The sequence below is a fragment of the Sus scrofa genome, chromosome 3 (genome assembly GCF_054392235.1).
Source record: "Sus scrofa isolate SSC_HxYL_T2T_F1_AM1 chromosome 3, Sscrofa_HxYL_maternal_Yorkshire_Landrace_v2.0, whole genome shotgun sequence".
NCBI lineage: Eukaryota > Metazoa > Chordata > Mammalia > Artiodactyla > Suidae > Sus > Sus scrofa.
Window position 1 is genome coordinate 86,047,969 of NC_139385.1, and position 60,856 is coordinate 86,108,824.

The following is a 60,856-nucleotide window of genomic DNA, read 5'->3' on the forward strand; positions in this document are numbered from 1 at the left end:
TGTTGTGATTCTCATTTTAAGGATAAAGAAGCTGATACTCAGATGTGTTGTAAACCCAGTAAGTCATAGTAAGTCATCTGGCTTTCAAACCCAGATCCCAGGCTCCAGGATAATTGCACTTCTCACTGTATCACACAACCTCCTCAGAAATATCCATGTGCATCTTTCCCCGAAATGCAATGCAGCTCAACCAAATCCATCAGCAAATGTGGCGTCTTAAACTCTTTCTTCTCATCCTCATTTCTCTCCTCCAGTGACATCTAAATTGTCCTTGCCTTGAAGCTGAGCCAGAATCACTGAGGGCCATCATTTCAAGTGGAGTTTATTTTCGTAACCAAGCTTCTTCCACCTTTCTGTTTCCTCCACCTGTTCCTCATCCTCTAATCCACCCTGTGTAGTTTTGTTTTGTTCATAGAAGTTTCAGAAGTAGAGCACTATAATTCAACATCTGTAGACATTAGAGTCATCACCACAGTCTAGTTGCCATTCATGACCAGAGCGTTGACCCCCTTCACCCATTTCTCCCATCCCCCATCCCTTCCCCCTCTAGTAACCACTAATCTGCTAATCCGATCCCCGTATATAAGTGTGTTTGTGTTTCATTCTGTTTGTTCGTTTGTGTGTGTGTGTTTTAGATTCCACATATGAATGAAATCATACAGTATTTGTCTATGCATAATTTCAATCAACATAATACCATTAATGTCTATCCATATTGTCATAAATGTCAAAATCTCACTCTTTTTATGATTGAGTAGTATTTCATTGTATATATGTATACTATAACACAGCTTCTTTATCCATTCATCCTTTGACAGGCACTTAGGTTGCTCCCATACCTAAGTGTAAATAGGGCTGCAGTGAACATGGGGTTGACACCTGATGCAGTTCTGAAACCCCTGGTTCAGAACAGAACACAAAATGTACCCCGAAATCTTAAATAATTCCTTTACAGTTTTTTTTCACCCTAAGTGTAACATGGGGTGACAGCCGGGGGTGGGGGAGGGTTTGTTCATAGTAGGCTTCGCCTGAAATCCACAGGAAATGATGTGGATGCTCTATTTAGCTTTCTCTAATGTCTATCAACACATACTGGGAAACTCTTCTTTTAAAAGAAGCAAGTTCCTTATTCCGCTTTTGAAAATCATCCCTGTTGGTAGAAGCATAACCACTGTCTGTACATGTGTCCATGTGTGTCCACAAAAGACACTTAACAGCTTTCCTCAAAGTAGCAGTGTTCTTTCTCCTCCTGTGTGTAAGATTCTCAGCTCACAAGGACCCCTTCTGCTTTTTTTCCCCAAAAGAGGGTTAGATTTTTTCAGATTTCATGCTTTTTCTCACTTGCTGTCAATCGTATGATGCAAGAAGCCTTTCCCTCCTTTACATATACATTCCTAATTCTCCCATAAATAATTCTTTCACTGTTTATTTTTTTTTCCTCACTCTTAATTGGATCCTGGTAAATGCCAAGTAGCTTCCCCCCCGCCCCCAGCTTCTAATGTTCTTTAAATGGAATTGACCATTTGTACGTTCTTTCATCCACCTCACGGAGGGCCATGTCTGTCACTCAGGGGCCCAGACCCAGGTAGGTTTGCTTATTACTATGCTGAAACCACCGGAGAATGATTTCTAAGCCAAAGAGTTTCAGACATACTATCTATACCTATACTCTTAAGACCTGTTTTGGCAAGTGACACCTTTGTTCCACCAGGAAGAATCAATTGCCCCTGTTAGGAAGCCACAATGATGCTTTGAATTCTATTCAGACCACAATGTACAAATGTGCAGACTGCGTAATGCAAATCCCAGGGAGTGCTGGTCACCTAGACTATGGTGTGAATAATGCCTCCTGGAGCTGAGCAGTGCACACCCTCCTCAACCATACTTAGCAGCCTTTCAGCGGGAGACTTATTTCCCCCTAATGTAAATCACTTTTCGCATTCTTAAGAGATAATGGCCACTTATGGACTTTTTGCTTGGCTAAACATCATAATCAGGGTCTCATAAATTTAAAAGATACCGTTAAAAGTTTAGGGACTAGGAAGATATGTTGTCCCTATATCTTCCTGTTCCATAAACCTGATCTTTATTTTCCCCAGATTTAATGTTCCAGATTCTTGCTCCCTGGAACACACTGACTTTGGTTTTAAAAAAAAAACAAAACAAAACCATAAAGTCATTGGAATGACTTGAGAGAAGACAGATGGTGTTATCCTCAGAGAGTGAAAGTGGGAGTAGAGAAGGAGAGTCATGAAGAGCAGGGAAACATCAGAGTCACCACACCAAAAAGACATCAACAAGGTAAATATTTATTTCAAAACTTAACAGTGATGCCACATGAATAAATACGTTTAACACTGAATGTGGGAAAACTACGGTGCATGTTCTAAGATGATTTACTAAAGAATCAGAGAAAAGGTGGTCTTTTACCCCTTGAACCTCCTGGCCACTGAGAAAAGAATCTGGGGGTAGGAAGAGCCCGAAGGAGGTTGTGTGGAATTTGGGGGGAAAGGGAAGAGAGGAGCCGATACAATCAGGAAGAATTTTCTACTCCCCTTTCCTCACTACGGCCTTAAAATTAAACTTCTGAAGTTGGAAAATATACCTTCACCCACATACCTGGTTTCTTTCTCCATTTTGGTTTCAAATCACTAGTACGTGGGCAGGGATAAACATTGGAAGGTGGTACCTCCTTTGATTTGGTCAGATCCCCCTGGTTGATGATGGGTTTGTGAGGCCCTTCAGAGGTGAAGCAGGAGCTGCAACAGCACATGCTTAAAACTCAGGCTCAACCCCAATATCAGTGACTAAGGTACAGCACAGTGTGTTGGCCACCACCACACATTGTGTAGGTGCAAGTCAAATCCATCTTTGTACAAACCCATCATCCCATCAGCCGGCCTGGGGTCCAGCTCCTCCACCCGCTGGAGCTGGGGGAGGAGGGCATCAGCCAAGGAGTTGCCCAGCCCCCTCACCCACGGAGAGACCCCGTAGAGAAAACCCATCCAGCCACTTTTTTCTATAAACCCTCAAATGAAACAGAATCTTGCAGATTTGGAGTTCCTAGTCATAATTAGGGGGAAAAAAAGAGAAATGATCTGGAAGGGGTCAAACGTAGCCCCTTGCCAGACCAGCCTCCAGTGGGAGCAGGACACACCTGCTCTGGGCAGCTTCTGTGGGTGGAGAGGGCTTGGGCAACTCCTGACTTCCTCAGATGTTTTTCTCAGAACTTTTCAGACTGTAGCCACAAGGCTTCAAGCTAAAAGCCACCACTGGGGAGCTGGCTCTCAGGGAGTTTCTGGGTAGCGCAAGAAAGGAAGACGAGACTTGTCCTTGACACTGATGTGTGATCTCGTGGCCAATATCGAGGGAAGGAAACAGAGGGGAACCACAGAGGTTTGCTCCTTAGCACTCTTAAGACAGAGGGGCAATGGTTTCAAAGGGAAGAGTTGCTTCCAGTTCTGAAGGGCAAGGTCAAAACCTGAGCACCGAGGGACACCGGCTGCACTGCCATGGGTATGAGAATCGAGAGGCTTTGGGGTTTGAAGCAAGGGAGGACCTCAGGGCTCTCCTAGTTCAACGCTTTCATTTTCCAGAGGAGGAACCGGAGACTTGGAGCAGGTAAACAGTGTCCCAGGCCACACAGCTTGTCATGTCTGCCTGGGGGACACAGAGGATGGCAGAGAGGCTTGAGCGAGCCATGTGGTCAGTGCAGGCGAATATCACACACCACAGGGTTAGTTACCTCCAGGACCCCCTGCAGATGACAATGTCCCACCCCTGGGCCCTTTCTCGTGGGATCTGTCACAGAAGTAGCCTGGTCCTGGATTGAGCTTATCCATGTGGTTCCCTGGGAGGCAGGTGCCGAGCTGCAGGCATGTCCTCACTTCCCCGTCCGGGAGGCCACCTGGATGGCTTTGATCCACTCAGTGCGCTCCTTGGGGTTGGCCGCTTGCAAGAAGTAGTGCACTTCATCGGCCGTGATGATCTCAAAGAGGTTCTCTTCCTCACTCCTCCTGCCTGGTGAGAGAGGAAGTGAATGACAGCCCACAAGGGCCCCCGAAAGGACACCCAGCTCACCCTCCTTCTGCAAGCTGTGAAATCCCCATTTCTCAAGTGTTCTAAGAATTAAGTGCAGCATGATTTTCAAGCTTACCATCACTATATGATCATAAACATTCACTGTATGATTATATATATATAGTGCTTATATAAGCAGGTATGTAGCGGGAATGTAAAACCCGAAAGGAGAAAGATTTTTCTTTTATAGTTTATATGGAAACCAAATTTCTCGCTTTTGTACAAATAATGTTGAACAAAAATTCTGTAATAGTGTCTAGTGGGTAACTTTCCCCTGCTCATAAAATAAACCAAGAGCTGACCTTAATATATTAAAAAAAAAAAAAGATGCAGGGTTCCCTTGTGGAGCAGTGGGTTAAGGATCTGACATTGTCACCGCTGGCCCGGGAACTTTCACATGCCATGAGCACCACCAAAAATTAAAACAAAACAAAACAAAACAAAACAAAAAACCACGAAGGCACCACCAGTATCTCCAGGACAGCCTGAACTGGTTTTTAGCAAATTAACAAGGGCTAAGTGAGAGTCTCTTTTGAAAGACTGGAAGGTAGCAAACTAGCCAATACTGTGACAAGACTTAAAACATCCATCTCACATCAAAAGGCAGCACACTCCCCATCCCAACACTAAAGAATGACTGTCCAGGGAGAGGGGAATGAGCCGATGCAGGAATAGTAAAAATCCAGGCTTTTACTCCTGCAGTGTTTTCCTGTCAGCCTCTATAACATCACAAACCCCAAATGACAGGAGAAACCAGGGCCTGGATGTCCAAACTGCATCTTCCCGCTGACACAGCTCATCCCTACACCCGAGAAGTCAGTCTACACTGACAGGATTATTCCGTCACCGAGTCTTGGGCTTACAATCAGGACCCAGGGGTCAGTTCCTGTGACTCCGCCATTCTCGAAGAGGAACTAAAACCCAGATTTGTTAGGCAACTCACCCACAGTTGTGCCACTAACTAACAAGCCAGGACCCATCTACAACCCAGGAGCACTTCTGGCACCTCACACTGCCCAGGGCACAAATGTTCCTTTTGTTGTGGGAGATTTCCAGATCTGCCAAGAGTCCTCTTTCAGGAATGCATGGCCATTCTCCCCATCTCAGCCATCTGAGGTGATAGATTTTTCTCAGCCTTGTGCTAGGATTTATTCGAGACTGCCACAAAACCACTCCAACCACCCAGAGCCCAGAAAGCCAGAGAAGCAGGTGGGAGAAAATAGCTCTGGGTCTCTCCAGAGTTTTCAGACAGTAAATTCATCTATGTCTGAGTGAGTGCGTGAGTGGGTGAGGGAGTGCTGTCAGGATGTCCAGATGCGGGAAGGGAGCCTGGGTCGACACAGCTCTTTCCCACAAAAATCCATTCTTACCATCTGTGTTGCTCTCCACTGAGGTCACCACACAGCCTCTCAAGTGAATCGCTCCCAGGGGATCTTCCCCCTAAAAGAGAGAGGAGTCCTTCTTTAAGTTTCCGAAGTACAATGTACAGATAGATCTTATCTCCTTGGTGCAAAAGCCACACAGACTCACTCTGGTGTAGATCAGGGCCCCCCAAGTAGATAAGAGCAGGAGATTAAAGGAACCCCTTCTCCTTTTCACCTGCGGGGCAAGGGGGCTAGATGGGGAGACATGAGTCAATCCGAGCTTCTGCACCTCTGGAAGAAAGTGGCAGGAGAGGTGGTGAGGCTGAGCCATCACCCTTTTCTCTTCCATTTCCAGAGCCTTTGGGCTCCAGGCAACTGACACAGGAGAAAAACCTCGCAAGAGGGAATCACAGAGCCCAGCACTACTAGCAGAGGCAAAGGACCCAACTCAGGCAGACCTGGCTCTGAATAATCAAGAATCCAAGGGAGTTCCCGTCGTGGCACAGTGGTTAACGAATCCGACTAGGAACCATGAGGTTGAGGGTTCGGTCCCTGCCCTTGCTCAGTGGGTTAAGGATCCAGTGTTGCCATGAGCTGTGGTGTAGGTTGCAGACGCGGCTCGGATCCCGTGTTGCTGTGGCTCTGGTGTAGGCCTGTGGCTACAGCTCTGATTCGACCACTAGCCTGGGAACCTCCATATGCCACAGGAACGGCCCAAGAAATAGCAAAAAGACAAAAAAAAAAGAAAAAAGAAAAAAAAAAAAAAGAACCCAAGAGTTCCCGTTGTGGTGCAGAAGAAACGAATCTGACTATGAGGTTGCGGGTTCGATCCCTGGCCTCGCTCAGTGGGTTAAGGATCTGGCATTGCCATGGCATAGGTAGCTCCACCTGTGTGGCATAGGTAGCTAGAGTTCCAGTTCTCTAGCCTGGGAACCACCATATGCTGCAGGTGCAGCCCTAAAAAGACAAAAAGACAAAAAAGAAAAAGAAAAAAAAGAAAAAAAAAGAAAACCCTCAAGAGCCCAAGTGTCTGGACTTAAACCATTCTCTCATCCAACTTGGCCAAGAAGAGGAATTACCACTTTTTTGTATCTTAAACCAAGAGCAAAGCCTTGGACTGGTTGAGTTCCTCTGAAAACATCAGACTGGAGCAAATTGAAAAAAAAAATTACAGTGAGTTGACCAAATAAATGATCATAGAGTGGTATTTTCTTCCATCCCCAAGATTCTGCTGGCCTCGAAGCCTAAGCGCTTCGATCTTTGCAATAAGAAGGGGTAGGAAAAGATGGAGGAAGGAGGGAGGAAAAGAAGTGGGAGGGTGACGAGGAAAGGGGCTTCCACAGAGCCGACGGGAAGCCCAGTGCCCACGTGCGGTGAAGGCTTCTAGGGAATGGATCTATCAAGCACAACATCTCACCCCGGCAGGGTCATAGTAGTGCAGATACGCAGGGTCTTCTCTCAGAATGAACTTCCGCACTTTCCAGTTCTTCCTCCTGTGCCCCTGCATCCAGGATCAACAGAGAAAAAAGAAGGATGAGTCCTTAGCATCACTCTGTACACATGGTACCTTCAAGACAAGCCATGTTGAATTGAACAAAAGGAAGAAAGACAGATGAAATACTAACTTTAGGAGAAACCAGGTCATGGCCCAAGTCTTTGTCATAAGGACAGCACTGGAGTCCGTGAACACTTTGGATGCTATTAAATTATGGATTAAATTATTTCTAAAAGGGTGGGGGGAAATGTATACATGTAAGGATAACTTGATCCCCTTGCTGTACAGTGGGAAAAAAATAAATTAAAAAAAATAAAAATAAATAAATTATTTCTAAGATTGTCACACAGCTTTAGCATTATTTGAGACAGTTCTATGTACACAACCTATGTTAGCCAATGTGGGGACTATAAAGAGATTTAAGACACGGCCCTGCTCTTCAAAGAGTTTACAACTTTTATAAAAATACAAAATAGCAAATGTCCAAATCAAATAATTTGTATAGTTATGGATTTCAAATGAGTTTTTTAAAATTTATTGTTTATTATTGGTGGGTTTTTTTTTTTTTTTTTGGCTGCACCCGAGGCATGTAGAAGTTCCCAGGCCAGGGATCAAACCCACGCCACAAGAGCAACCTAAGCCACTGCAGTGACAATTCTGGATCCTTAACCTGCTGTGCCTCAGGAGAACTTTTTTGTTGTCGGTTTCGAGGTTTTTAAATTTTTTATTGAAATATAGTTGATGTCCAGTGTTAGTTTCAGGTGTACAGCAAAGTGATTCAGTTATAAACATATATATATGCTTTTTAGATTCTTTTCTTTTTTCACTTTTTAAAGTTATATTGAAGTATAGTTGACTTACAATGTTGTGATAATTTCTGCTGTACAGCAAAGTGATTCACTTATAAGTGTACATGTTTTCTGTTACAGGTTATTACATGATATTGATTATAGTTTCTTGTGTGCTATATAGTAGGTCCTACTTTCAAAGAATTTTTATTTATTGCTTTGTAGGGCCACACTTGAGGCATATGGAGGCTCCCGGGCTAGGGGTCTAATCGAAGCTACAGCTGCCAACCTACACCAGAGCCACAGCAATGCCAGGTCCAAACCGCATCTGCAACCTACACCACAGCTCACGGCAATGCCAGATCCTTAACCCACTGAGCGAGGCCAGGGATCAAACCTGCATCCTCATAGTTCCTAGTAGGATTCGTTTCCTCTGCGCCACGATGGGAAGTCCTCAAAGGATTTAAATGAAGGAGACATAACCAGGTTTGGGATGTCACAGAGAGCCCCATAAGACCTACACTTTTCCACGTGGGACACAGAGTGAGCAAGAGGTGGGTGGGAAGACCAATGACAACCAAAGAGCAGTAGTGGGAGTGTCCAAGGCATTTTCAGACACTGCCTGAGTAAGACCAGTCTGGCTAGAAGTCAGGGTTCATGAGGAAGAGCAGAAGTAAGCTTGGAAAAGTGGAAGGAGACAGTAAAAACACAACATGGAGGTTGTGTGAGTTCCATTGCAGCTCAGCAGAAATGAATTAGACTAGTATCCATTAGGATGCGGGGTCGATCCCTGGCCTTGCTTAGTGGGTTAAGGATCCGGCGTCACCATGAGCTGTGGTGTAGGTCACAGACGTGGCTCGGATCCTGCATTGCTGTGGCTGTGGTGTAGGCTGGCAGCTGTAGCTCAGATTGGACCCTTAGCCTGGGAATTTCCCTATGCTGTGAGTGTGGCCCTAAAAAGAAAAAAACAAACAAACAAAAAAAACACATGGAGGTTGTTGTCACTGATGGCTTTTGAATCAGAGGCGAAAAGATTACAATGACATTTTAGGAAGGTTACTATGGTGAAAACATACAGGGTGGACCAGCTGGTTAGGTTAAAGATAAACCAGGGGAAAGACAATAAACTAAAAAGAAGGTCATTAAGAAATGATTGCAATAATCCCAGCATACAATGATTAGGGACCAGCAAGAAAGAGCAACTTTGGAGATAGAAAGCAACAGTTGCTGTGATTGACATGGTGAGAAAGAATGGGTCTTTCCCGATAGGATGAAACATTGACGTTGTCTAGACTGTCGGTCTTGAGGCAAGATTTGAGTCTTTTTCGTTTTTGTTCCTCTGCTGCCCAACACACTTTATATCTGTTTGGAATTGCCTTGAATTACTCAGTTATTTCAATTAGCTTACAATAGTTGTTTAAATAGTTATGTTAAACCTGATCCTCTGATTTCCCACAGTAAATTCAACTCTGGAACCCCCAAAGAAATTATTTTAGAAGATATATAATTTCTAGCTTGCCAACATGAAGAATATTATTTATTATTTCTGAAGCTCCACATATTGAGAGGCACATAAACAAATTTTCCAAAAGTTTTCACCATGCTTCTATAGAAAGAATGAAACGTTGTGATTTTAGCAAACAGCGCCTCCATTATAATGCCAGATCAGAGGAGTTTAGTGACAACTTTCAAGAATGTGTCTAAGATATTTGGAAGGGCACTTGGTCAAAGCTCTCATCTCCAAGGACCTTTTCCTTGTCAGAAGGATGGAGCCAGGAACACTGTAGAGTCATACGGAAGAACAGAGGGTATTTCTATTTATAATACCCTATACAGAATAGCTTTTGTAAAGTATCAACTTCTAAAATCCTCATTATGAGTTCCTGCTCTTTGCCTTAGCTGATGTTGCCCAGAGGCTGAGGATGCTAAAGTTTTTGTCCCACACTATTTCCTCCTGATCTACAGATACACAAGTCACGTTCTCTTAACAATCACTGTATGACTATCAAGGACTCTTGAGCCAATGGGAGAGGAAGGTACAGGAGGATGTGAAATCAGCCAACTCTGGCCAACCACATTATCCTTAAGCCCTCATTGGCATCACAGTGTAACACAAAGAAGAGTTATCTTCCACTGCATGAGCATTTTCCTGAGGCATTTTAAGGAATGCACGCATGCTTGGGGTTTCCAAGAACTCTTGCTGTTCTGTCAATGTCATCTATGCAATACGCCATTTTATAAAGGGAACTTGAGCATCTACAGATTTTGGTATCCATGGCGGGTCCTGGAATCAGTCCTCTGTGGATACTGAGGAACGGGTACACCTTATATTCAATTTAATTCACTGTAAAATTTATATTGCCTATTACAGATGAAGAACTCTGCAGCAGAGATGAGAAACACACATAACATGGCCCTCTTCATCAAATAATCTACATGTGGTTGAGAAACCCAGTCCTTTGTTCATGGCTGAAACAGAACAAATTATATAAAAAAGATTATATTGAATAGAATCCAATGTCATTCATCCTCAAACTTGCTACAACCCTCAAGTAGAATTATTTCCTCAGGGATGAGGGGAGGAGGGAGGATTGGGGCTGGAGGAGACTGACCTCCAGTTGGATACAGCTACTTCTCACCTGTGAGGGGTGGAGCACAGGTGTCCTTTTTCAAGATAAGCCTCCTGTGCAGGTTAAGCTTGGCCAACTCCCAACAGTAGACACGGGGGGGGGGGGGTAGTTTTATGGTATTTAAAGAGGAGATTTTTTAAAAATTTCTCAGATGATTCTGATATGAACCAGGATGATAAATCACTGACATAAGAGATTGGAAACATTAAAAGGGGCTGTCAATTCAAGTAGAAGAGGTTTTTAAAAAGTGAGAAGGGAAACTATTGAAAAAAGAACACAATTCTAGAATGAACAAAGATTTCGTGTCTTCTTAATGTTAAAAGGAGGTTTATAGGACTAGACAGTGTTAAATTAATTTTTAAGAAAATGGTTAGCTCTGTGACTCTTAACATTGACCACATATCAGAATCTCTTGGGGACCTGTAAAATCCAGGGACTCTGATTTGATTGGCCTGGGGAACAAATTTAACAGATCTGTGGCAAACTAAAACATGCACTTACTAGGTGATCTAAAGCTAAATTGTACCTATCAAAGGTCACATAAAGGAAGGGGAAGGAAAACTGGGAAGCAAGCCTACTTCTCGTTCCCATAATCTTCAACACATCCTCATGCCCATCCAGCCCACTCCACTGGGCCCTTTGCCCAGACATGACTCCAGTCCAGCCCAGACTTTGTCTACCCCTTTTCCACCTTCAGGTTCCATGTTCTCAAGATTCCACTCTAAACTAAGGCTTGTCAGATCAACTAACTCAAAAACTAAGTCATTCATGGCTGATAATTACGTAGAATGACAGAAGAGATCAACAAAATAAGAAAGCAATGAAATTCCCTCCCAAGCTACTCCTGTCTTAACAGCCACCTTTCAGCACCTGGAATCAAAGAGTCCAGGAATATGGGAATGTTTGTCCGAACCCATGAGGAAGGTAGTGATGGGTGAACTCTGCCTACAGGCCACTGACAGAGCCTTCCTTATGTAAGGCTGGCCCTGCTCCTATGCTTATTCTTTTATCTAGTCAGTGAGCAGCCTGTCAAGTTATTAGAATAGTTTGTGAATTCTTTCTAAATCGTGGCTGTATTATTTCTTAGGACAGTGTTCTCTCAAAACCTGATGTTAAGGTAAGTTTTCCATACTGATGCCCCCACTTCCCTTAGTGAAACTCAAAATCCCTATCTATATTGAATCTCAGCCAGCCCAAAGTCCTCCTTTTGAAGTGTAAATATATGCTCAAATTTCATCCTTCCTTCTTCACTCTGGAAGGTCAGGTTCCTATTACGAGATTAGTCAAATCTCTCAGTCCCATGGGAACAGAAATATCCTTACAGCAACCAGATTCTCTCTGATATATACTGAGCAGTGCGTTTAAGACAGCTCACAGAATAGCCTCAAGGGCAAGACCTTGGACTTATAATGCAGCTTTGGCTTCTATGACAACATATGCTAGTATCAGTTGTTTCACCCTGAATATGCCCATGTTTTCTTGTTACTTCTTCCACTACTAGGTGCTGGCTCTGGCTTCTTCACTCAGCCCCAGCCCTTGTGTTCTCTTATGTCTTGGCACCCTGTGCGTGGGCACCTGATAACTAACTAGACCTCTTCAGCTCACCCCAGCCCCTCTTCCCAGACTGACAGTGGCCGGTACCTGGTACACCTAATAATGACTGAGCCTATACCTTCTGACTGGATTTGACCTTTGTCTGCTGTTGCTCCTGCACAGTTGACCTGGGTATGGCCTTTTCCTATTTCCTGACTATTTTTCAGGGAAGAGGAATAGGCCAAAAAATGGAAGGACTTTCACTAGGAAGCATCTGGGTCTTTTGCATGGCATCTCTCAGCTGATCAATATCTTCCAGCCAATGAAAAGATCAACATTTTTCCTGAAACACTGATAAAAGAGGAATTCCCCTATTTCCAGGTGCATCTTCTGCCCCTCCTGCCTCTGTCCTCTCAGCCTCATGCCACTTTGATCAACTACCTAGATATTTGTCTATCTTTCACTCAGTCCATTTCATTTTCTAATTGCCTATTGGCCATACAAACAAAATACCACTTGGTAATTCAGATATAAAGTACCTGGTAAGGGGGGGCAAGAGTCATGGCCACTTACCTGCTTCAGCAAACATCCCTGCTTGATAATGACCCCTCTGAATTCTTCTTTCAGAATCACATCGTCATCACTGGAATTATCTTCACAGAAGAACCCACTGTCCGGCTATTGGGAGACCAAAGAGCAGGTGTCTTTTCCCCGTCTTAGGCAAATTGCTACTTATACCATATCCATCTCCCCCCATCCAGCCACTGGGGTAGGCACCTTCTCCTTCCCCTTATGGTTCATGTCCTAACCTGAACTTTAAAGGTTGTCCTTGATTAGCTCATTCCCCCTCCCACTATTCTTGTTTCTAGATGCTTATTTCTTCTTGCTAGATGCTCTCTTGTCTCCACTCAGGTACGATCTTGTCAATATCCTTCCATTTTCTTGAGTTCCCCAAGCTATATTCAAAGTCTAGCTCAGCACATTTCTTCATTCAAAGGCTTCCTTCTCTTGGGACCTCATGGTCACACCTCTGAAAGCAGAGTTGGCTCATTTATAAGACACTGTGCATGCAGCACAGTCTCTGTGATGACCTTGCCCTCAGTTCCTCTACTTTGAGAAGACCCAGAGCACATGTCCGGCACATCCTCTGAGGTCAGGAAGGAACAGGGACTTGCTCAGCTATAAGAGGGCGATGAATCACACAGAGGAAGAGAAGCCACTGTGCTGGGTATTTTTAGATCCTACATTTAAATGGCTATAAACAACCAGATCAAAATTCTGAAAAAAAATTCTAATGGGGGAACTTCCCCCAAAGTGAAATGAAACTCTCTCTGGGAAATTCACTTCATTTTTATAAGTGGCTTCCTTACTTTTTGCTCTGACCCTAAATAGAACCAAAACTGCCAAAATCCCCCCAGAAATCCACTATTTCCCGATTCCTCACATAACCCAAAGTCCATATTGTGTCATAGAGCATTTCCCAATCTGCGGTTAGCACCGGCCCCCGAGTACACAAGAGGCCTGAGGGAGGGAACGTGGATGAACGCATTTTATACTGAGTCACATATTTGAACGTATTTTTGGAAAAAAATACAACTTGCACATTGTGCTTTCACACATCTCCCTCGAGAAAGGGAGCTTCCAGAGGGCCATAATTTTTGCCTGTTATTTTTTTTCCACTACTGTATCTCCTTTGTCTAGGTGACTGCCTGGCATGTACTGAGGCCTAATAAGTTTTTTTGTTGTTTGGGTTTTTTTTTGTTTTTTTTTTTTTTTGGTTCTTTTTACAGCCGCACCTGAGGCACATGGGAGTTCCCAGGCTAGGTGTCAAATCAGAGCTGCCGGCCTAGGCCTCGGCCACAGCAACATCAGATCAGAGCAGAACCTATGACCTATGCTGCAGTTTGCAGCAACATCAGATCCTTAACCCACTGAGCAAGACCAGGGCTCAAACCCGCCTCCTCAGGGATACTAGTCAGGTTCTTAACCCATTGAGCCACCATGGGAACTCCTTATAAATGAATTATTGCTTAGAATCAGAATAGACATAGCAAAGCTTTAGAAGTTGGTAAAGAAAACTATCCGCATAGACAGGATTTTCCTTTAAACAAACTCACTGGATATGACAAGCATTGTGGAGGGGCCAGCTGTCAAGCCAGGGACATGGAACAACTCTGCAGGGTGGGCCTCTTCCTCCCAGGTATGCAGGTATAAACTGAAATCAACCTAGAACCCACCCAAAGCAGCCCCCACTCCAGGGAGAGGGGAAAGGTAGCATCGTCACTCACAAAGTAGTAGAAGGCATCGGCGTTGTCCAGGAAAGGGTTCTCAGCAGTTCCGTCCACCGCGCTCTTGGAGAGGTCTCCAGCAGGCTGCAGGTACCCTTCGTTGAGCAGGGAGGAGGCGATCATGATGCCCTCCTGGCGATTCCGAACAGAATTGTTGGAAAGCAGCCAGTCGATGACACAGTTGCCTGGATGGGACCATCAGAGGGAAGGTTAACTCTCTTTACCAAAGAACTCGCTGCTGCCAGTTTCCCCTGGAGAACTGCAGCACACCCAAGGGTCAGATATGTCTCATCTTCCCTGCTATTCCAAGAAGGAAAAGTGAAATCAGTGGGATAGATACCTGAAAACAAAAGGAACCATGTCAAAGGTTTTTGGGTTTTGTTTAAAATAACTACCTGCTGCTTAAGGAGCAATGCACGCATAAAGAAATAGATTTTACTCACCCGTTCATTTATCCCATTAACCACCAAGCATTTACTGACTATCTGCTAGATGCTGAGTACCATGATGGGTAGTGGGGAGGCTCCCCCAGGGAATAGAAAAGGTGGATTTGGGGGGAAAGTAAGTGGTGTAACAAGTGCTTTGCCGTGGGTCGATACAGTGGAGCTGCTGGGTCGAATCTTCAGGAAGATGTGGGGGCAGCAGGGAGGGGTACTGTGTGTACACCATTGGGAAAAGATTCACAGAGGAAGTGACACTGAGTAGAAGTTTGCCAAGCATCTACTCAGGTGGGGACTGAGAGGAACCAGCAGAGGCTGAGGGAGCAGCAGCTTGAACAGACACACACAGGCATGAAGCCGACCTGCTGAAGTGTGGGGGGTGGGGGGAGTCGGTAGAAAGAAGGAAAGAGGAGAGAAAGGAAAGCCCCAGGTGAGTGGGGAGAGCTTTGCTGGCATATTAAGAAATCAGGCAATTGGAGTTCCGGTCGTGGTGCAGCGGTTAACGAATCCGACTAGGAACCGTGAGGTTGCGGGTTCGGTCCCTGCCCTTGCTCAGTGGGTTAACGATCTGGCGTTGCCGAGAGCTGTGGTGTAGGTCACAGACGCAGCTCGGATCCCACATTGCTGTGGCTCTGGCGTAGGCCGGTGGCTACGGCTCCGATTGGACCCCTAGCCTGGGAACCTCCATATGCCGCAGGAGCGGCCTAAAGAAATAGCAAAAAGACAAAAAAAAAAAAAAAAAAAGAAATCAGGCAATGAAAAACCAGTGCAAGTTTTTGAGCAGAAAACCTGATCAGACATGTATGTCTTAAATTAGAATTTGATGATGTCCCTTGCACTAACTGTCATGGCTTTGCATGGTCTTACAGGAACCTTGAGAAGCCATTCAGTCGAGGTTGGGTCTCAAGGGAGGATTGCAAAGAGAAAAAAGTGAAACTGACCCACCAACTGGATTATTAGCAGGCTACAAGGAAGCTGTGTATTAAAAATAGTCTGTACAAGTGTAGCCAACCAGGGAGGCAACACAACAGATCCCGGGTCATCAAAGCAAGGGCAGTAAGGTGTGCCATCCTTGAAATAAGGCCGAAAGCCATTGATTAGTGCAGCATCCATGATTTTCATATGTAAAGGCTTTGCCCACTTTTCTTTCTCTAGAAGGATACACTAATACTGCATTTCTGCTTTTAATCTTTGCTGTGACCCTCTAAGCAGTAGGGCAGTAATTACAGATCTCTTCTTTTCTTTCTTCTTCTTCTTCTTCTTCTTCTTTTTTTTTTTTTTTTTTTTTTTTTGTCTTTTTAGGGCCACACCTGAGGCATGTGAAAGTTCCCAGGCTAGGGGGTCAAATCGAAGCTACAGCCACTGGCCTACACCACCGCCACAGCAACACAAGACCTGAGCCATGTCTGCAACCTACAGCACAGCTCACGGCAATGCCAGATCCTTAACCCACTGGGTGAGGCCGGGGATTGAACCTGCATCCTCATGGATGCTAATCAAATTCATTTCCACTGAGTCACAATGGGAACTCACAAATTTCTTTTAAGAATGAAAAAATTATTCCATGGGTGTGGCCCTAAAAAAGAAAAAAAGAAGAAGAATGAGAAAATTAAGACTCAAGTGACCTTAGGCCTGAGTTACACCTGCAGTGGGGCTTCACTTAAGTGTCCTCATCCTAGATTCCACATGTGCTCACTCGAGATGCTGACACTTGAAAAACAAGTTCAGTCTCATCTCCTTGACACCTGACATTCAAGGTCCTCCATCACATGTCAGTAGTGCCTGAGTCCCAATCTCTTGTCTCTCTGCTGAGACCACCTGACTCCCACATGAAAGTTCAACTCACCTGCATTTCTAGAACCTGCTCTGATCTTCAATGGAGAGAACTTAAGAAGTTCAAGCTCAATACTCTGGGACTCAGTAATACAAACATAAGCCTGGCCTGGACCTCATGCCCAGAACTATACCAGAACCTCCCCCTCGTTTCCTTTTCCAGAGGTTCTGTCTTGGTGAGGATTAATTCCCCTGGCATACTACCCTGTTACTCTGGGGCATCCCCTTTATCCCTCTGCCTTCCTGACCTTAACCTCGACCATTTTCTTGAATTATTTGTTGGATGGACAAATCCCTTAGATTCTTCTTTCTTTTTTCTTTCTTTTTTTTGGCTCTTTGTCATTTCTAGGGCCACACCCGCAGCATATGGAGGTTCCCAGGCTAGGGGTCGAATCAGAGCTGTAGCCGCCGGCCTACGCCAGAGCCACAGCAATGCGGGATCCAAGCTGCATCTTCGACCTACACCACAGCTCAAACACTGGATCCTTAACCCACTGAGTGAGGCCAGGGATTGAACCTACAACCTCATGGTTCCTAGTCAGATTCATTAACCACTGAGCCATGACGGGAACTCCTCCCTTAGATTCTGCATCTTTTGCATCTTCTCTGACTTTTCTTCTGTTGACCTCTCCTATCACCATAAGTCAGCCACATCTGATATCTGACAACCTAGTCCCAAACGGTATGTCCCATTTTCCCCCCTGATGACCCATCAGCCCTACCAAGCTGGTTATTTTCTTTCCCTGATGAATATTCTGGAAATCTCAGCCCCATAACTTTGTCCTCACCATTCTCTGCTCAGCCTCCTCATCAGATTCCTTCCCACAAACACTTCATGACATTCCACTCATCTTTCAGGGAAGAATTTAGGCACCACCTCTACTCATCCCAACTACCCCTGAGTTCTTTCTCTTTTCTGAACTCACGGAATTGATTGTCTCTGTGGACATATGACTTCTTCGTCATGATAACCACATTAAGAGCTTGCATCATACAGTACTCAGCGTGTTCTAAAAGCATTACAGTTACAGCAAGTCTTAAAATCAGTGCACTATGACTATCCCTCATTGACAAACAAGGAAAGTGAAGCACAGAGAATCTAAGTTACTGGCCTAAGGTTTTACAGCTAGTGAGCTGCAGAGCCAGGATTTGAACCAAGGCAGTCTGGCGCCAAAGAACATGTTTTTAACCCCTGCGCCACCTACCTAAACTCATAACACGTAATGCCTGACCCTGTGAAGCCTCAGACATCCCTAATATTGTCACTTAAATCTGATGTTGTATATCTTGATTCCTGTTTATCATCTTATTCATCTCTCTCTATTTCAACACCCACTACATATTGGGGGAAAAAATGACTCTTTGATGGATATAGGTGGAACTTCTGAAATTTTATCTTGAATAACAAAGTTCTGTTCTATCCTTATTTCTCTCTCTACGCTGGCGAAGAAGTTCAATGATCACGTCCACCAGTCTGCGTTCCATGACCCCATCCCCCCACCATGCTCCACATCCCCACCCCCCACACACAAGGCTGAGCGAGGCCTCCAGACCACCTGCCCGCCACCCAACCCACCCACCCCACTTCAGACTCGCAAGGCCTTTTACCTGTGAAGCAGTGATTAAAAACCTTCTTGTCCTTCTCTAGGTTTAGTTCTTTTATTCCTTTTTCAGTGTCTTTCATGGACAAATACAAGGCACTGCACAGAGGAAAACACACGGATCAGTGGGAGCCTTTCAAAATGGCAAGTCCTCTCAGGGACTCGCCACCTTGGGGAGGCTGGTTGTGAGCCCAAGCTTCCCCCTCCCCAGGCGAACCCTGAGCCTAATCTCTCCACTAGATCATAAGTGGTTAAAGGGCAGAGTTCATACTTGCACAACTCTGTGGCCTGCACAGCATTCAGTAACATGTACTAGGATGGCACTTAATATCTCTTCACTTCATTAAATTCTGTTGATTTAACTCCTAGAATCTGAGATGGAGAATTGCCCCAAGTAGCTGCCACAAATTAAAGGTCCTCACGCCTCAATCCTCTAGGTCTCTGTCCTTTAAGTGTCCCTCAAGAGATCATCTAGGGTGGACAATTGTGTCCAAGAAAGTCAATGTGTGACTATACTTGTCTCTTACTCTACAAATTATGAGATAAAGCAAAAGAGAAGTTCTCATTTTTGCCCTTGAGATGATGCACATAAAATAGCTTTAATCGGAGAAATTGCAAGCAACAGAACAGAAGTCCACTTTCACGTATTATGTAGCTCTATCCAGTACCAGCATCCTTCCCACTTAGCTCTCATGGCTGTGGCCAGAAATGTGGTCCCCTGACCACCCCACCCAGCAGCTACAGTGAGACTTAACACGTTCTCTCAGGTCTTTACCAAAACATTTCCTTGGTGAGAGGAAGTGCCCCTTCTCTCCAAGCTTAACATGCATACTTTATCAAACTCCTGTGACCTGCCAAGTGCTGCATGAGGCATGCAGAAGGCTTTCTCAGTCCCCTCCTAGGATTCCTCCTCATTTGGTAAACAGAATCCTGGAGGGACGCTTTAAGCGGCCAACATGGAATTCTCCCTAGCAGGGCTCCTGTTTCAGGGTACGTTCCACATAGAAGCAAAAAACCAGCCAAAAGCAAAGAGACTCCTAGAGAAAGGAGCTCATGTGATAACCTTTCGGTAACAACTATCACCTGCAATTCCAGGCTCGTCAACATCAGAGGCCATTAAACTAGGTCAGGGCACAAATGGCTGCCACCCAGGAGGGGGGAACTTGAACTCGAAACCTTACCTACTTGGACACATATCCCTGCCTGGTTTTTTGTTTATTTGTTTACCTATCTATAGATCCTAAAGCTCTCTTTTAAGATTAACTTATTATGGCCACTCCATAAATGCAATGATGCATTCCCTCTTTCTCTCTCTTTCCCTAGCTGTCTCCTTCCCTCTCTTTCTCTCTCGGTCTCTCTCTCTTTTCCAAGATTCCCCAAAATGAGGGAGTTTAAACTCCAGTAGCCTCCTCTCCTCAGCCGCTAGGCCCCCAGGTAAACATCTTAGTACATCAAGTGGCACGACTAAAGACCTGGAAGGGTAGCTAAAGCCTTCAGAGGTGGACAAAGGAAGCCTTGGAGCAGGATCTGTTGTGAGTTTTCCTCAAGGGGTGCAGTGGGAGAAGCAGAGAGTGAAGGAAAGCAAACATAGACAATTCACCCTAAATCAATGGTCTCTGGCAGTCGAATGGACCTCCTGGTGGATTTCCTTGCAAACTTCTGGCCTCCTTCAATGCATTTAATAGCCTTCTTGATGTCCCGAACCCAGCCATCTCTCTCCTCCAGGAAGGCTGCCTGGAAGAAGTGGTCCTGCTGCTTGGTGGTTGTGATCTTAAACACAAACTGTAATTAAAACACAGCCCATTAGGAATGACTCCTTTCGAGGACCTGACATCCCCCGTAAGCACAGCAGTTGAGTCAACCCCACTCTAGAAGCGCCTGGCCACAAAAGGCCCAAATGCCCAGGGTGGAGAGTGGGTGGTGGTGAGAGGCACTGGCCCAAGGAGTTCCATTCACATTGTAGGCTCTGCAGGGACTCAAAGGTCAGTGCCTGACAAGGCATTCATCACGGTTAATGACTCACCATCCTTTTGCCAAAGTCCTGGCAAGGACTGGTCAGAGTGCTTCCTTTCAGAGGAATCATCCCTTTGGGACTGTTGTCACTTTTCTTCTTATAGAATTCAATTCCATCTTCTAACAATATAACCCACATGGGTTTCCAGGTGTTGAACATGCTCCCCTGTAATGACAACAAAAAGAGCTGGGCTTTAATGTTTTCTAAAGCTCTTTGATCAGTGGCACAAGATTTGGGTAATAGACTAGCTTTGGCCAGTGTGAATGCAGGTGAACCACATTTGCGTGCCCAAGCCGCTAGGAAAGCAGCCTTTAGGGGTAAAGGGGAATGGCATTCTGCTGGAACTTTTTTAAAAAGTTTTAAGATAAAATGTATACACATCTATAATTAGCCCATAAGTCTCTCCTGGGCTGTTGCCAAGGGAATATGGTAGAGATCCCAATTCTCCTTCTTAGGTACTTCAGACGACCTTTCTGTGGCTTGTTTTCTGCTCTCAACACTGCCCAGTGTTCGGTTCAACTTAGGGATGGCAAACAGATTCTACTTCAAGGACCAGCTTAGACTGAATGGTAGCTGAAGCCTGAAGCTGGACTTGCTGGAAAAGTGCCACCATCACCCGCTGTGTCAATGATGGGCGTGGAAGCCACACACAGTGGCGTGCTAGCTGCAGTTACCTCCATCCTTTGTCTAAGCAGATTGTCTCTGAATGGGAATGTCAAGAAGAAACTCAGGATACAGCCCTGTGCACAGGCGTGGCTAAGAGGTATGACAATCACTTGCAGAATGGTCTCTAAGGCCAGTGTGATGCTGTCACATCAATGGGGCCTCCAGGAAAGTTTTCGGTTTGGGTTAATGTCAACTGCCCCTTGAGCAATAGAAAACCATTCCGACGACATCAAGAAAGTCTCTCTTTCTTGTCTACAATCTGGGACAGCTTTGGAAAGGGAAGAGAATAGGGTTCTTCGCCTCTCATCTTTGAACCCACGATGTCACCCTGTCATGACTACCACAAAATGGAATTATCGTCCAGTTCCCAGAAGATCCTGCTGCTTATCTTAAAATACCAAGAGCTTCTATATAAAGGTCCAGCTGCCCAAAAGGAAAGCTATTTATTACAAAGAAGATAAATACTCGTGGACGATAATTTTGCTTGTCCCAGTGTTCCCTTTGTTTTAGCTAGTGAGCAAAAAAATTAATTAAAACACAGTATCTCTTTTCTGTACAAGCAGAATAGCTATTCATGCTAACACTGGATTATTTCTCTTTTTAAAAAGTGGGCATCAGACACTACGCCAATACATGAAATAATTTCAATCAAATGCCTTTCTGTTTTATATCTACCAGAAAGAAACTCAGAATATAAAGAGCTCCTGCAAATCAATAAGAAAAAATACAATCTATTTTTTAAATGAGCAAAAGGCTGGAAGAGGTATTTCATTAACAAGGATATCCAAAAAGACTCTGAAAAGTGTTCAACATCACTATCCATCAGAGAAACACAAATTAAAACCACAGTGAAATGCCTCTGCACGCACACTAGAGTATCCAAAAATTTTAAAAGATTGAGAAGAGCAAGACTTGGCAAGGATGGTAACTGGAACTCCTCATGTGGCTGGCAGGAGTGGAAAATGGTATATACAGTTTGGAAAAATGTGGAGAATGTTCTAATAATTAGAAAATATATATCAACGTATCTAGGCATGAGAGTACATGATGTCTGAAACTTATTCTCAAATATCTCAGCATGAGAATATGTGCGTATACACACACACACACACACACACACACACGAAGGAGTTCCCATCATGGTGCAGTGGAAACGAATCCAACTAGGAACCATGAGGTTGCAGGTTCAATCCCTGGCCTCGCTCAGTGGGTTAAGGATCCAGCATTGCTGTGAGCTGTGGTGTAGGTCACAGAAGCAGATTGGATCTGGTGTTGCTGTGGTATAGGCCGGCAGCTGTAGCTTTCCGATTCGACCCCTAGCCTGAGAACCTCCACATGCTGCTGGTGGGGCCCTAAAAAGACAAAAGACAAAAAAAAAAAAAAAGAATATGTGCGTATACTTACATAGAAATAAAAGATAGGGAGACATAAGACAAAAGTAGACATGTGATAAATCTAGAGAAAGAATATGTAGGTAGTCATACTATTTTTTTTTCACTTCTCTATGGGTTTGAAATTTTTCAAAAAATTGCGAAAATTAATAAACAAATGAACAACACTTCTGCACATTAAACTTGGGAATGTGTTTTAGGGAAGACTGGTCTTTGAAAGTTTCAATAACTGAAAATAATAAAAGATATTCACAGAGCTAGGAGTAGGAAGTTGCACCAGATGACTCCTAAAATGCCTTTCAAGACTCAAATTTTATACTCTACTTCAGACTTATCAAAGATTTATAATTGCCAGAGTCACTCAGGGCTTTTGACCTTGGAAGAGGGATAGATTGGGAGAGGTCAGCCAGCACTGCATTCCTTCTGTCGACAATTAAAACTACCCTGGAGCCAACTGTTCAAAATGAGTTTGTGCTTTCCAAATTCAAGTGGAGCCTCGGGGGTTGTCAGCTCACTTGAAGAAGGATGTGTCATTTGGGATTCAGGGTCACTGTGTCCCCTGAGGAGGCGGAACTCGGTAAAACAAAAGAGGGGAGTTCCCGTAGTGGCTCGGTGGTTAACGAATCTGACCAGGAACCATGAGGTTGCGGGTTCGGTCCCTGGCCTTGCTCAGTGGGTTAAGGATCCGGCATTGCCGTGAGCTGTGGTGTAGGTCACAGGGCAGATCGGATCCCGTGTTGCTGTGGCTCTGGCATAGGCTGGCGGCTACAGCTCTGATTTGACCCCTAGCCTGGGAATCTCCACATGCCGCAGAAGTGGCCATAGAAAAGGCAAAAAGACAAAACAAAAAAAAAAAAAAAAAAAAAAGAGGAAGACAGCTTACAAAGGGGGAGTTTCTTCCAGACTTGGTAGTGGTTAGTTAGGCTCAGATGGTGGGATTGTGGGTCATCTCCCTCCTCTCAGCCATTACTGCACCTGCCAGCTCCTCACAAGAGTCACCAGGCAGCACCTTCCCTCCACTACCCCTGTCTTTGCCCCTCTCCGTCCTTAACCCTCTTGATGCTCACCCAAGAGCAAAACCGGAAGTGTGGTCCCGGAATGCCCAGGCTAGAAAGGCACTTAGGATCAACTACCAACACCCTCCCCATACAGGTAAGAAAGGGTTAAGGGGCTGCACCTAGTATACCTGACCAGTTAATGTGGAACTATGGTTAGAATCCAGGTTTACTCGTTCCCAATTAGATGTTCTTTTCACTTCCTCTTAGATGCCATCTTCATTTTGGTTCTCACAAAACTTTGAGTCATTCTAGAATCTAAATCAATCTTTAGCCCACTTGGCTATCTATTTAAGTAACCTCATAAATATGTGTGTATATAAAATCATAAGACAGGAGTTCCCATTTTGGCTCAGCAGAAACAAACCCAACTGGAATCCATAAGAGTGCAGGTTCGACCCCTACTCTTGCTCAGTGGGTTAAGGATCTGGTGTTGTCACAAGCTGTGGTGTAGAGGTCACAGAGGCAGCTCGGATCCTGCGTTGCTGTGGCTGTGGTGTAGGCCGGCAGCCACAGCTCTGTTTCGACTCCTAGCCTGAGAACTTCCATATGCCATGGGTATGGCCCTAAAAAAAAAAGGATTAAAATCATAAAGCACATCTAAATCATAAATCACACCATAATATTATTATATATAATAGATAGGTTTTATGATATTATGTAAGGTTTATATATAAGTATAAATTTACACACACACACACACATATATACACAGCATATGTCTGCTTTCTTCCATTATAGGCCAAAACCAATACAATTACATGTCAAAAAGAGCAGGTTTTAGATGTTGAGTCAGATTTAAAGTTTCCAGGTGAGTCACTACACGTCATCACGGAAATAGTTTAGTGCATAAGAATCTGACATTGCATGATACCAAAAGAAGAAATCTTAAAGGTCAAGATACTTGACCATATAAAAGAACTGATTTTCTATAGAGTAAAAGAAAGAAAGAAAGAAAAAACAACAACAGAAACCTCCTAAACAACCGAAAAGCAAATAAAATGTTGTGGATATTTAATATATTATCATATCATTAAAGGTTAATATCCTTAACATATTTTTTAAACTCTTTAGAATCAATAAGAAATAGACAAATCCTCCCAATTTTTTAAAAAATGGGCAAACAATAGAAACAGGCAATTCTCAAAAGAAGAGGTGTTTGGGTCCAATAAACGTAAAAATTTACTGTGTCGACAACATTCAAATGAATGCAAATTAAATACGATAAAATCTTATTCTTGAATACTCTTTTTTAAAGATTTATAAAATGAATTGGCCAAGATTTGGGGAATTGGGCATGTGAGGAAAAAAGGCTCTGGAAGTCAGTATTTGGTGCAGGCTGTCAAAAAACCTACCAAGTCATTTGTAAGCTTTATAAATAGAAGCATAGGCTCTAAAGTGAGGAAAGTAATATTCTAACCTTAAATGGAGCATAACCAGTAAGTGACCATGGGCTCTGAAGCTGAACGGCCCAGGCTCAAATCCCAGCTCTGCCACATTCTAACAATGTGACCTTGAGGAAGTTTTTGTTTGTTCTTTTTTGTTGTTTTTCCTTTTTCTGCTGCACCCGAGGCATAGGGAAGTTCTAGGGCCAGGGATCAAATCGGAGCCACATTTGCATCTTACACCCCAGCTACAGCAACACCAGATCCTTTAACCCACTATGCCAGGCTGGGGATCAAACCAACAATATCACAGAAACAAGGCAGATCATTAACCCATCACGCCACTGTGGGAATTTTGAGGAAGTTTTTAACCTCATTTTTAACATCTGACAAACGGGGACAATACTACTATTTCTTAGGGTGACTGGGAGAGTAAATAAAATAATCCATGTAAATTGCTTAGGGCAAGCTCCAGAACACAGTGAACACCCAATAAACACTCCCTAGTCCCTGTAATTCTGTGCTTACAGGTGCACCTGGATAATAACCTTGAGTTCGGGAAACCTCAAAGCTACAGAGAGAGGAGCTGGTTCAAAAGAGAGTGACCGGATGGCATCTCTCTTAGGGAAGTATTGAAGGAACTGTTAGGTTTTAGCCCCAAAGGGACAGGATGTTTTAAGCTCCCAAAGAGACAAGCAGAATAGATGCTGATTGTCTTCAAAGGTGTGAAACACTGGATTGTTTTGGAGTCCTATTCGGGGAAAGTTTCAGGGAAAAAAAACAAAAATCTTTTGCTGAATAACTTAAGGGAGAAAGCTAAACGACTGAGTTCCCCAGCATGCTTGAGATCATCAGATTAGTAAAAGAAATGCAGGCCACAAATGAGACGTTCAAATAAATACTTCTCCAAATACTTAAGATTCCAGTCCACCCTCAGATTCTACACATGTCTCCCCAAAACCCATGGTCCCTCTGGTCCCTTCAGGTTTCCAATTCCAGGTGCCCTGCCCTAATTTGAACCCTTGGGCCTCAACTGCAAGTCAAAACAAAAACGAAAAACCAAGTCAAATAAACAAAACCAAAACCCTTAAGAATATATTTAACATGAATATCTAAATATGGGGGGAAAAGGGGAAAAAAGATTTATTTAGGTTACTAAAATATGAACTTCCAATCCTTTGGTTTCTCTGAGCCTCTTTGAGATGAGTTTCTTTCTTTAAGACATTCAACAAATAAGGAAAAATGAAGCAGCTCCCGTGCATCAGACACTGGCCTGGGTGTGGGGGGATAAGAATGAACAGGAAGCCATCTTTGCTTTCAAAAGGTTCACGCACAGCCGAACAGGGGAGAAAGTGACCTTGACTCCAGGTCAGTGTGATAAACAGACTCATTGGGACAGGCCTTCCTGTGCATGTGTAGCTTCACAGAAAGAAGCCATCATGACTCGTTGCTGAGGGTGGAGGCAGCGTGACTGACACCTCCAACCAAGTGAAGACACCTCCCTTCACTTCTCCTTTTCCTCCAACTTCTCTTTTCCTATGACATAGAGCTAGAATTCAAAGGAAAACTACATGACAGTCAAAACTACGCATCTAATTAAAGCAGAACTGTGAGTAGCATCTATTCTCCCACACTCATGGGACATGTTATTTTAAGTTGGCATTGCATTCAATGAAGCCCTTATTTCTCCTGCATCATAACCTGCATCATCTAGTTTTTCAACCTGATTCATGACATCCCTGGTATAACATCCCAGATCAAATGCCTGTTTAAATACTTTGAAGGCAAGGGAACTCATCTGTTCAGTAGTACACTTTTTACATAAATAAATGCTTCCGGGTTGGACAATTTCTCCATAAAAACATATTAGGAAATGAATAGAGAAATTGCACCAATTGTTTAACAGCACGATGTCTGGAGTCTTAGGGATTTGGGTTCAAATCTCAACTTTGCCTCCTCCAGGCTGTGTGGCCTTAATGCAAGTTACTTAATTTTTCCAAACCTTAGTCTCCTCACTTTTAAAATGAAAAAAATATAGTGCCCATTTCCCATTGCTGTAAAGATTAAATGAGATCATATGCTCAAAGGGCTTATCCGGTGCCTAGCTTGTAGTAGGTATTCAATAATTAGTAACCATCAAATTCCCTGGTGGCCTAGAAGTTAAGGATCTGGCATTGTTACTGCTATGGCTCAGGTCACTGCTGTGGCACAGGTTCGATCCCTGGCCCAGGAACTTCCACATGCCGCAAGCAAAGCCCCCCCCCCCCCGCCAAAGGCAACCATATAGACAGTTAAGATAACACAGTTTTCTAGACAGTACTATGAAGTCATTCCAGCATAAGGTGTTCCCAGGTACCACTCATCACAACAACTGTGCTTTGGAAAAGAAAAGCACTGCAATCTGAGCCCATGAGGGCCATGTGTAACATGGGTTAAGCATGGCTCTTGGTAGCCCTGGGGCCATAATTTCAGGTTCCAGTCCAGCTCTGCCACTTTAGAGCTTAGGCAAGACTCTTTGCCTCTTTGTACCTTACTCCCTTTGTCTGTAAGTTAAGGATAACAGTTGTACCCACTTTATAGGGTTGTCATAAAATCTATGGATTAACTGCTTAGATCTGTCCCTAATGCAGGGAAAGTGCCACAGATATTAGTTACTATGATGATGATGAATCAATGGGTGCAAATCAAAGGGCTTATTTCATGGTGTCCCAAAGACAAGGGAACCATATGAAAGAATGGCTGGGCCAAGGTCTCTGAGTCTTGCTCTCTGTTTTGCACCAGGCTTTCCTCCTTTTCCAAGCCCCTTGTCCTCTTTCTCACCACCCCAATTCCTGTGCTTTCCCCCAGCCTCACAGGCCACCTAAATCCCTAATCCACTCCTTGGCTCAGTCCTACCACTCAACGTGCTTGCTGGATTTGTTGCCATAGAAACAACAGTCAGCTCCATCATCCTCTAGGAATGAGGTTAGTTTGGGATGTACTTGGTAGGGTCCAGGTTATTGGTTGCATGTAACCTACTCCTCTCTCTTGTTTTAAGCTATGATTATAAACAAATCCAAATCATCAGTATGTTTTCAAGAACCTCCAAAATATGTTTATGTTTATTGGCTGGATGTAACCCCCTAATCAGAGCGAAAGGGAGTTGAGGTCACTACACTCAATCTTGTCCACAGTACCATCTGTCCAGGCTCCACTCTGGCTCTGCAAAGTTCATACACCCCCCTTGGGCTGGTTTTGGAAGCTTGCCTTTCAGAATGCTACCTGGGATCAATGAGATGGTAAGCTTTGCGGTTAAGCAAACCTGGGTTCGAATCCCAGATGATCCTCTTACCAGTGGTTGGACTGTGGGCAAGTCACTTATTCTCTCTGAGCCTCAGTTTTCTCATCTGTAAGATGGGGATAAGGGTACTATCACACAGGGTGGTTAAGATTGAATGAGATGGGGGTCATGGACTGGCTAGCTGCCAGCTGGCAGGCTCTAAGTGCTCTTTTTTTTTTTTTTTTTTTTAAGTCAAAGCGACAAGACTTTGGGGCAAGGAAATTCTTTGGAATGAAAAAGCTGCAAAATGACAGAACCCTGTCTTTCCCCTCCTGCTCTTACCCATCAGTTCTATTTAAAGATCTTAGGTGGGAGACAAAGGAGGAAACCTGAAGTGTGAAATGTGGATGGTTATCTTGCACAGAAGAAAAGCAGAAACTGTTGAGAGTTGATGCCACTGACTACTGACCCCAAGATTTCTGACTTGACAAAATCCTTGCATCAGTATATTCTAATGTATTTTTTCCACCCAAAGCATCTTAATCTCCAATAAAATTCCTTGGAGTTCCTGCTGTGGATCAGTGGGTTAAGAATCTGACTGCAGCAGCTCAGGTCACTGCAGAGGTGTAGGTTCAATCACTAGCCTGACCCGATGCATTAAGGCTCTGGCATTGCTGCAGCTATGACGTAGGTCATGGCTGTGGCTTGGATTCAGTCCCTGGCTCCAGAACTTCCATATGCCATGGGTACAGCCATTACAAATTTTAAAAAATTCATAAAACAAGAATAAGGAGAAAGCTATTCTTTCTTACCACCTGGGGAACTTAAACTGCAAAAGAAAAAAAGGTAACTGGAGGGAGAGTTATATATTACTGCCTGTAATGCTTAAACATTAATAAACTTAGTCATCTCATAGTTTGTCAGAGAAAGATCTTCATAGGCCTTTCCTCACTATTAATTTGGAATCCAACCCAGGAGGCAGGGCAGATGCCTAACAGCATCTAGGAAGGACTCCCTATCTATTGAAAAGCATAGCATTACTGATACTAATAGTCATTGTCACTTATGTGGCAGAGATCTACTGTACGCTAGTTTCCTGACACAGAATTTTGAACCCATGTACATGGAGTATCTGAAAAGAACATAACCTCTAAAGAAGTTAAGAACCTTAGCACCTTACTGGGAAATTCTGACTTCAGTTTAGCAGCTGACAAAGGGAATCGAGCATTTCTTTGTAATAACTAAGTAGAGAATCTTAATACATTATGACAAAGAATGTTCCAGAGGTCCCAGAGAAAAATACAAAAATTATAATTGTAATTTAATTGTAAACATGAAAATTAGGGAAGATAGAAATTGTAGAAAAATCAGTATGAAATTTCGTTGCTCTTTTCTAGGTGCATTTTCAAGACTGACTTTGACAGGCCATGATCTGAGGAAATGACCATTACTGACTAAAAATTCATTATTAATTTAAGACCATATGCTTGACAACCCTAACTCTTTCATCCTCATGCTCTAGTAGGGTCACTTATTAGAGATTTAGTCTTTTATTTCTTTGTAATTTATAGAGTTTAAAACATAGGTATACAAACTTAATAACAGCAATTTTCACCACAAAAATACTTAAATATTTTTTTAAATGAAATAAAAAAACCTTTGCAGAAAATATTTCTATTCACCTGCTCTTCTCAGGATACTAGCCTAAGCAATCAGGCAAGAAATGTCAACTAATTGGTGTTAATTATTATTGGTTCTCAGAGTATTAGCACTTTTTGCAAAGAATCGATATACTTCTCTGTATATATATGTGTGTGTTTTTTTCCAACAGATGTTTCAAAACATGGACAGCTAGAGAGAATATCAACTGAAGGCTCATTTATTCTCTGGCATCTACTTGTAACTCCCACAACCACAGACATCCTACAAACCTTCACTTAGACTGAATTTGCTTTCAGACAGAGCTCAGGGCTAAGGGCCAGGGACTGGGTTTCTGATCCCAACTCTGTTACCACCATGTGACCTTGAGTAGTCACCTGGCTTCTGGGATTCAGCTTACTCTTCTGGAGAGGAGGGAACGAGGTCAGATGGTCTAAAGTCCCCTCCAGCATGAAATCAAAACTGAATCAGGCAGCAATGTATGCAGTTTAAGCCCCTCTTAGTAGAACATTTCCAACTGAAATGTTCAACCATACAAGGCCTGAACAGAGTCCATTATGTACTTATTAAATTAAAAAGCTGGGCTTCCGAAGGAAAGTACTGAATTCAGTTGCCTTCTAACACCCTGAGCTAACTTGGGTCAGAATGAGTTACATGTTCAAATAGGTGTTGCCCACAGGAGCCAACAAGCCCTGTGTGTGAACTCACCCTGTGTGTGTCACAGTGCATACACCCACTCTCAGAAGAAAAACTTCAAGTGAAAACAAAGTTTAGTTTCCTACACCACATCAGTGAGACAAAGCATTTTTGAGTACTCTCATGTTTCTATTTTCTAATCTTTAAACTGGGGCACCTGCCTACCAGCTTAATAGCACATTATACAAATTCACCAAGAACTGTGAACAAAGAGATTTCAGTCCAATCAAAAAAAAAAAAAAGATAAATAAGCTACAATTACTGCATCATGCTATCAGGTCATCTTTAATCATTCTCTTCTTCCTCCTTCAAAAAAAAAGGGAAGGAGAATTTAAATAACAAATGAATAGTCTCCCCCAGGAACCTCTATAGCAGAAGAGTTCGAGTCTTCTAGTATAACACACTTGCATGACTCGGGAAGGATTTTGCTCAGGCCCTTATCGTCCAGACCCCGCCATCTGAAATTCTCAGTCCCTCCAAGTCAAGCTATGCTGACACCCGAGCTGAATTAGTTCACCTTTAAGAACGAGAAGGCAGTGGAACACTCCCCAATATGCCAACCTTCTACATACCGTGATGCTGTCCTGTTTCAGCCCAATAGGTTCAGACGGTGGAGAATGCAAAGCTGGACTCCAGTTCCCTCCAGCCCTATCTCCAGGGACACCCCTGTAGGTGGCATTTTGCTTACCTTCTTCACAAGGTAGCCCTCCCTGATCCGCTTTGGCTCCATGTCAGATGGGCACACAGATGGCCTGGTCCCCTCTCAGCCAAGTCGTCTCAGAAGCTCACCGTCCTCTGAAAGCTGGGGCCGTTGTGGGCTGCTTTTCTAGAGCGAGGTCCCTTTCACAATTTCCCGTCTGCTGGGGATCTTGTGATCACGCCCTCTTCCCCTCACCGGGGTGGAAGATGAGAATAAGGAACTGCAGCATGAAATGGCCCATTCTTTGCTAATGTTGGAGATGTATCAGAAATACAGTTGGGTTTCACATTTTAGCCAAGGTAGCTGCTAATTACCGTAAAGAAAATCATTCATCTAAAGAAAAACAAAATGGTAAAAGAAAGAGGAAAATGAACAAGAAAACCCTACCAGTGGAAACTGTCCTAGCTTAGGAATTATTCCTGAGAGCCTTGATAAAAATACCAAGAAATTCACAGCTGTCTGCTTAGCATAACAAAGACAACCACTATTAAGTGAAGGGCTACTTCTGCCCCAGGTTTTGGCCTATGTGTGTTTCAGCCTAATTCTTCTAACACGGTTCTTAGGAGGAACCCATAGGGGAAAGTATATTGTTGTCTCTGTCTTAGAGGAGGAAACCCCTGCTCAGAGATGAAGGCAGTTGTCCCAAAGAGACATAGCAGGTAAGAGGCAGAAGCAGAGGGACAGGGAACTAGGGAGTGGGGTGCTGCTGCTTCCCACAGAGCCTGAGATCTGTGTGTCACACAGAACACCGATTCCACTGTGAAAAGAAGTCCATAGTCAAACATGTGGGAGAGACCGCATATTCCAGGCCCAGTTTGGTGGCTCCCCTTTAGATGAACAAATTAAAGACCCTCTCAAAGTACTACTGCCAAAAAACCCTACAGAAATGTGTTTTCCAAATGTATTTGACCCCAGAATTCTTTTTTGAGCAATTTCTGTTAACCTCCTTGTTATGAATTGAATGGGTTTCTTCTGTCCCCCCAAAAAATAACTCCTGACACCCAGCACCTTAGAACGCGACCTTATTCAGCATCAGTGTTATTGCAGATGCAATTCATGAAGATAAGGTCATCCTGGAGTAGGTGGGCCCTTAATCCAATATAACTAGTGTTCTTAGAAGGAAAGGAGTGACACACAGAGAAGGCAGTCATGTGACAGCAGAGGCAGAGATCAGAGGGATATCTCTATGTGGCAAGGACTGCCAAGGATTGCCTAGAACAGCAGTCAGAGAGAGCAGGGCCCTGCCAGCACCTTAATTTCAGACTTCCAACCAGAACTATGAGACAATACATTTCTGTCGTCACCCTCTTTGTGATCCTTGTCTTTGTTTTGTTTTGCTTTGTTTTTGCCTTTTTAGGGCTGAACCTGCTGCATATGGAAGGGGGAGGAGCGGAAGAATCAACATTTGATGGCACCTGAGCAAAATAGAAGCAAATAAAAGGATGACTTGCCATGTGGGCACTGAAACAAGTATTTTGCTACACTGATGTTTGTACAGCCAACAGCAACCATTCACAGACTTACCAAGTCTAACTTCATAGCTAAACGTATCCCTTTTTGTTTAATTAATCTAGTGACTTCTAATGTATGTTTGCTTCCTTTGTCCTAATATGGCCAGAAGTCTTAACGAATCCTTATTCTGAAATTATCATATCTCTTTGATGCCTACAGTGTAAAAAGCATCCCCTGCGCTTTCAAGAAACATGTATTGAATGCTTACCATGTGCCAGGCCCTGGACTGGGTAAAAACGTCTTCCGAAATTTGTTAATCAGCTGGACGTTACCGTAGATGGATTAGACGCTGCGGCTCCTGACGGCGGTCATCATGCCTGCTTAGCGACCCCTAGTGGTAAGCAAAGGGAACTGTCTGAAGCAAGGACATGAGGACTTCCTTTTCTTTACCAGAGTCTGAGCAAATGCTTTTCGGCTCTGGTAGATTGTTTGTATTCCTACATCAGATCATTAGAGTCTCTTCCAATATCTTTTTTATGTCTACGTGTCTAAGCTTACTTTAAAAAAATCTCTTTCTGTCCTCCTTTTAATTCCCTCCCACTGGATCAATACCTTGGAAACATTTTTATATAGTAGATTTTATTGGTGTAAAGAAAATTCAAGACTTTGGAATAAGCAAAAAAGATTACTGTGTTTCTCCAGTGGAAAATGAGCCATAATTTATGGCACACCTTTCAAAGTTATCTGTCTCTATGGAGTTTGTGCTTTTCCTTGTATTTGAACTATTTTACCAGTATCTAAATTGTGGATAACTGATAGCAATGCAAATAATTCTTGTCTATGAACATGCAAATAAATCCTGTCTGATGGAGCTTCAAAAGACTCCACGCCATTCCATGACCCCACCACACCACCACCACCAAGGAAAAAGCCAGGCTTTTGTCCATTTGTAAATTGATTTTAACATTCTTTTACTCCATATGAATTTATCTTTGACTTCTCCTTTGAACCACTTGTGACATCTGGCTGATTCCCTCTTTAATTTGTGAGCTTTAGCTCATATTGTTTATATGTGATATAATATATTGTTATATGTGAATCATGATTTTCTTTTGAAACTATTTTATTTATTTATTTATTTATCTTTTTAGGCCTGCATCCATGGCATCTGGAAGTTCCCAGGCTAGGGATCAAATCAGAGCTACAGGTGCCAGCCTACCCCACAGCCACAGCAAAACTGGATCCAAACCACATCTGTGATCTACACAGCAGCTTGAAGCAACTCCAGATTAACCCACAGAGTGATGCCAGGGATCGAACCCACATCCTCATGGAGACTATGGCAGGTTCTTAACCTGCTGGGCCACAATGGGTACTCCTGTTTCTAGTCTTTTAACACAAAACAATGGTGAATCAAAATTTTTCTCTACTTCCTTGGAGTTCCCTGGTGGCTCAGGGGTTAAGGATCCAGGGTTGTCACTGCTATGGCATGGGCTGGATCCCTACCCTGGGAGAGACAGAGAGTCACTCGCTTGAGATAAAATTTTCTCTATTTCCTTGAAATGGGCTTGAAAGATATAAACAGGAACAGTACATATCTGAACCGTAACACTGAAATAGATTGATCCTTCTCTTAAAGGACAATAAGCAAACAAAAAAATCAGTGCCTGTGAAGATGTGTTGGCTCCAACCCTAGCATGTTCCTAAAGGAGGTAAACCCAGTAAGGTACAATCACAGGCACCTGTTCTTTTTCTCAATCCTCCCCTCTGACAATTAGTTCCGTCTGGGCCCCTTGGATGGAATCTCAGGCAGATTCCACATATTTCCCAAGAATTCTTAGCTTTAAAAACGAACAATCCCAGAGTTCCCGTTGTGACACAGACTACGAACCATGAGGTTGAGGGTTTGATCCCTGGCCTTGCTCAGTGGGTTAAGGATCCAGCGTTGCTGTGAGCTGTGGCGTAGGTCGCAAATGCGGCTCGGATCCCGAGTTGCTGTGGCTGTGGTGTGGGCCAGCGGCTATAGCTCTGATTGGACCCCTAACCTGGGAACTTCCATATGCCACGGGTGCAGCCCTAAAAAAAAAAGACAAAAATAAATAAATAAAATTAGGTTGTGGTGATGGTTATACAACTGTATATATAATATAATTCAATGAATTAAAAAAAAGAACAATCCAAATTGGTCTAATAATCATACTAACTGTAGTCCAGTGCGATATACAACACTCTAAATATTTTTGTTTAGCTTAGTGTTTCCTCACCTCTAATTTAAAGCCTGGAGTGAAGAGGGGAAGGTCTGATCCGCTTCTTCACTGTGTCCTAGCTCCTTCTCCAACCCTATTTGCTAGATCAGGTGTTCTGGACTCTCTGGGATTTAAGGGGGAGGTAGATACAGTGAAAGATACATCATCAGGCCTGTTGCTGGGTCAAACATCTGGAACAGCTGCACATGCTCCTGTGCTTAGGGGAAAGGGAGAGTCTATTAGGCGCTGTGCCTTAATTCCTCATTTTTGTACATCATTGAAATTCAATTTGAAAAATTCTGCTTTTCATGATAACCCTTAGGTTTCATGAAAGATACCCTACAGTGCAGACTCCTTTCAAATAGACTCATCATGAGTAGCCCCAGTCATTCAGAGGCCCGGAGCCCATTGAGGTCAGCCCTGGACTGGGTTCTGGCCAACTGGCACAGCCGCCAACTGGCACTGGAGCCCCTGCTTAGCAGACACACTATGCTTATTACACTTACTCATCCCAGAAAGGACCATTGATCATTCGAAGAAAAGCATCCAGGAATTCCCACTGTGGCAGAGTGAGTTAAGGATCTCTGCAGTGGCTCAGGTTCAGTCCCCAGCTCTGTGCAGTGGATTAAGGATCCAACATTGGTATAGGTCACAGCTGCAGCTGGGATTCCATCCTTGGCCTGGGAACTTCCATATACCATGAATTCGACCATAAAAAGAAAAAAAAAATACAACTCCTTTGTCTCAGCAATCGAGATTTCCACCCCCCCCCCAAGGAAATATATTTGTTACGGGGAAATATAGCCATGAATATGTTCTTTGCAGGATGGCTCATAATAGAGTTGGTCCTCCATATTCACAGGTTCCAAATCTAAGAATTGAACCAATAGCAGATAGAAAATATCCAGAAAAAAATTCCAAAAATTCCCAAAAGTAAAACTTGAATTTGTTGAGCATTGGCAAGTATTTGCATAACATTTGCATTGTATTAGGTATTATAATACCTAATTATAATAATTATCTAGTGACGATTTAAAGTATACAGGCAAATCTGCACAGGTTACATGCAAATACTACATCACTTTATATAGGGGACTTGAACTTCTGCCACTTTTGGCATCTGAGCAGGGTTCTGGAAACGATTCTCTATGGCTACCAAGGAAAAACTGTAGTGAGAAGTTGGGGGAACTCTAAATATGCAAGAATAAAAAGTTGGTTAAAAGAATTTTGAAGCATTGGAGTTCCCATCGTGGTGCAGCGGAATGAATCAACCAGGAACCATGAGGTTGCAGGTTCGAACACTGGCCTCGCTCAGTGGGTTAAGGATCTGGCGTTGCCGTGAGCTGTGGTGCAGGTCACAAATGTGGCTTGGATCTCTCATTGCTGTGGCTGTGGCTGTGGCATAAGCCAGCAGCTGTAGCTCCAATTAGACCCCCTAGCCTGGGACTCTCCATATGCCACACCATGGGTGTGGCCCTAAAAAGACCAAAAAAAAAAAGAATTTTGAAGCATGTATAGACTGGAAAAAGGCATTCAATTGAAATAAACAGAAAAAATCAGGACATGAACCAGTTTGAAATTTTTGTGCGAATTTTTGCACATCAAACTTGGAACTTTTATTAGGCTGAAAGGGTGTTGAGTCCTGTGATGATGTAGGCGCCGTGGAGTCACCTGCCAAGTGTTTGATAAGGGCATGTTTAATCACTCCATAAAATTTCAATAGTAACAGGTACAGCGTGCAGGAGATTTTAGGTTATAGCTTTGATGTCCAATTCACAGATAAATAGCATTAGCAAAGGCTAAAATGTAGCTGAAGCTACACCAAAGGGTCCAGAAGACTAAGCACAGCTTTCCTGGCACTCTGACCCACCAGCATTTCTGCTAGCAGCAGCACCCTCTGCAAGTGGGCTCTGCAGGTGAGGGATGTGTTCTCTGCAGACCTCAGCATCCTGGGCATCAGGCATCCACAGGCTGGATGCGGCAGGCCTCAGCAGGCAATGCCTGCTGATTCAAGGTCAGCATATGCAGTGGGAAAGAAAGGCAAGAAGAGCCAAAGGGGAAAACCCAGGATGACTGACAGCGCTGTTCATGAGCCCATGTGAATCATCTCCTGAAGAATTTCCAAAATACACAGGAGGCCAGCAAAGGGAGCTAGAGCTCCCAGCGCAGAAGGTATGTGCAGAGTCTGAGAAATACCATGTGCAACTGTTGTTGTGGTAGCTAGGTTTTCCCCAGACTCCCAGGGCTGGCACTACACAAGTTCTATATCCGCATCATGGTCACTGAGGGTGTCTTCGATCTTCGACTTGTTCAGGCAAGTTCTTTCCTAAAATGGGCTTCTGTAGATACAGCTTCTTGGAGTTCCAGTTGTCATCCATCCTTCTTACATTTCCTGCCCACGTCCAGATGAGCTGAGTGGCATTAAGTGTAGCTGAGGTCACTGAGGAGGTTTTTAAATCAGCTATTTTAAAAGTTACTGACATCATCAGCTCAGAGCTCTTATTCCAATGTCTTGCTGATGACCGCCTGACCGTGCGGGTCAACGGTGGGAACCAGAGCTGAATGGGTGCCGGGATCAGGGTGCGCTCTCATGCCCTCTAGCAGTGAACCTCCGACAGAAGATGGAGGAAACCATTTCTCAAAAGAATTTAAAGCAAATGAAATATCAGATCGTGATTCAGTTCTGCAAAAATTTGACACTTCAGAAATAACAAGTATATAGTTCATTCTGATTGAAACGGACTTCCCATTTCTTTAAAAGATACCTTATTTTCATTTACAGGGAAAAAGTTAGAATTGGGTTTATTTAAATATGTAACAAATAACTCTGGGAAGGGAAATTGGACCAGATAGCATCTAAATTCCTTTCCAAACACCTAGATTCTGTGATTCTATGAAAGGAATAGGATTCACTCACATCTGCTCTGTTTGTTGACAGTTTGCTTTTTCAAGCCCCCAGTTTCTAGGATGTTAAGACCAAGAACAAAAGAGAAGTAGTTCACCTCTTCTTCGGAAGAACAGATGTCAGTGCATCTAAGGCTTATGTTAATCTTCCAGATACTCTCAGCCATTTTTAAAATGACAAGCTTCTTAGCACTTGGATCAACATGACTCCATAATAATAATGATGATAATGATATAATGAGCTAAGATGAACTGAGGGCTTACTATGTTTTGGCGTTGCGCTAAAGCCTTCATTTATTTTAAAGTTATTTAATCTCCCCAGACTAACAAGGCAGCTCTCATTATCCCTGACTTAACAGTCAAAGCAGCAGGCACAGGAAGAGAAATGACTTGCCCAAGAGTCTAGAGAAGATTATACTTAGTGAAGTAAGTGAGACAGAGAAAGACACATATCATGATATTGCTTATTGTGGAATCTAAAAAAAAAAAAATACAAATGAATTTATTTACAGAACAGAAATAGACTCACAGACATAGAAAAGAAACATGGTTGCCAGAGGGCAAAGGGCGGGGAGGGATAAATTAGGAGTTTGGGATGAACAGATACGTACTACTATATATAAGATAGATAAACAACAAGGACCTACTTATAATCAGGGAAATATAGTCAATATCTAGTAATAACCTATGATGGAAAATAATTTGAAAAAGAATATATGTGCATATATAATTGAATCACTTTGCTGTACACTGAAACAGAGTAAATCAACTATACTTCAATAAAAAAAATATTTGAAGGACAAACTTTCATCAAAATAAATGAGAACACTGAGAAAATAAATAAATAAGGAGTTCCTGTTGTGGTTCTGTGGGTTAAGAATCCGGCATTGCTGCAAGCCGCAGTGTAAATCACAGATGCAGCTTGGATTTGGCATTGCTGTGGCTGTGCTGTAGGCTGGCAGCTGCAGCTCTGATTCAGCCCCTAGCCTGGGAACTTCCAAATGCTGCAGGTGCAGCCTTAAAAAGAAAAAAAAAAAAACTCTCAGCAAATCTGAAGTAAGGAAATAAACACTCACCTTCAAAAAGGTGTTAAAACAAAAGCAGTTATATATAAAACTCTTATTCCAGAAATAAAACTTGAAAAGGTACATGCACACATATATAAAATCTCAAATGAATATCCATCCATTAAATAATCTTCCATTTAAGTCATCTTTCATCACAGTGCTTAAGATAAAAGTCGAGCAGTAAAAATTTGAGCTTATAGTCTGTGGCAAAGGCCTAAAGTATGTATGTACTAGGTGGCCAGTTAAGAGCAGATATAGACTCTCTGAAAGAATAGCAAATTGTTATTCAATAAATCGAAGTGGTTATAGCCATACAGAAAAAAATTAGATATATTTAGATTCTAATCTCACACCTCATATCAAAATAAATGAAAAATAGGAGTTCCCGGTGTTGTGCAAAGGGATCATCAGCATCTTGGGAACACAGGTTCGATCCCCAGCCCAGCACAGTAGGTTAAGGATCTGGCATTGCTACAGCTGTGACTTAGGTTGAAACTGTGGCTCTGATCAGATCCCTGGCCCAGGAACTCCATTCACCAAGGGGCGGCCAAAAAGAAAAAATAAATAAATTTAATGTTTAAAGTGATATCAGGAAAGTCCTGTCAGAAAACTGAGATAAGAGTTCCTGCTGTAGCCCAAAGTGATCGTGGGCATCTCGGGAGCCCCGGGGTGCAGGTTCGTTCCCCAGCCTGGCACACTGGGTTTAAGGATCTGGCGTTGCCAAAGCTGCGGCTTAGGCGTTTGGTTCACAACTAAGGCTCATATTTGATCCTTGGCCTAAGAACTCCATATGCCTCAGGGCAGCCAAAAAAGAAAAGGGGAAAAAAAAAAAAGAAAACTGAGATAAAACTATTCTTCTAATCCCAAAGTGGTCATGCCATAAGAGATTGATAGATTAAATTACATACAAGCTAAAAAAATATTATTTGGGAGAAAATACCACAAAGCAAAAAGACAAATGTCAAATTTTAAAAAGGCAAAAGATATTTCCTTGATGTACTAAAAATTCACAGAAAGAAATAAGGTCAAGACAATAGAACATGGGTGGAGAACATGAACAGGTCACAGGAAAAGGAGCTCAAATAATTCTTAAACTTATGAAGAATGTGTGAACCCATTCATAATAAAACAAATCACACACACACACACACACACGCACACACACACACCAGGATGAGGTGTGATTCTTTACATATCAGATGGCTCAGATTCAACTTAGATGGCCTCCTGTGTTGATGAAGGTGTAGGAAAATCAGCACATGACTGGTAGGACTGTAAAGAAGAGAAAACTTGGAAGTTCCCAGCTCGGCGGAAATGAAACTGACTAGCAAGCGTAAGGATGCAGTTTCGATCCCTGGCCTCGCTCAGTGGGTTAAGGATCCGGCGTTGCCATGAGCTGTGGTGTAGGTCACAGACACATCTCGGATCCGGCGTTGCTGTGGCTCTGGCGTAGGCCAGTGGCTGCAGCTCTGATTTGACCCCTAGCCTGGGAACCTCCATATGCTGCGGGTGTGACCCTAGAAAAGACAAAAAAGAAGGAGGAGGAAAAGGAGAAGAAGAAGAAGAAGGGCTAACTCCACAGAAGGAATTCGGTGATATTTATCAAAATTCCAAAAAGCACATATTCTTTGACCCAGCAAATCTGCTTCTGAGCAAAAATCCTATGGATGCACTTACCTGGGTGCAAATAACAAATCGGCAAGAATGCCTCTTGTAAAATGTAAAGTACCTTCCATTGCCCTCTAGTTCTCTCTTCTAATTGGTCATCAGGGCACTTAGCAATACCGTCCTTATGATGTACCAGTTTGTTTTGTCGCTCTCCCCCTCCAGACCGTGTGTGTGAGTAAAGGGTAAACAGCAGGTTGCTTGGGGAGCTGATCCTCGGTTTGCATTCTCTCAGGGCCACTTCCCTGCGTAAACATGGACTCTAACCTACTCTGTTTTTGTTATCTGTTTTGTTTACCCAGAGGGCAGCCGATGGGCACACAAGCCTTGGGCTGACATAACTGGAATCACATAAAGGGAACGAGGGCCCTAAAGTCTCTGTTCCAAGATGAATCATATACACATCCTGACCTTGTTCATGGAAACTATGTTTGCACTCCCTGCATGGGGTTGCTGGATCACTGATGATCCCAAAGATGCTTTGCACGCTGCTCTCCATGACCTGTTTCCAACTACAGAGTCAACTTAGCACTAGTCTCAGTCCCATTGAGTCCTGCCAGGTGGATGGCCAGTCTGAACCTGGAGCTGCTGCTAGTGGCAGGACAAAGTACCAAAAGGCAGGCTGCATGCCCAGCATCTAGGACAGGACCTGGCACATATTAAGAACTCTATAAATAATATTTGAATGATAAATGAATGGATGAATGAGTGTATTGCTAAGTGAAAAAGAGCAGGGTACACAGTGGTGACTTCGTTACATTACCATTTTGCCTAAAAAGTTAATATATTGCTTCCATCTGCACAGGCTAACTCTGGTCAAATACACAAGTAATTCACAACTTACAGATGAATATACCACTTCTGCATTTGGTAGTTACAAGATTTATTTGTGCCAAGAAGAAGATTCTTCTTGGAAAACAGTTGTTGGGCTGCTCTACCGTATATATAAATATGCAAATGATTAATCAAGGTGGCAGACCATGGGCAATAATGATTTTAAACTAGAAACTTATCAAAGCAGACACTGCTGGGAGAGTTCTGTTATCTGTTTCCAGAAGTATAATGTCCCAGATGTTCTGAGGGACACAGGCATGCCACACTGAGGGGAAAAAAAAGGCCCTAAACAGAGCTGGGAGTGCTATGCAGCAGATAAGAAGATATTAAGCAACATAGAAACATACCTGATCCCATCAGGATAGGTTGGAAAGTAATAAGTAATACACCTCAAGTCAAGTCTTCCCTGTGAAGTTGTGGGATTCCAATCAGTACGTTTGGAGGTGGGATGGTGAGACAAATAATGGATTTTTTAGGAGTTCCTGCTATGGCACAATGGGATCAGTGGCATCTCTGGAGAGCTGGGACACAGGTTGAATCCATGAATCCCTGGCCCAGCACAGTGCATTAAGGATCTGGCACAGGTGCAGCTGCAGCATAGGTCAGAACTGCAGCTGGTATCTGATCCCTGGCCAAGAACTCCATATGCTTCAGGGCAGCAAAAAAAGAAAAAAAGGGCGGGGGGGGGGGGCGAGTAAGGAATTTGTATCAAGCTTTCTGATCATAATTAGATAACAACAAACATTTCTATGTCATAACAACTAAAAATATATATATTGAAACAGGGAAGAATCATTTTTTTCTATTTCTTATATAACAAATGAGTCAGATGAGGAGAAGCTTTCAGCTGATCGAAGAATTATTTTAAAAATCATCAAGAAATAAACTTAAGAGATAGGGTTACAGCCTTGCCTATCTACACCACTCAGAATTATGTGATTTACTAGGAGACTGTTCCTGCTAACTGAGTATCCCGGGTAGGTTCTCTATCAGGGGTCTACATTGAAAAATACTTATCTACATATAGTTGTCTATAGATTTTGGCCCATGAACTGTTGTTTCTTCAAAGTCGGAAGGTGAATGCCAACAAATGAGCTGCTGATATTATAAGATCTTTCCACTCTGGCTGGTAGCAATGCAAACCATTCCCAGTCCTATGTGAGCTCCAGGAACTACTCAACCTTCTTTCTGGAGGTTCTTTCCTGGGCTCATGGAATTTCACTCCACACATGCGCATACCAGTAGTCAGCCAAAGATTGTCAGGGACTGCCCTGCAAACATCTAGAGCATTCTCATTGTCTCTCCACACCTGCCCCTGTCTTCAATCTTCTCCTCATTGATATTCTGCCCTGCAAATTCTAGCCAGTCTCTACTAAATATGATCTCTTTCCTCGATTCCGCAAGTCCACTAGCATCTGTTTCCATGCTCCTACCTGCTCCAAGCCCACAACAATAGAGCTCACCTTGTGTGTTTCCCTCTGCTCAGATTTCTCAGTCCTATGCTGCCTGCTGTCCACTGTCTGGAAATAATTTTAATTAAATTTCAAGTTGTTTGTTACAGGGGGCAAATATTTGTTGTAGTTAAACCTTCATGGGAAGAAGTCCAAGTCAATAATTTCATTCTTCATAATGTATTCGAGTGATAAAGAGTATCTCCAAGGTCAATTTATATGGCATGATGGTCATGTTTTACACATACACACACACTGATTCTTATATTTTAGGGGTTCTATGAGATATTAATGAAGCAATTTCTGGGGTTTGGTTCAAAAATATGGCTGAAGGTGAAATTGCAATAAGATAAACATTGGCCATATTATTGGAGTTGGCTGATGAGTACTGTCTACTTTTTAATGTTTGAAATTTTCCATAAGAAAAAGTTTTCTGAAACCAATTATAAGAACTTCTATGTTTGGAGTTCCCTTGTGGCTCACTTGGTTAAGGATCTGGCATTTTCCCTGCTGTGTTCTGATTCAGTTCCTGGCCCAGGAACTTCTGTATGCCATGGGTGCAGCAAAAAAAAACAAAACAAAAAAAAAAAAAAAAACAAAACTTCTATGTTTAATGCCCACTACACAACTTCTACTTTATCAGCTGAGTAAGAACAAATGATCTGAGAGCAAGTCTTTGATGGCAGAAAGGGCAGACAATGAAGGCATGTGTGTAAAAAAGGAAACTGGAGGAAAGGAAACAAAAGCAAACATCAGTTTTCAACTGCTATATGTTATCAGTTCAGAAGACAGCCCATCCTGATCAAAACTACAATGAAATATCACCTCCCCACCAGTCAGAATAGCCATCTTCAAAATTTCTACAAACAATAAATGCCAGAGAGGGCGCAAGAAAAGGGACCCTCCTACACTGCTGGTAGGAAGGTAAATTGGTGCAACACTATGGGAAATAGTAGGGAGCTTCCTCAGAAAACTAAAAAGAGCATTACCATATGTCCCAGCAGCCCTACTCCTGGGTATATATATATGGAGAAAACCACAACTGGAAAAGATACATGCACCCCAGTGCTCATTGCAGCACTATTGACGATAGCCAAGACATAAAAGCAACCTAAATATCCATCAACAGAGGAATGGATAAAGAAGACGTGGTACATACACACAATGGAATATTACAGCCATAAAAATAGAATGAAATAATCCCATTTGCAGCAATATGGGTACACCTAGAAATTATCACGCTAATAATTGCGTGAAGTAAGTCAGGGACAAAGACAAATATCATATGAGATCACTAATTTGTGGAATCTAATTTTAAAAATATACAAAACAACTTATTAACAAAACAGAAACAGACTCGAAAATTTGAAACCACATTTATGGTTACCAAAGGGGAAACGCTGGGGAGAGGGACAAATTAGATGATGGGGACTAATATAGACATGCTACTAGATATAAAATAGGTAAGTAACAGGACCTACTCTATAGCACAGGGAAATCTACTCAATATTGTGGAGTAACCTATATGAGAAAAAATCTGGAAAAGAACATATATGTACATAACTGATTCACTTTGCTCTATACCTGAAACTGACACAACATTATAAGTCAACTATACTCCACTTTAAAAAAAAAAAAAAAAAAACAGATATACAGGACCTGGCACCAAGCCCTGCTGACAGTAGCTTCTCCCCTGACTGCGTGACAGGGAGGTAACAGAAGCTCTACCAACACCACGATGTTACTGCTGCCGTCACTGCCTGGTCCTTATTTTAGAGAGTGAGATTTCACAAATTGCAAAACCAATCTGTCCTGTCACAAACTCTGGCTAAATAGAACCTGGATCACCATGGTAACAGCAAAGGCAGGCAGGGGAGGAGAGGCGCCACTTTACCACGGAGAAAAAAAGGCTAGTGAAAAGCCCGAGAAAGCATCCCACCCATCTCTTAGGATCCAGCTGGGAATTCTGCCTCCTCTCAAGCCCATGGCCTCCTCTATGTAACTAGGTTTATAAAGTATTCCGTCTCTGCATCCAGGAAACGTATCATTATCTCCATTTTGCAGAAAGGAAAACTGAGGTTCAGAGAGACGAGGAAACTCTCTAAAGTCTAATAAGAGCCAAAGCTGGTATTGACACTCAGATCAATCTAGTGCCAAGGCCCATGTTCTCCCATCTCTGATCCTGTAGCATTTAGCATCTGAAAATCCTCATTTAGAAATGATCTGTGTAGTCTCCTAAGTCATCACTTATAGGAGTACCCATTGTGGCTCAGTGGAAGCAAATCTGACTAGGATCCATGAGGATGCATGTTCAATCCCTGGCCTTGCCCAGTGGGTTAAGGATCTGGCATTGCCATGAGCTGTGGTGTACGTTGAAGACACGGCTCAGATTATGCTGCTGTGGCTGTGGTGTAGGCCAATTTGTGGTGTAGCTCCAATTTGACCCCTATCCTGGGAAACACCATATGCCTTGAGTGGGGCCCTAAAAAGATAAAAAAAAAAAAAAAGTCATCACTTGTAAAATAAACACAATGAACAACATGGAAAAGGCAAAGGGAGACATAAAAATAATGTTTAAGCATTTAAGGGTCCAGAGCGTTTTGAGAACTCCTATTTCATTTCCCTCCTCTCCCAAATTTCAACCAAATAAGAACAAAATGTTAGAATAAAATAAGAGGGAAATCTCTTTCTATCATGGAAACCTAAGAAGAGACACACATACAAAGAATGGCCTTACGGGGTAGGCCAAACAGTAATATTTTAAGGTATTAATTGGTATATTTAAATATAATTGGGATAAATGCAAATTATACGCTTCAGGACTCACAGACATAGGACCAGACTTGTGGTTGCCAAGGAGGAGAGGGGAGGGAGTGCGATGGACTGAGTTTGGGGTTAGTAGATGCAAAGTATTCCCTTTAGAATGGATAAGCAATGAAGTCCTGCTGTAAAGCACAGGGCACTATACCCAGTCTCTTGGGAGGGACCATGATGGAAGATAATATAAGAAAGGGAAGGGGTACATACATATGTATGTATGACTGGGTCACTCTGCTGTACAGCAGAAATTGGTACAACGTTGCAAACTATATTTTAATAAAAAAAGTTTTTTAATTATACTGTTCAGTTTAGCTCTCCTCATAACTCGTCAAAGAGTACAATGTAAATTAGTTTTACTCTTCTTCAGTGTCCAGAATAAATTATTTAAACATTTTAAAATGTGGTAGAGGAAAGGCTATTTATCATTACAAACTGATTTATAAGGAAGGTGTTTTTGTTTGTGCTTGATGTTATTTAGGGACACTGTTTAGGGATTTTTTTGTGTATTATATTATACACAAGCACAATTTTTTATCTTCGCTATAGTTGCCTTATCATAACTGAAGAAATCAAGGTGTTCTGGATGGAATGCTATGGCCACAGGCTACTGCTAGTGGAATATCCAGCCTAACCACCACAGCAGCTGATGAATTCTCATGCTATTTTAGCCTTTGCACCATTCATTCAATATTTAAATCTTGAAAGATCTTAAAAGGACTTAAAAGATCTGTGCCTCACACTGTATGCAAAAATCAACTCAAAATCAATAATGGCTCTAAATGTAAAGCCTAAAACTAAAAAACTTGCAGAAGGAGTTCCTGTGGTGGCTCAGTGGTTAGCAAATCTAACTAGGAACCATGAGGTTGTGGGTTCAATCCTTGGCCTCGCTCAGTGAGTTGGAGATCTGGTGTTGCCGTGAGCTGTGGTGTAGGCCGGTAGCTATAGTTCCAATTAGACCCCTAGCCTGGGAACCTCCATATGCCTCAGGTGTCGCCCTAGAAAAGACCGAAAAATTTTTTTAATTTAAAAAATTAAAAAATTTAAAAAAAAACTTGCAGAAGAAAAGGAAGGGGAAAAAATTGTTGAGCTCATAGATTAGGTAAAGATTTCTTAGATGAGACAGCAAATCGTGACTCATTAGAAAAACGAGTTGGAATTCTTCAAAATTAACAACTCTGCTCCTCAAAAGGCACTGCTAGGAAAAGGAAAAGAAAAGGCACGTATTGGGAGAAAATATTTTCATTTCTGTGTTTAATGTAGAACATATGAAGAACTCTCAAACTTAATTTTTAAAAAAATACAAAAATTGGCGTAAATAAATAACACTCTGCAGTAGGCTGAACAATGGTCCCCCAGAGATGCCCACATTCTAATTTCTGGAATTTGTGACTATGATACAGTTACCTTGCATGGCAAGAGAAACCCTGCAAGTGTGATTAAATCAAGGAGTTTGAGATGGGGGATTATCCTGGCTGATTCAGTTGGATCCACTGTAGTCTTTATAAAAGAGAGGCAGGAGGGTCAGAATCAAGAAAAGGTCATGTGATGACAGAAGCAGAGACTGGAAGGTGCTGGGCTGCTGGTTTTGAAGATGGACATTGGAGCTGCACTGGGAAGCAGGTGGTCTCTGGAAATAGAAAAGGCAGAGAAAGGGATCGCCCAGAACCATCAGAAGAAATATGTCCTGCCAACACCTTATTTTGGACTTTTGATCTCTGAAATGTAAGATCATAAATTTGCACTGGTTTTGTTAAATTTTTATTTATTTATTTGTTTATATATGTATTTATTTATTTATCTTGTTTTAGGGCCACACCCACAGCATATGGAATTTCCCAGACTAGGGGTCGAATCAGAGCTGTAGCTGTCCGCCTACACCACAGCCACAGCAATGCCAGATCCAAGTCACGTCTGTGACCTACACCACAGCTCACGGCAATGTCGAATCCTTAACCCACTGAGTGAGGCCAGGGATCAGACCCACAATCTCACGGGTACTAGTCGGGTTCGTTACTGCTGAGCCACAATTGGGAAGTCCCAAATTTGCAACGTTTTAAGCCACTAAATTCGTTGTAATTTGTTACAGCAGGAGCAAGAAATAAACACATATGTATACATAGATCTGTATATACATATGCATATGTCCATGCATATACATATATACACGCATATTCATTTCGTAACTTTTCTTTAAACTGTTTATATGTTTTAGACACTACTCTGTGTATGTATATATATATACTTATATATGTATATATGTATACACACATTTTAAAGAAAAACATTAAAACTTTTATATATGAATAAAACATATAAACAATTTAAAGAAAAATTACGAAGCGAATATGTGTGTAACCACCACCTTTCAGCTGCCTAGAAACCATATATGCCCCGGGCCATCACATGCATCTCTCTCCTTTCAGATCAGCATTATCTGGCCTGCATGATAATCATTTTCTCATTTTCCTTTGCAGTTGACATGAACATATAAATGCACATGTAGAAGTATATCTCTAACCAGTATAGTAACTTTGCCTTCTAAATTTTTTAATTGTAGTAAAGTAGATTTAATATAAAATTTTCCATCTTAACCATTTTTAAGTGTACAGGTCAGTGGTATTCAGTACATTCATATCGGTGGGTAACAGAGCTTCAGAACTTCTCATCTTGCAAAACTGAAACTTTGTATCCATTAAATAACAACTCTCATGTCCCCTCCCCTGGCCCTTGGTAACCACCATACTTTGTTTCTATGATTTTTGACTACTTTAAAAACCTTATCTAAGTGAAATGATACAGTATTTGTCTTTTTGTAACTAGCCTGTTTCTCATACCATAATGTCCTCAAAGTTCATCCCTGTTGTAGAATATGTCAGAATGTTATACCTTTTTAAGGCCAAACAATATTCCACTTATATTCTCCACATTTCTCTTATCTAATTATCTGTCAGTGGGCATTTGGGTTGCTTTCAGTTTGGGCTACCATGAATAACGCTGCTACGAACATGATTGTACAATTATCTCTTCCAGACTCTTCAAGATCCCACCCCCATTTCTTTTGTTGTCCATGCCTATGGCATGTGGAAGTTACTGGGCCAGGGATCAAACCTACACTGCAGAAGCCACCTGAACCGCTGCAGTGACAATACCAGATCCTTAACCTGCTAAACCACAAGGGAACTCTAGAAGTTTTGTTTTATTTTATTTTATTTTATTTATTTATTTATTTTGTCCTTTTGCCTTTTCTAGGGCCACTCCCACAGCACATGGAGGTTCTCAGGCTAGGGGTCTAATTGGAGCTGTAGCCGCTGGCCTAGGCCAGGGCTACAGCAACACGGGATCCCAGCCACGTCTGTGACCCACACCACAGCTCACGGCAATGCCGGATCTTTAACCCACTGAGCAAGGCCAGGGATCGAACCCAAAACCTAATGTTTCCTAGTCGGATTCGTTAACCACTGCGCCACCACGGGATTCCCCCTTTTTCTTTTTTTTTAGAAGTTTTTTATTTTAATGTAGCTTAAATTAATCTATTTATACTTTTATTGCCCTGCTTTTGGTTTTATAGTCAAGAAATCATTGCCAAATCCAATGTCATGGAGATTTCCTCCTATGTTTCATTCTAAGGGTTCTACACTTTTAGGTCTTACATTTAGGTGTTTGATCGATTTTTAGTTAATTTTTTATGATGTTTGTTAAGAGTTCAACTTTATTCTTTTGCATGTAGATATCCAGTTTTCCCAACACCATATATTAAATAGCCTGTTCTTTGCTCTGAAATCATCTGAGCACACATGCAAGAATTTATTCCTGGGCTCTATTCTATTCCATCTGTCTATATGTCTGTCTTTACGGCAGTACCATACAGTTCTGATTACTATAGCTTAATTTTGCTTGTTTTAGAACTAAGTGGAATCCTATTATTTATATTCTTAAGGATCGCGTTTCTTTTGTTTAGCGTTGAGAGATGCATTTCTATTATTGCATGTAGCTCTAGCTTTTATAGAAGTAGAGTATTCTATTGTCCAAAATATATCCACTCTACTGCTGGTGAAGATTTGATTCTTTCCCCCAAATATTTTTTGGAAATGAATTGCTGCTGCTTAGTCTCATTGAGTTTTCTTTTTCCGTAGCCACCCGGGTCTATTTCATAGTCTCTTTTGACCTACTACAGCATTGTAATTTCATCTTTTGTTTTTTGGTGTGTGTGTTGTTTTTTTGTTTTTTGTTGTTTTGTTGTGGGTTTTTTTTTTTGTTTTTTTTTTTGTTTTTGGCTGCCCTGTGGCATATGGAATTCCTGGAGCTGCAGTTGCAGTGGATCCTTTAATTGAATATGTGGGGCCAGTTATCAAACCTGTGTCCTGGCCCTGTAGAGACAATGCTCCTGTGGCACCACAGTGGGAACTCCATTTTTGTTTCTTTAAACATTTCTTCCGTAGCTATTCTACAGTTCCTATCAGATATTCTAATATCTGGAGTTCTTGGTGGTTTAAATTGGTCTCATTGTTTCTGTGGAATCTCATTCTTTTGATCTACATGGCTTGGTGACCTTTGATTGTAGGCTGACATTTGGTTGATATTTCTACTTAAAATCTGTGGCCCAAATTGAAGAAGCTACCTCCAGATAGGATTTTTATTCATGTCTTCTCAGAGCCAGGGACTGCTGCAAATCTGCAACCGCTTTTAACCTACATTTGGAGCATCAGGAATCCTGAGCTCACGCCTCGCTCCCTTCGCCTTCCCCATCTTGCCACTGGCCTTGGTTTCTGGATTGCAAGGCTGGTACTCTCATTTCATGTGCCTTCCATTCGACGAACTTCTCAGCAGCACGAGATTCACTGAGTTTTCATTCTTCCCTTTGGAAAGCTCTCTATTTGCTATGGTGCAAGCAACATAAGAAAAAGTATGTTTTTTGCCAATTCTAGGTGTTTTGTAGAAGATTATCTGACCCACCATAATGTCAAAAAGCAAAGTACTTTCAGACGCCATTTCTTCATAGGTTGGTAAGCCATTAAGGTCTTGCTTGAGAACAAGAAATGGAAGTTATTCCACTAACCAAACTAGGCTTTTGTTTGATTGCAGAAGGACAAGAGCTGTCTTGTCCCTAGCTGAGGGCAAGAGCTAAACCTGGACCACAGAGAGGATGTGTAATAATTTGAGGAAGAGAAAGAAATAAGGGGGTAACTGGAAAAAGAAATAAACTCTACTGGGATGAGTTTAAGCTGTTGCTGTTTCATGAGGAATGTGATCACAAACTGACCACAAATGGTGCCCCTTTTTTTTCTCATGGCCACATCTGAGGCATCGGGAAGTTCGCGGGCAAGGGACTGAATCCAAGCTGCAGCTGTGACCTACACCAGAGCTAAGGCAACACCAGATCCTTTAACCCAATCTGTCAGGTCAGGGACCAAACTTGTGCCTCCGCAGCAGCCCACCCCCACTGCAGTCAGAGTCTTAACCCACTGTGCCATAGCCAGAACTCCAAATATGTCCATTTTTTAAAGTAATATGAATCTGGATCTACCTCGGAAGAAGAAATGAAATTCTGAACGAGGCCCTGAGGTAGGTGAAAAGGAGAACAAGCATCTGTTACCCACAGTAGATAATATCTGGGGAACAAAATTACCTGGATCTATTACTTTGGTCTCTCACAGCAATGTCTTCACTAAATTAAGGTATAAGTCTCAATTTTTTAAAGCATACTAATGTAAAAATTCATTTGAGGAACATTCTGTCTTTTGCAAAAAAACTCTTTTTCCAATATCTATTGGATTACTCAGTGTGCCTTTGACAAGAACCCACACATTCAAAATTTCTCCTCAATTCAGTGCCAGGAAAAACCTCATCTTTTCAGCAAAATATGTTTGCTTCTTTTTATTGGACTAAACTCATATATTTCCAGTCTCAAGTTTTTCCCTTAACTCCCCCAAAAGTCAGATCTAAACTAAGCTCACTTGTGGTAACTAGTGCATCTCAGGTGCCAGTCCCACCTCAGTCTCTGATCTTATTTGTAAAAATAGTTTGATTATCCTTTCATACTGCATCATAAAAGTAATACATGTACATTATCCATCATAGGAAATATAGATACAAAACTAAGAAAAAAAATAGCAACTGTGACTTGTGTGTGTGTGTGTCTTCTTAGGGCCACACCTGGGGCATATGGAGGTTCCCAAGCTAGGGGTCAAATGAGAGCTGCAGCTTCTGGTCTATACCACAGCCACAGCAACACAGGCTCTAAGCCTCATCTGCAACCTACACCACAGCTCACAGCAACACCAGATCTTTAACCCCCTGAGTGAGACCAGGGATCAAACCCATACCCTCATGGATAATAGATGGGTTCATTACCACTGAGGCACAATGGGAACTCCAGTGACTGTCACTTTTAAAACCTTAGTATGCATTCCCTGGTTATACCATCCTCACTCTCACCCCAACTTTATTATTATTATTTGGTTGCCAGAAAGGAAAACGCTGACTTATGCAGGGGAGGGAATTTTTCTTTGACTTCTACTCATCTTAGGTTCATTGGCTGGGACCTCGCAAATTAGATTGACAGAAGATAGGTTAGTCAACAAGGGAAAAGAAGTTTACTAACAGGTGCATCTCACTGACACTTGGGAGAACCCAGTCAGCTTATATAGCCTCTTAAAGGCTATGAACAATAATTTGTAGAGAAGTGACAAGAGAAAAGGAAAAGAATTTTTTGAGTTTCCAGGGGCAGCAAATTATGGGAAGGCAAACATATGGGGAAATGAATGGTAGATAAGGGCTAATTTCAGCAAGGTTCGTTATAAAGATTCCTCTGAAAACTTCTGTGGGTTGATAAGGGTCTAGCATAGTCTCTGTAATTAATGTCTGACCTCCTTGATAGAAGGAGGAGTGGGGTACTTCTCTACAAATTTATGTCCTGCTTTTAGGCAAACAGCAGAGGGAAGAGCGCTTTTCTTTTCTTTTCTTTTCTTTTTTCTGTTTTCTTTTTAGGGTCACATATGCAGCATATAGAAGTTCCCAGGCTAGGAATCAAATTGGAGCTGCAGCTGCCAACCTACACCACAGCCACAGCAACGCCAGATCCCAGCTGCATCTGCAACCTATGCCACAGCTTGCAGCAATGTCAGATCCTTAATCCACGAGCGAGGTCCGGGATAGAACCTGCATCCTCATGGATACTAGTCAGGTTCTTAACCCGTTGAGCCACAGCGGGAACTCCCGAGAGAGTTTTTCTTGGATTTGCTTTTTTCAGTCGCCTTCAGCTCAAGTTCATCATTATGTCAAAGTGATATATTTGGGGTGGCAAATCCTGCTACCCTTCAGTTATTGAAACAATAAAAAGTATTTATTAGAAGGATACTAGGAGTTCCCGTCGTGGCGCAGTGGTTAACGAATCCGACTAGGAACCATGAGGTTGCGGGTTCAGTCCCTGCCCTTGCTCAGTGGGTTGGCGATCCGGCGTTGCCGTGAGCTGTGGTGTAGGCTGCAGACACAGCTCGAATCCCACGTTGCTGTGGCTCTGGCGTAGGCCGGTGGCTACAGCTCCGATTCAACCCCTAGCCTGGGAACCTCCATATGCCGCGGGAGTGGCCCAAAGAAATAGCAAAAAGAAAAAAAAACAAAAAGAAGGATACTAGTAAGCTCTCCTAATTCAAGTAGAATGCCAGGCTTCAGAATACATGGGAACCTTGGTGGCCCTTAGCCCCCAGCAATGGACATCACAGACAATCTACCTCAGCATCATCTCCAAACTACTCTTTTCCCTGCATGTTGACCAGCTTGGAAAGCTGTATGGGGCAGTCCACTAAGACTGCATGGGGCAAGGTAGGGCCTGAGAGCCAGTGCTAACCAGTATAGCAGTGGTGCTGTCCCCATCAAAGCACGGTGGATAAAAACCAGTGTTTCAAACCACAGAGCTGTCTGCTTTTTCTCCCTTCTGTGTGCTCACAGCCAAGCATTCATGAGTTCATGTTGCCCTCATCTATCACCACTGCTGTGAGAAGGAAACCTTGGGCTGACTCTCATCCTGGTGGACTTCCCAGGCAGGTGTCCCTTGCTGAGGACTGTGGCTTTCAGCTGCCTCTTGTCCCCCCAAGTATACATGGGGGAGCCAGAAGAGAAAGGAGAGAGACTCCACGCTGGACCAGAGGCCATAACCCCCTAAGTACATTACACATTATTTCAGCAAAATAAATATTGATTCCACTTACTTTAAAAATTATAAGTGGAGTTTCCACTGCAGCTCAGCAGGCTACTAACCTGACTAGTGTCCATGAGGATGCGGGTTTGATCCCTGCCCTCGATCAGTGGATTAAGAATCCGGTGTTGCTGTGAGCTGTGGTGCAGGCCGGCAGCTGTAGCTCCAATTAGACCCCTAGCCTGGGAACTTCCACATGCCATGGGTACAGCCCTAAAAAGACAAAAGACAAAAATAAATAAATAAATAAATATATATATATATATATGTGTGTGTGTGTGTGTGTGTGTGTGTGTGTGTGTGTGTTCCAGTTGTGACTCATAGGGTTATGGACCTGACATAGTCTCTGTGAGGATGTGGGTTCAATCCCTTGCCTCGCCACAAGGATCTGGCATTGCCGCAAGCTCCAGCATGGGCCACAGATGCAGCTTGGACCTGGCATGGTTATGGCTGTGGTGTAGACTGGCAGCTGCAGCTCCAACTTGAACCCTGGCCTAGGAACTTCCATATGCTGTAGGTGCGGCAGCTATTAAAAAAAAATTATTACTCTGAGTTAGGAATCTGGTGGTGTTATCACTGCAGGGGCCTGGGTTGCTGACCTGGTGTGGGTTGGACCCCTGACCTGGGAACTTGCATGGGCTGCAGGCATAGCCAAAAAAAGAAATTATTTGTATATGATGTGAGTCTGTTCTATACCCTTAACCACGAGATGGAAAAGGCAATATTCTCAGATGTGTATCTAACTCAGTATTTCTCAATACTTATGGGAACATTCATTTATAGAATACCAGAGCCCTCGATGATATTAATATTAATTTGGGGGAAAGAGTTTTGGCAGTCAAACTACTTTGGGGAAACATTGCATACTATCTTATAGTTTTGAATATGCAAAATGCACTGTATCAAACTAGAAACTCTAGGAAATTCTACAACTTCTTTGCTCACTCTCTCTAATATATAAATATATACACTAAAATATATGATTATTATATTCCATGAGGTAAGTGGAACTTTAGACATTTTTCCTTTGTCCTGCTTTTCCTTATATTCTGCTTTTGATATTATCTTCCAATATAGATATTATCTTCTGATTAGGTATTGTCTATCACTGCTAAATATAATATATAAATATTACATTTCTAAAAATATATATTTAAAAAGTTAGCAGTGTATGCAAAATAGATTATAATTCAGATTAAATATATGTTAAATACAGCAAAGAAAATTCATTCTTGTCAAAGACCAAAATTGTTTGATAATGTCTCCCATTATCTACTTAATTACACCATATGTCCATTAAATATCTGAATTGGACACATGCCAAAGAAACATAGCAATGTCAGAATGTCTATAAGATTGAACATAATAGTCCTGTATCATTAAACAAATATTAACCCCTAAGACATACATTATTATCCATTTTAAAAGTTCTTCAGGATGGATCTGGCATTGTCACTTCAGGGGCTGTGTCACTGCTGAAGTGCAGGTTCAATTCCTGGCCCAGAAATTTTGCATACCGCAGGCACAGCCAAAAAAAAAAAAATCTTCGTGTTCTTTTACCATTATGAGTCAGAAGAATATTACCTTAATTGTACCTTTTTTTTTTTTTTTCCGTTTCTTTAGGGCCTCATTTGAGGCATATGGAAGTTCCCAGGGTAGGGGTTGAATCAGAACCGCAGCTGCCAGCCTATACCATAGACACAGCAATGCCAGACCAAGCCGTGTCTGTGACCTACACCACAGCTCACAGCAATGCCCGGTCCTTTACCCACTGAGTGAGGCCATGGATCAAACCCACATCCTCATGGACATTAGTCAGGCCCATTACTGCTGAGCCACAATGGGAACTTCCTTAAATTTACTTTTAATCCGGGGGTTGATGAGCTTTTTATGTAAAGAGTCAGAGAGTAAAACTTTTAGCATTTGCAAGCCACACAGTCTTGGTCACGACTACTCCAACTCTGCTCTTTCAGTGTGAGAGCAATGGTAGACAATACCTAAACAGATGAGCATGGCTATGCGCCAATAAGTCTATTTATGGGCAGTAAAATTTGAATCATGTCATTTTCACATCATTAAACAGAATAATTCTCACAGTTCCAGTTGTAGATCAGTGGTTAACAAATCTGACTAGGAACTATGAGGTTGCAGGTTTGATCCCTGCCCTTGCTCAGTGGGTTAAGGATCTGGCGTTGCCATGAACTGTGCTGTAGGTTGCAGATGCGGCTCGGATCCCGAGTTGCTGTGGCTGTGGCATAGGCCAGCAGCCACAGCTCCGATTCGATCCCTAGCCTGGGAGCCTCTACATGCCTCAGGAGCAGCCCTAAAAAAGGCAAAAAGACCAAAAAAAAAAAAAAAGAAAGAAAGAAGAAAAAATAGAATAACTCTCTTCATTTTTTTCCCAACCATTTAAAAGCGTAAACTTCTTCCCAGCTCATGGGCTAGTACCTGGGTCCTCCCACTTCACAAATAGGATATGGGAGAAGGGATGTTATGTCATTCCTAGGGTAAGGTTAGAAACACTGCACCCTCTGTGATGGAGGCATTCTCTCTCTCTCTCTCTCTCTCTCTCTCTCTCTCTCTCTCTCTCTCTCTCTCTCTCTCTCCCCCCCACTCTCTCAGATCTCTACCATGTTGCATGGTGGGACCCACATGACAAGGAACTGAAGCCTCCAGCCAATAGTCAGAGAGGAAGCTCAGCCTCCTGACAACACTGTGGGAGTCAGCTTGAAAGCAGACCCTCCACGCCCATTCGAGCCTTCAGATGACCTCAGCCTCAGCTAAGAGCTCACCTGTAACCTCATGGGAAATGCTGCAAACATAGTCACCCTCTATTCTCCTAGACGCCTAACCCCAGAGAAACCATAAAACACTCAGTGTGTATGTTTTTAGCTGCTAAGTTTGGGGGTACTTTTTTACACACACACAGGTAATTACTACAGCACCCATGTTAGCCCAAGGCTCCTAACACCAACCACTCACATATTGTACCCTCCAAACTCCTCTGCCCCAACGCAAAACTCAACTCCTAGTGCGGGTGCCAGTCTGGACCCTGCTGGATTCAGACACTCCCTGAAACCGAGACCTAACTCCAGTCTTGGGAATGTCTGTGTGTCACATATGGAACTAGTAAAAGAAGAGGGGGAAATTTTCCCTGCACTTTATTTTCCATAAAACACTGGTCAGATTTCCCAAATCTTACGGCTTAGGAGCATCTTTTCCTCTCAAGAAAAAAAAAATGTTTCTTCACTGTTTCTAATCTGCTCTCCTCAATCATCCTTTTCAGTATCTTTCCAGATAGGATGCCTTCAGTGGCAATTTTGTCAGTGAGAATTGTGCTTTGTTTTTCAATCAGTCATCTGATTTTCCTTCCTAACACACAATCTATTCCACTGTTTATTGCTTCAGTATGAAAAGTCCTGTGAGTGTCCAAGATGACATTTTGTAAAACATAAGGCTGGAAAAGCATGAAAATAATAGTCTTTCTGCCAAGCCAATCACATGATCCTCACAGAAGCTTGGACCTAGGCCAGTCATCGTTAGCAGGAAATCATTTCATTGGATTTTGTGATGTTAAGGCATTGGAATTTTTTTTTCTTGTTTCTTTCTTTTTTTCTTTTTCCGTTTTTTTTTTTTTTTTTTTTTTTTTGGTCTTTTTAGGGCCATACCCAAGGCACGTGGAGGTTCCTGGGCTAGGGGTTGAATCAGAGCTGTAGCTGCTGACCTAGTCACAGCCACAGCAATGCCAGATCCAAGTCACATCTGTGACCTACACCACAGCTCACAGCAACGCCCGATCCTTTAACTCACTGAGTGAGGCTGGGGATTATCGAACCTGTGTTCCCATGGATCCTCGTCAGATTTGTTTCTGCTGAGCCATGATGGGAACTCCAAGCATTGGAATTCCTTAATGTTAAAAACACCTTCTAGGAGTTCCCGTCATGTCTCAGTGGTTAACGAATCCAACTAGGAACCATGAGGTTGTGGGTTTGATATCCCTGGCCTCACTCAGTGGGTTAAGGATCCAGCGTTGCTGTGAGCTGTGGTGTAGGTCACAGTCGAGGCTCAGATCTGGCATTGCTGTGGCTCAGGCATAGGCCGGCAGCTGCAGCTCCAATTAAACCCCTAGCCTGGGAACCTCCATGTGCCATGGGCGCGGCCCTAGAAAAGACTAACTAACTAACTAAAAACACCTTCTAGGGATTTCCCATTGTGGTGCAGTGGAAATGAATCCAACTAGTATCCATGAGGATGTGGGTTCAATCCCTGGCCTCACTCAGTGGGTTAAGGATCCATATTGCCATGAGCTGCGGTATTGGTCATAGACACGGTTCAGACCCCACATTGCTGTGGTGTAGGCTACAGCTGCAGCTCCAATTCAGCCTCTAGCTGGGAACTTCCATATGGCATGGGTGAAGCCCTAAAAAGCAAAAAACAAAAAACAAAACAAACAAAAAAAACCACCTTCCATACATGCAGAGAATGATGGGGACTGTGCTTCTGTCTCCATGGGAAGGGGTTTCAGGCACCTGAGCATGTGAGTATGTGTGCATGAGGAAAAAAGAAGTGGGAGGTGAGAAGTGGAAAATACCCTTATTCATCTTGTTTCTCAATTAATCAGAAATCTAAATGCAAAATAAATTTCAAGAGGTCATTAAAAAATCCCATCAGGTCTTTGAACTCCATAACTATGTCTTTTACAAAGTTAGGGTCAAAGGAGCTGAATTTGACTAACTCACCAAAGGCTAATAGTGATCACGGGGTTGCCATGTGTTGTGCTCCGAGTTCAGGCACTGGACTTGGACCATCTCAGCTCAAATACCCTCCATCATTTATTTTTGTTCTGAATTTTTCTTTTGCCTGCCCAGCATCTTCACTGGTCCTTCTTTGGGAAACAGCATTCTTTATTTTGGGGAAATTATTCTCTCTCTCCAAGCATTTGTTTCTCGGAATTCTAGTTCCAGTAATTCCTGAGGTCCAGCTGAGCCTTTCCTTCTGCTGTGTATTGTTTCATCCACTCTTCCTTTTGTTACCTAATATACCCAGATAGTCTTTCCCCTAAATTGGCTAGAATTGAGTTACTTTACTTGCAACCATTTACAAATGAATCCCAACAAATTCACCTGTGCTGGGTGTTGTGGAGTAAATAAAAGAATAGGAAGGTCCTACTGTCGAGCACAGGGAACTATGCTCAATATCTTGTAATAGCCTATAATGGAAAAGAATCTGAAAAAGAATGTATATATGTATATGCACAACTCATCACTTTGCTGTACACTGGAAACTAACACTGTAAAGCAACTATATTACAATAATTTCTCTAAATAATAGGCATGTGAAAAAGAAAAAAAGTAGATAATTAGGGGAGTTCCTTGATGGCCTAGAGATGAAGGATTCAGCGTCATCACTGCTATGGCACTGGTTCCATCCCTGGCCTGTAAACTTCTGCATAACAAAAAAAAAAAAAAAAAAAAAGCAGACAATTATGTAAGAGTATACAGATATAGTTTTTATACTAATCAATTATCCGGTGCTGCATTATGTGGTTTTCAGCTAAAGTGTGTTTAAAGAACAATATTGCATTTGTGGAAAAAGTTACTAAAATTGCCACAACACCTGCATGTTAAAAGACATCTATTAGTTATTACTGTACACCTAGCACTAGACACATCACCTATCAGATCCAACCTGTAAGACTAGTTTACAGCCAGATATTCTGCCACTGTTCCGTGCATTCACAGAAAGTTTGAAGGAAGATAGAAGTATTCCGGAGATGGATGTTGGTGATGGTTTCATGACAATGAACACACTTAATGCCACAGAATCATTTTCTCCAAAACAGTTAAAATGGTTGATGTGATGTCATGCATATTTTAGCCACAGTTTTTAAAAAAATTTATTTAATGAAAGTATCAGAAAAGGTAGAAAGCCCATCTCTAAGGAATCTAGTTTTAATGGAATATTTATTTATATTTGTAGGGAAAAAGTGACTACTGTTGGCCTGGTTGTTCACACATAACATCCATAGCAGGAAATGGCAAGAGTTGGGTGGGTTTTTTTTTCATTTTTTAAAAATTTTATGGCCACATTCAAGGCCAGGGATTGAATCCTACGCATTGTGCCACAGCAGGAACTCCTAAGAGTTTATTTGGATGTAAATCTCAGTGCTAAATTGGTCTAGAACAAATGCCAGCAAGAAGTGGAGTGAGGATTGCCACTACTGAGCCCGAGTCTGGACTGTGACTATGTGAGGAGGTAACCACACTCCCCCTAGAGACTTGCAGACAAACAGGTTTATGGCTCATCACCAAGGCTACAAAATCCTTTGGGCCGAACGAACGTAGGACCTGGATTCTTCAGAAGTGGTCTGGGAAGATGGTTTTGCCTTCAAGCCCAGCAAATGAAGCTAGGAGAGGAAGTCAATATAAGTTAATAGAGGTCTCTGATGCTAAGGCATCCTGAGGCAGGAGAAGGGCAGGAGTCTGGCACATTGAAACTGGTTTTTAAAAAAAGAAAGAAAGAGGCGTTCCTGCTGTGGCTCAGCAGGTTAAGGACCCAACATAATATACGTGAGGATGCAGGTTCAATCCCTGGTCTCACACAGAGCTATGTCCAGTGCCATAATGCTGATTGTTTCGAAGTTTACAATATGAATTCAGCACAGGGACTGGGACAGTGAGCATGAACTGTTGTTGTTAGCCCAAGTCCTCTGCCAAACCCACCATTTACTTGGACTTAATTTACCAGTTTCTGAAAGAATGGTAATTTTAGTTGCTCTGTTGATAGACAATGTTTAAGGTAAGTTGGAGGTAATATTGCTATACGTCTTGAAAGTATAGTAATGTATTTTCAGATAAACAAAAATAGCTACAAGAAATGGAGTGTCTACATGGGACTTACAGTCTTGTGTGTTTTATATAATCTCTTGATTCTACGAACATCGTATTATGTTACCATTATCATTGAACAAATGAAAAAACTAGGGCTCTGAGAGGCCAAGTAGCTTGGTTTGTTCAAGGGTAGCCAGCTTGTAATCAGCAGAACTGGGATACGAACACATCCTTCAGATTCCATGTCCGTATTCTTTGCACATTTCTATGGATGATGAGAAATTTTTCACTTGCTTTGACATTTATTGATTCCATTTTAAGATGCTGCAGTTGCATTTTATCTTCTGAAAATGTTATTCCCAATGCAAGTTGCCCAGCACTTATAACACCTCATATTTGAAAAGTAATTTATTTTTGCAAATGCCTTCCATTTTCTCATGTAATTCTCACAACATTGGGAAGAGAGTGTCTTCATTCCAATTTTACAAATAATGAAAATAATAATGAAATGCCAAG

The 60,856-nt window shown here is 42.5% G+C and overlaps 1 protein-coding gene and 1 long non-coding RNA gene across 5 annotated transcripts; both read right to left on the bottom strand.

Annotated features, from left to right (window-relative positions):
• Positions 1-2,289: 2,289 nt before the first annotated feature.
• PLEK (pleckstrin) lies at positions 2,290-30,974 on the bottom strand. 3 transcript variants are annotated; one of them, XR_014839679.1, is made up of 9 exons: positions 30,866-30,974; positions 20,076-20,231; positions 19,653-19,834; positions 18,060-18,151; positions 14,179-14,363; positions 12,464-12,568; positions 6,371-6,945; positions 5,451-6,128; positions 2,290-4,020 (listed from the first exon to the last, which is right to left on the bottom strand). XR_014839679.1 is itself a non-coding variant. In XM_013996094.3 (9 exons), exons 1-9 carry the CDS (start codon positions 30,905-30,907, stop codon positions 3,884-3,886), a joined length of 1,053 nt encoding a protein of 350 aa, XP_013851548.1. In that variant the 5' UTR covers positions 30,908-30,974; the 3' UTR covers positions 2,290-3,883. The 3 variants fall into 3 exon arrangements, 2 of the variants coding, with proteins under 2 accessions (XP_013851548.1, XP_084872243.1); XM_013996094.3 differs by having other exon boundaries at positions 5,451-5,520; positions 6,862-6,945; XM_085016117.1 differs by lacking the exon at positions 30,866-30,974 and adding an exon at positions 23,584-23,744 and having other exon boundaries at positions 5,451-5,520; positions 6,862-6,945; positions 20,076-22,084.
• A 5,173-nt stretch (positions 30,975-36,147) lies between these two features.
• LOC146404746 (uncharacterized) lies at positions 36,148-40,391 on the bottom strand. Of its 2 annotated transcripts, none has more exons than XR_014839680.1 (2): positions 40,224-40,391; positions 36,148-37,212 (listed from the first exon to the last, which is right to left on the bottom strand). It is a non-coding gene; the product is annotated as an uncharacterized LOC146404746 (long non-coding RNA). The 2 variants fall into 2 exon arrangements; XR_014839681.1 differs by having other exon boundaries at positions 36,148-36,986; positions 40,224-40,361.
• Between the last annotated feature and the right edge of the window lie 20,465 nt (positions 40,392-60,856).

What these genes read in the sequence shown, in the direction of transcription:
- PLEK (XM_085016117.1), bottom strand. Translation starts at nt 20,447, where the DNA reads ATGTGTATACATTTTATCTTAAAACTTTTTAAAAAAGTTCCAGCAGAA. An exon ending in TTTTAATCACTGCTTCACAG is followed by an intron (nt 14,364 to 18,059) that starts GTAAAAGGCCTT and finishes GGTCCCATCCAG; the next exon opens with GCAACTGTGTCATCGACTGG. An exon ending in ACTACTATGACCCTGCCGGG is followed by an intron (nt 5,521 to 6,861) that starts GTGAGATGTTGT and finishes TCTCTCTTTTAG; the next exon opens with GGGGAAGATCCCCTGGGAGC.